At 44.2% G+C, this 72,089-nt stretch overlaps 2 protein-coding genes across 3 annotated transcripts; both read left to right on the plus strand.

The window, feature by feature from the left end:
* Nucleotides 1-2,861: 2,861 nt before the first annotated feature.
* OXGR1 (oxoglutarate receptor 1) lies at nt 2,862-3,903 on the plus strand. Its single transcript, XM_019486973.2, has one exon. It carries the CDS (start codon nt 2,866-2,868, stop codon nt 3,901-3,903), a length of 1,038 nt encoding a protein of 345 aa, XP_019342518.1. The 5' UTR covers nt 2,862-2,865.
* Nucleotides 3,904-21,726: 17,823 nt separating this feature from the next.
* Nucleotides 21,727-26,098, plus strand: LOC102560669 (2-oxoglutarate receptor 1). 2 transcript variants are annotated; one of them, XM_019486943.2, is made up of 2 exons: nt 21,727-22,240; nt 24,933-26,098. In XM_019486943.2, exon 2 carries the CDS (start codon nt 24,949-24,951, stop codon nt 25,939-25,941), a length of 993 nt encoding a protein of 330 aa, XP_019342488.1. In that variant the 5' UTR covers nt 21,727-22,240; nt 24,933-24,948; the 3' UTR covers nt 25,942-26,098. The 2 variants fall into 2 exon arrangements, with proteins under 2 accessions (XP_019342488.1, XP_006259054.1); XM_006258992.2 differs by lacking the exon at nt 21,727-22,240 and adding an exon at nt 22,253-22,867.
* The last annotated feature ends 45,991 nt before the right edge of the window (nt 26,099-72,089 follow it).

The raw sequence follows: 72,089 nt of genomic DNA on the forward strand, positions 1-72,089 counted from the left end.
GACATTTACTGTAGATTAGACTAATTAGCTCTACAGTAAACATTTCATGTCTATATGTGCACCCCTACTAGGTGGGAGTAAACTAATTACCTCCACCCTAATTTTTTATTTTGCAGCAGTGCACATGTAGATGCCACCCTGGCTGACCGGGACTAAAAGGTGCTTCAGTGCAGCGGCTGCCTGCCACCTAGTGCCACACTGGAGCACACACATGCCCCAGCCAGCCCTTCTGTAGTACATTGAGACAGTGGGGAGGAGCCCTGGGCTGGCAGGCTGATCCCCAGAGCCCCCTGCCAGCCAGGGTTGTTCTGACCTGGCTCAATGTGCTGCAGTCTTAGATGCACATTCAAATAGCACACCTGGGAGCAACAAACTCCAGAGCAATAAGCTCCAGAGTTTACTGCTTTACATTAATTGCACCCATATGTGCACGGACATTTGGTTCCCCAGGGACAACAAATGGTGGCACACCTTGTGCTGCTGCGAGTTGTCCTTGGAGAATGCCTGTGCCATGCATGTTCTGGCATACGGCAAGTTACCCCAGGTGGGGTAGAGGAGGCTGGAGCCAGCACTGTGTTGGTCCCAGAAGCCTTACCTGTGTTCCTGGGGGCCTCCTGGGGCTGCAACAGCAGTGATCCTGACACGCAAATCCAGCCCAGCAGTGGAGTGCATCTCCAGGTGGCCAAGCTCTGGCTTTGGGCATTGAACACTGCCCCCGCTTGTGCTGCTCCACCTTTTTCCCCCTGTTCCCTTGCAGTGCAGAGAACAGAACGTGTTGTGTGTGGTGCCACAGACATGCCGCGCTTGTCTGGACACAGCCACTGTATCTCATCCTAGTTACAGCCGTCTTGCAATTCCAGGCTAACGCTTTGCCTCAAATTGTTCAAAGCCTCAGATATAAGATAAAGAAACAAATGGGCTGTCACCCCATAAAATTCTGCTCTTGTTCCTTTCCAATCTCTCATAACATACCTACTTATTACCTCTGGTCAGTACTTGTATCCCTTTGCACTAAGAGGAAGGCAGGAAGACCTAGATCAAAGTTTTACACATTGGGCCTGACAAAACAAAAGATGACAATTCAGTAGTACATAACATCCTGCCACTAAATGAGACTGCTGCATGACCTACTTTTGCCTACTAGTTTCAACAACCTTTGTATTGGAAATGCTTAAATACAAACACTTTTAAATAGTATCATGACAAAAATAGGTTTACAAAATGCTGACACCATACCTTCCAGGTAGTAGATGACTGGCAATAAGCAGTAAGCGGCATTAGTACTGACCAGCAATAGCTAGTTCTCTCTAGCTCAAGGGCCCAAACTCTTGTTTGCTCTTTCTTGCTTCTTGTAGCTATCTTTCCTTACTCTTTGTTTAGGTACTATGTTATGAGCAAGGGTCCTGGTTAGCTCTGATAAAGAAAAATCCCCAACTTTCAGACTACAAAAAAGTAACCCAAAGTCCACATTCTTCTGTGATTAAAATGAGCACCCCTATAGATAGATAGAGATAGATATTAGTGGCATTTCATTTTAAATCATGGAAAAATGTGGATTTTGGGTTACTTTTCTAAACCTGATAATTGGGGATTTTTTAATCAGAGAAAACCAGGATCCCTGGTTATGAGCCATGACCCTATTTCACATATAGCAGGTGTTCGCAGCTGAAAGATCACATTGGGCCCCTGCACCAGGTGTCAGGAGTTACAGAGATCTCCTGTCATACTGCTAGATGATAGTGTGAGTCCAGGATGAGTCCAGAGTTGAATCTCAGAGTTACTGATTCAAACCCAAGTACACATTTCTACTCTTTGGAATGGTTTATCATATCATAAGGTTATGATAATCAAAGAGCTAGTTTTGACTGCTTTAAAAACAAAAAAAAAGACTTAAGAAAAATCTGCTCTCTGCTTGCAAATGTCTCCAGAGAATCTCTTGAAAAAGAATAGTGAAGCTATGCAAAAATGCCATAGCAGTGAAAAAAATCTGCAGGCTGGGCACAAGATAATGATTTTGAGGAAAAACAAAACAACCCAACAAGCTACTAGTCTTTCTGTTTTGTGGACTAAGGTCCTTGATGCAGCGTAATTTTGGGCAGCTCCTGAAGCTCTTAACCTCTTGATTGTCTGCACATTAACACATTTAAGTGTCTTAAAGTGCTCATTATGCAACTCAAAGTTATACCATGCCAGGGCAGGACTGTCTGCATATCACCCGTTAAAGTGTAGCCACTCCCCACAGACCTGCTGCTCAAACTGAAGGTGAGACTGCTCCAGACTTCAAACTATCACTAAGCCGATTAACATTTGTGTGGCTCAGAGCATAAGGCGTAACGAGGCCCTGAGGTAACAAATTAACAAGACAGCATGGAAGCATGGTAACATCAAGGATAGATCACTGTTAAGGTTCTCTCCTGTTCTGGTTTGCCCCTGCTTGATGCAATACTGGAAAAAACTCAAAAGATTTCCCTGACATTTCTATAGGACACATCTTATGATACAACTTCCTTATGATTTAAGTGTGGCAGTATCTCATAGGGTTATTTACGTAATACCACTATACCCAAGATATAATCTGTATGGCCCAGTGGATCAGTTTAAAACAGTATGAACTGTACATGAAAAACATACAAAAGCTACCAAAGAAGATCAATTTGTAGCAAGGCCTTTTCCTCCTGCTCGGTAATATTTTAAAATGAACATGATGGGAAACTGAAGGATCTAAAGTTCTTTTGGACTGGAAACAGATCTGCATTATAAATGTTTTCACAGACTTTTGTTTCTCTTAGCTGTGTGGTTGAGCACATTGCATTACTTTATTAGTGAAAATAAAACAGTTCTCCTTTTTTTTCAAGCAAAAGGAAGATGAACATGAATGCAACAACTGACAACTTAGCCAACTTTACCATAGCAAAGAACCAGGAGGATGCTTCCAATAACTGCACTGATATAGAAGCCTCATTGAAGAAATCTTACCTCCCTCCTATGTACAGCATAATCTTTCTGTTGGCTTTCCCAGGAAATGTGATTGCAATTTGCATATACAGTTTCAAGATGAGGCCCTGGAAGAGTAGCACTATCATTATGCTGAACTTGGCCTTCACTGACCTGCTGTACTTAACCAGCCTTCCATTCCTGATACATTACTATGCCAATGGAGAGCATTGGATCTTTGGAGACTTCATGTGTAAGTTTATCCACTTTGGCTTCCACTTCAACTTGTACAGCAGCATCCTCTTCCTTACCTGCTTCAGCATCTTCCGTTACTTTGTTATCGTCCATCCCATGAAGGTCTTCTCTATTCAGAAAAAGAGATCAGCAGTAGCAGCTTGCACTGCAGTGTGGGTAATCTCACTGGTGGCTGTCAGTCCTATCAACTTTTTGATCACCTCAAAGGAGAAACAAAACAAATCCATGTGCCTGGATCTTATCAGTTCTGACAATCTGGACATTATCAGGTGGTATAACTGGCTTCTGACTGGATTAGCTTTCTACTTTCCATTAGTGATTGTGACCCTGTGTTACACTGTGATTATTTACACCTTGGCTACAGGGCCCCATACTCACACTTGTTATAAGCAAAAGGCTCGAAAACTTGCCATCCTCCTCTTGGTGGTCTTTTATGTATGTTTTCTACCTTTTCATGTCTTTAGGGGAGCTCGGGTAGAATTACGACTCCATTCAGTTAACTGCCACATTGAGAACCTAATCCATGCTGCTTACATCATCTCTAGACCTTTAGCTGCACTAAATACATGTGCTAACCTATTACTTTATGTTGTGATTGGAGGCAACTTCCAGAAGGCCATCCTTTCTCTTTCAAGATGCAGGTCAGACAACTATGTTCAGGAGGCAGGGTGCAACAGTGAAGTGAATAAGTCTGGAATTATAATAAAGTTCTGACATCATCTTTCTAAAAGGATAACATTTGGGTGCCTTTATTTTATGTGTCCATTTGTCTTTGCTTTCTAACAAAATTGACAGTGGGCGCTGTGCTTCTCCAAAATAGCATTCCTAAAATTGCTCAGTCTTTGAATTATTTATTTTGTTTTATTCAGTTTATATACTGCCCTTCCTAAAAAGGCTCAGGGCAACTTACAAAAGAAGACAAAATTATTCTAATATAATAATGGGCTTAGTCCGTCTGTCTGTCTGTCCATAATCGTCTTGTCCGTCTGTCTGTCTGTCCATAATCGTCTTGGAGCACTCTGATTGGTTACTGAAACAACCAATCAGAGTGCTCCAAAGGTGTTATGGACAGGAGGCAGTGGTGGCATTTTAGATGATTTGTGTATAAAATAAAAAACAACCTGCTGGATACCTTATGTAGGCTATATTGTTACATTATAACATCTTAATATACATTGTGGGTTTTTTTTCCAGCTTTGAAAATATTGTAAATCAGGGGTAGGCAACCCCCAGTGTGGGTACCAGTGTGTGGTACACAAAGGCATTTTGCTTGGCATGCACACCTCAGGGTGGACAGTGGGAAAGGGACTGGAGCTGCACTGCCACAACCAGGATCCCTCGCTGTCCATCCCTGGCATGCCAAAATTTTACTAGTAGATGTTGCAGGTGTTTTTGGCATTCTGCCCCCAAAATTTTCCAACCCCTGTTTTAAACAATAAAACATCAACCAATAGTAGCATATTAGAAGCAGTACTACCAAGCTTTTAACATGGGTATTATCTTAGGTTGCCTATTTTTGTTACTGGGATTTTTTTTTAATTAAAGCTTGCTATTAGCCACTAGGTGGGGATCATGTCTGGTGTACGCCAGGGAGCTGACTACCTGGATTCATGAGTGCACCTCTCATACAAATTCAGAGTGTGTTACATGACAATAGAAGGTAATTACAGGGCGTACTAATCTTTCCTGATATGATGCTTGCAACCTCTCAGTTCTCTGGCAGGATTACAAAGCTTTCTGCCAAATAGTCCAAATGAAGTGAACAAGCTTCTCTACATCTCCAACAGAAATAAAAGTACAAATAAAATAACATCAATGTTCATGGAACCCCAGAATAGATATAAAAGTATCTATTCCCTGTGTTAGTGCAAAGGCTATCCCTGCTTTTCTTACTTCTTTGCTCAGAACCTCCTCTTCCTCAAGCCAAAGCAGAATTTAGCATATATTTAATACAAGCAAGTCACATCAACTATGAATATTATGTTAATAGACTAACTAAAGAGAAGATGCAAGTAAAAGCAATGGGAGACTTATGTGCAAGTCCTGATTTTAGCTCTCTGCCTCTCTCTGGGGTTAGGAAGGAGTCTGGAAGTGCAAGTGGCCTCTCGTTTCTATCAAAAAGGAGAATAACCTGAACCTGGATGTGTCTGTCCTGTGATATAAGGGACATTTTTAGAAATGCTTTTTTCCTTCTCTTTTCTCTGTTTTAATTGTATCTCTACTCTTGTGTAGTCATTTTTGCCCCAGTTCTAATCTGGTCACATCTGCTCATACCTTGAAGTTAATTTCAGTCCTGCCTACTTTGAATCTGCTGTTGTTTCCTGTGATTAGGTTAGTCTCCCCTAATTAAGGTGCTACCACCTAAACAGTTACTTCTTGTCACTGAAGACATCCCAGTACAGGCAGTCCTTGACTTACAACGTTTCGAGTTACAATGTTTTGCACTTACAATGTTTATAAATTGACACCCTGTTTCAACTTTCTGAAGTCAGTTCGACTTTACAACACTTGATCCAAAACAATGCCAAGCCAGTGAAGAAGTTCGCTGCGTTGCCCATCTCCCTAGAGTACATCTGTCCAAACTTCCTTGGACACTTTCATTAAGAAAGCAAACTTGTCTCCAGAAAAACCTGCAGTCAAGGCTCTTGAGAAGGCTCCAGGCAAGAACCCTTCAGAAAGTCCAGCAAAGTGACCTCAAATAAGTCCTTCCAAATCAATATGATTTATATTTACAACATAAATACATTAATGTAGCTATATTACTCATCTATAATTGATTGGGTACAATATTCTGAGTTATTTTTGGTGAAAATAGGGTATCGGGCCAACCTCCCAACCTCCCATTTATAACATTGCTTCCTATGGGAAAATCGGTTCCGAGTTACAACATTTCAATGTAAGATGCGGTTTTCAGGAACCAATTGTGTCGTAAGTCTGAGGACTGCTTGTATCTCTTAGACACAAACCATTCCTATTTATATCATAGGTATCTCCTTCTGCTAGCCTCCATATCAGTCTTATTTCTTCTCTCACACTTAAAATCAGAAGATAATAGTGGTTATGGCTCCTGTTCATGCAGATTACTACACTGCTCTCATAACTCAGGCAGTCGTGGGATCACAATGCATGAAAAATATCCCACAGGACAGCACACCATCTGTAGTGTTCCTACCCCAGGAACTTTCTATATGTTCCCAAAGGTTCACAAACAAAGTAACCCTGGCAGACCCATCATACTCAATTGTGGTTCCCCCACTGAAGAACTGTCAGGATTTGTAGAAACTATCCTGAAACCACTTATCACTCAAAGAGCAAGTTTTCTACAAGACACTCCAGATTTCCTCAACAGAATCCAGAACACCAACCACCTTCCCAAGAAGGCCACACTTGCCACCATGGATGTCACCATCCTGTACACTAATATCCCACATGATGAAGGCACAGCTGCCTGCCTGAAACACCTACAAGAACATCGAATACACTCAGATTTGCAACAAGTTGTTACACAAATCATCCACTTCATCCTTTCTCACAAGTTCACTTTCTACAGTTGCCACTTCCTCCAAACCATGGGCCCAGCCTCTCCCAGAATTCCTGGACTATCATAACTAACATCACTCTAACACTAATATTTTAGCACAGATGTGGCTTTGATGATAAATTATACCATCTCCTTTGTATAGTTAGCATATCAGTATATAGAGAACTTTAGGATCCTTCAGGATAGAAGCTGCTTTGTGTTTTCAAGATCACCATCACCCATGACTCATGCCTGTTATTATAGTTTCTTTTTTTAGCATCTCTAAGTTTACTGTTGAAACAAGGATAAGTGTTTCAGTTCCAGCAAAAGAAAGGGATTTTCTTTTACAACCTGAAACTAAAGTCTTGTGTATAAAGTGACTATGTGGCTGTATTACTTACTGCATAATTGCAGATTCCTTTTAAATTACTGCATAATTACATTCCAGAATGGAAGCTTCTGTTAAAAAGCTTCTTGCTTTTATGCCTGTAAAGATATATGTGTGAACCAAGTATAAACCTGTGAAGTCCTGCTCACCTAAGCTTATAATGAAGAACTGGAGAATAATACAGAGGTACTAAAGCTAGCTATCAACAAGCTTGCAAATATAGGCCTGGCAGCATAGTATTCCAGGTGGGCTAATTTGACCTGTTGAGAAGCTGTAATTCATGCAACCATACCTGTGGTCACATTGTACATACAAGTAGTATCAGTCCTTACATTCCTTTGAAGTTGTTACTATGCAAGCAGAACTAGGGGGTGGAGGCTGGGGGTGGGAAAGAAACAGTTCATCCCAGTGCAAATGGGATGAGGGGCTATTTAAAAGATTTCCTTTCTAAGAGCAGCTGAAAAAAAATAGCAGTGCTTTTGACCAGTGTCAGATTTACTTGTTCTTTGACAGATTGGACAGGCATTTGAGACAGAAAAGCCACATTTACACCTATGTTTCTGAGCCATATTTTGGGTACCTGAAAGTAGAAAAATGAACAGTAAAGTTTGTAAGCATGGTGCTGAGAGTACTTAAAAAAAAAGATTTCAAGAGCACAAAGAGAACAAAATCTCTGGGATACTGCAGGCAAATGCAGTGCATAATATCTTAATATCTTCAGGACTGCATTTCTGGAATCCTCGAAGGTGAACTGAAAGGCATTTAATCATTTTATCTTCTGAAATCTCTTTTAAGGGCTCTTTGTTTCCACAACAGCTAACATCACAAATACCTAAACAGAGCAGACAACAGTCTGGTTCAGAGCTATAGATATTTAGTGATGTTATCAGCTCTTACAAGAAAAGCAAAGCTTTGGAAAAGCAAAATACTTTGGAAGGGAAGATAACATTATTGTTGTTGTGGGTTTTTTTGCTTTTTTCTTTAGATACTATATCGTTTTTTAATTAAATGGTTTTCTTGATTTTTATTGAATCAGTAATGGAGAGATACATATACGATGAAGAAAAGAGAAAAATAAATAAGGCTATGTGAGCAAATGAATAATGCAGCATCCCATATCAGTGAAACAAGGTAATATTCTCTACAGAAATCCTTCATGTTGTATTATAATATGCAGTATGGATTTCCAACATCCTCCCTGTCATGTAACCTGGCAAACTTGGTATAATTTTCAATTCTTCCTTTAATATCCTCCCCGCACATCCAGGTTATTGCTCAAAACCTGTCATATTTTTTCCTGTACAACAGCAGGACATTTATGCTTTCTTTTACAGCTTTTCTACTAAAATCCTTGCCTAGAACTTCTATCACCATAGTTACTCATCTGGACTTCAGTGCATCTTGTGCAAAGACAAGCCACCCTCTTGTATCCTCTCTGGCAGGAATATATACATACCAGTGATGCTTCAAAATATAATTAACATTTGTACAGCTGCAGGAAAATATTAGGCCATTTAGAAATATTACTTTTATAGAAGTAACTTAGAGAGTGCTAGAAGTAGGCACACTCCTGTTCTGTAGCTACAGTGCTTTTCCCAGAGGCTTGAGAATCTCAAGGCTAGTTAAAAAGGCAAGATAAAAAGGATATAGAGTTGGGACTGGACTACAGATAAGGTTTCCTTCAATGCCTGAAGGACCCCACAATGGCACTAAATACATTGAATAAGCTACATTAGCAAAATTGTTTAAGGCTGCAAAATGAATAAGGGAAGGAAGAGAGAGACAAGCAAGGCAGAAAAAAACCCCTAATTAAATGATTCAAAGTGTTAAAATATCACCTTCATTCACCTGAGTACACTTCTGTCAGCAATGATACATCTTAACAGAGCAGCGGCAGTTCCTACTTGGAGGGGTTTTCTGGGACTTCATGGTTGCAAGACACTTTGACGTACTGATGTACTTTATCTCTGTTTAGAGGTAAGAAAACAGTAAAGTGAAGTGACTTGCCTTTGGACACAAATCTGTGGTAAAACAGGGAAAAGCTCCTAGTTTATCTGATTCCCAGTTTAGGGCTAGGTCACACTTCTCAGGAGAAGAACACGCTGGCTCTCACAGTCATACTGACAATTTTTATGTCAAGCAGTAAGTATTTAAAATAGTGTAAGAAGGTCAGTGACTGCAGAAAATCTATGCTGTATATATGTTTTTGTATTCTTTCAGACTTCTGCTCGTGACATGGTTTGACAAACAGCCGGATTTGAAACTCCTCTTTACAGCATTGGAGAGGTGCTAAAATTTCAACTTGCACTAGAGGGCAGACAAAGCATTACTAGTGAAAAGGACCACTTGGAAAAGTGACTCTAGAGCATGGATTTCAACCTGTGGTCCATGGATCCCTGGGGTGTGGAGACTATGTCTAAGGGGTCCATGAAAGATTGTGCTTATCAATCAAAAGTATGTGAATACCCACAGTTACAATTCAAAGGGGCCTGCATCTCCATTCAAAATTTCCAAAGGGGTCCACACCTCCATTCAAATTTTTTTAGGGGGTCCACACATGAAAAAAGTTTGAAAACCACTGCTCTAGAGAAGGGACAGGGAAGAACAAAACCAGATGACACCTAAGCCACCGACAGAAGGCAGGTGGAAGCTGGGAACCTGCACATCGCAGTATCTCAGCCTTTTCAAACTACGTATCATTCATGGACTCTACTATTATTTGTAGTTTTCTCCCCAAACCCAACCCTGTTAATCTTATCCTTACTGGTGTTACCTTACAAGCAGACTATTCAGAAACCACCTCAATGAGGTCTTTATTAACTCCTAATAGATAGCAATACTTTACATTCTGTTTCCAGCCCTTTCCCTGTTGACACTGGAAAATGTTTTGCTGATAAAAACTTCTGGTAGTTTTTATGGATGTGGACAGAAGGGCTGTACCTCTGAGGTGCTCCCTCTCTCTCTCTGTCTCACACATACACACACACATACATGCACTAGTCCTGCTTGAACCTTCTCTCCTGTGCAGGATCCTCCATGAATAGCAGCCTCCCAAATAGTAATCCTAGTCCCTGATCTTTCATCCTGAATCTAGAAAGCCCAGAGTCAGGCAGCAACAGAGGTTTTCTGATTTGCTTCTATATCTACAAAGACTATATGGCAAAAAAAAAAATGACTTAAGCCATCTTAAATGCCAGCTGTGAATAGTGGCCAGAGATTTTTAAATATATATTCAATATTACCAAAGGAGGAAAAAAAGAGGAAAAAGTATTTCTGTTTAGCTGAAATTTTCCATCCTTTGGATAATACAGTCTGCAAACTGATTTTACTCTGGAGTCAACCCAGAGCTGGCAGTGGAGAAATGCCTTACCATCTGCTATTCTGTTTGGTTAAAACTACTTCTACAGCCAGGATTACTTACTTCTCATTTCATAAATTAAAGACTGAATTAACTAACCATTACAGAAAGGTCCAACAAAATCTCTGACTGGAGATTCTCTCTCTCTCTCTAACAAAATGAAGCTGAAAACACATTTGCCAAATCTCAGTTTAATTCTGGATGATCTATTAATTTCCCGAGTGGGCTCAATCTTTGGACTTGACTCAAAAAAAGGGAATCTTCAGATCATCCCAGATGATTTTCTAGTTCTTCATTAAGGTAAAGTCCATGGATCAGTTACAATGGGAATTTTCAAAGGAAAGTTTCCACAATTTGGAAAGCAAGATCATTTTTTAATTATGGGCATCCATAATGAGATTGGTTGCATGTTGCCATGAGTACTAAGCTGTGAAGAAAACTTCTGCTAAAAACTGATGTTAGCCCAAGACTTGTATCCTTCATAGTGAAGCAGGAAGAGGCTGCCTGTTCCCTAGAGTTCAATACTGCTCTCAGGTCCTTTCTTGCCTGGGGGAGATTATGGAGGTGACCCCACCTGGACTAAGCTGTAAGGGGAAATGCCCTTTGTTCTGGCCAAAATCTGCAATTTGCTGCTTAATAAGGGTAGAAGCAGGAGACACAGGTCTTTCCATTTTACTTCTGGTTTTCTCCATGAAGCTTCCAGGGCACTTCAGACATCCCAGACAGGGGAGAGAATCTCAGAGAAAACCTCTGGAAGGTACAAACCACATCCATGTCTTCATATTTGCAAGTAAGACAAACCTATTATTAGCCAGAAATTTAAAACAGATAAGATGGGTGACTTCAGTGACTGGGGCACTCACTGCTAAAAGTGACCTGCTGGCTTGCCAGGATCTTCAGCTACAGGTAGGCTGGAAGAGCCTCTATTATGTATTCACAGATCTTTACACAATGAAGCAGTGCATCTAAGGTACAAGCAGTGTAGCAAGCAACCAATAAACAGACCCCTGTACCTGCACAAAGGCCTCCAGAAGTAACGGTGCTCTGGATACAGTGGTTCATCAGAATGGAACAGCTTGCAAGATGAAAACTTAACTGCACGCAGTAATAAAATCTGACATTCACTGAAGTCGAGGGAAACTGCATGCACTCAGCCTCAGGCCCTGATCAATGAAATGTGCAGGAAGCGAAATGTATTACGTGGGAGAGCTCATCATGGAGCTGGCCCATGTAGCACTAGCATCCATAGAATCATTAGCTTTTTTATTTTGTGTATGTTTGTCTAATATATTGCCGTTTTATTTTATTGCTGCCTAATACACTGCACCATTTAAAAAACAAAATCCCAGCATGATGGGGTTTTTCTGCAGGCAGCCAAAATCTCTTCTAATACTCTGCTTTATCATCTCACTTTCCTCAGAGGTGTAATCTCCCATCACATGGGGATGTGATTTTCTTTCCTGTCTCCCTATCATTATGAACTTTAACAAACTGTCATCATGTTTATAATATTCAATGCCAACTCTGAGAGCAATGACAAAAGAACACAGCATCATTGTTCTATCCCACTGAATCTATGCCTTGCCATAGTATTTATGTTTGTTGTATTACTTACAGCAACTGCTTCATGGCTACTGAATGTACTGGTAAACAGAGGGAAATGAACCTTCTGTTCTGTTCATTTACCAAGGCTTTAATTAAAAAAAAAAGTTCTATTACTATGGCTCCTGCAGTCCCTAAGTTGCCCCAACTGGGAGTAACTGACTGAACGGTAAGTAAGAAATAGCTCTTGTTTCCTTATATGGATCAGCCTCACAATGGACGGCAAGCCTGCTTCTCAAGGACTCTCCAACCAACTATGCTGATAAGCAGAGACAAAAGGTAACAGAAATATCAAGATAAGGACATTCCCTAACTTTTTCCTCATAAAAAATTAAAGATTTCATAGACATTAGGGCTGGAAGGGACCTCAGAAGATCATTGAGTCCAGCCCCCTGCCCCAGGGACAGGAAGTCAGCTAGGGTCAAAGGATCCCAGCAAGATAAACATCCAAATGTTTCTTAAGAGTCCGGAGTAGGTGCTTGCACTACCTCTGGGGGGAGTCTATTCTAGGCCTTGGGGGCTTGGACAGTAAAAAAGTTTTTCCTTATGTCCTGCCTAAAATGGTCTTGGAGGAATTTGTGACTGTTTGACCCTGTCATCCCTTAGGGCGCTCTGGTGAACGGGTGTTCCCCCAGATCCTGATGCACACCTCTAATATGCTTATAGGCAACCACCAGGTCATCCTTATGCCTGCGCTTTTCCGGGCTGAAGAGTTCCATAGCTCTCAGCCTCTCATCATTAGGCCTGTTCTCTTGCCCTCTGATCATGTGCGTGGCTCTCCTCTGCACTCTCTCAAGGTTTTCCACATTCTTTTTAAATTGTGAAGCCCAGAATTGGATGCAGTACTCCAGCTGCAGCTTCACCAAGGCTGAGTACAGCAGGAGGATGACATCCTGAGATTTTCTTGAGAAGCATCTATGGATGCAAGCCAGAGTTTTGTTTGCTCTACCAGCTGTGACATCACATTAGTGGCTCATAATCATCTTGTGGTCAGTCATGACCCCCAAGTCTCTTTCGGCTGTGGTGCTAGCAAGCACAGTACTGCCGAGCCTATAAGTGTGATGCAGGTTTTTTTTTTCCCCAAGCGGAGTACCTTGCATTTTTCTGTATTGAATCTCATCAGGTTTTTATCCACCGACTTTCTAAGCCTGTCAAGGTCAGCCTGGATCACCACCAGCCTGTCCTCAGATGTAGACACTTTACCCCAAAGTTTGGTGTCATCTGCGAACTTGGCCAGTCTGCTTCTGACACCAATGTCCACATCGTTAATAAAGATGTTAAAGAGTCCAAGTCCAAGGACGGAGCCTTGGGGGACACCTCTAGTCACAGAGCACCATGATGATTCACTTCTGTCGATTACCACTCTCTGGGTCTGACCTCAGAGACAATTCCCCAGCCATGAGACTGTAATGTAGCTGAGGCCACAGTTGGCCAATTTTTCAAAGCTTTTTTAAAGTCAATATATGACGTTAATCTCTTCTCCCTTGTCCAGGTGATATGTCACCTGGTCATAGAAGAAGATGAGATTGGTCAGGCAAGACCTACCTGCAACAAACCCATGCTGGCTGTCCCTTAGGATGTTGCCAACAGCTAGTTTGTCAAGAATGGTCTCTTTGCTAATTTTTTCCAAAATCTTTCCAGGGACTGAGGTCAAGCTGATTGGCCTGTAGTTCCCTGGATCTATTCTCCTCCCTTTCTGGAAGCTAGGCACCACATTGGCCTTCTTCCAATCTTCGGGCACTTCACCTGAGCGCCACGAGTTCTCGAAGATCCTTGCCAGTGGCTGGGCTATGATGCCTGCCAGCTCCTTAAGTACCCTGGGATGCAAACTGTCAGGACCAGCTGACTTGAAGGTGTCCAGTCTTTCAAGGTGTTCCTTTACAAGGTCTACACCAATGTTGGGTATAAGTTCACCCTCACCCCAGCTGCCCCGCATCATGTTAGGTAGGGCTGGTGAAAAAACAATGCAAAATACCCAGTAAACAGGTTGGCTTTTTCCTGGGTGTTAGTTGTCAGTTGTCCCATTTGGTTTAGCAGGAGTCCAATGTTACCCTTGCTTTTCTTCTGGCTCCCCACATATCTGAACAAGGCCTTTTTATTGTCCTTGATATGTATAGCCAGTTGGAGTTCAGCTGCAGCCTTGGCTTTCCTGATTTGCTCCCTACAGGTCTGAACCAGTGCAGAATACTCCGCCTTAGTGGTGATTCCAATCTTCCATCCTTTATAAGCCTCTCTTTTCCGACACAGGAGGTCCACAAGTTCCCTGTTGAGCCAAGGGAGTTGCTGTGCCCTTTTGCTACCTTTCCTTCAAGATGAGATGGACTTCCCTTGTGCTTTCAGGATTGCTCCCTTAAGGAGCAACTGCTCATCTTGAACTCCCCTCCCTGTTGAGTCATGGTCCCTTGGGGCCTCGACAACAAGCCTCCAGAGTTTATTAAAGTCAGCTTTTCTAAAGTCAAGGACTTCCGCATTGCTGACTGACATGCCAGCTTTGCAAAGGATAGTGAAAGTGATCAGATCGTGGTTACTGCCTCCCAGCTTTCCTTTGATTCTTAGGTCACTGGCTAGATCATCCCCTTTGGCTAGAGCCAGGTCCAGCAGCACTTTGCCTCTTGTCAGTGCACAGACTTCTTGAGTCAGGTAGAGCTCATCCACACACATGAGGAAGCTTTGTGACCATTCAGATTTGGCTGAGTGCTCTTCCCATGAGATGTCCGGGTAGTTAAAGTCTCCCATGACAACCATGCACTGAGAGCATGCAGCCTCATCCAGTTTCCTGGTGAATTCCTGGTCAAGCTCTTGTTCCTGATTCGGTGGTCTGTAGTAGACTTCTACCATTGTGTCCCCTGTGCCATGTTCCCTGCATATTTTAACCCAGAGGGTCTCCAGTCATCCTCCCTGGGTGCCAATGTCATCTTGCAAGGATGTGTAACTTTCCTTGACATAGAGAGCTACACCCCCACCCCTTTTTTCTTCATGATCTCTCCACCTGTGGCCCAGTCATAGGTGGAGTCCCACCAGGTCTCCATTACCCCTATGAGATCGTAGTCATTCTTGTTTAGCAGGAGGACCAGTTCCTCCTGTTTGTTCCCCAAGCTCCTGGCATTGGTATACAGGCACGTAAGTGTCCCATTGGAAGCCCCATGCTTCCTTGCACTCCTAGGGAGACACCATTCCAGGGCTGGGGTAGGAGTGGATTCCCTTGAATGCCCTAACCTGTTGGTTTTGCAGAAGTTGCCTAGTGGGCTTGCTTTGATGGTTGTCCACCCATCCCCCAATGGGCTTAATTTAAAGCATGGTCAAGCAGGTCAGTCATTCTGGCTGAAAAGAGCTTCCTTCCCAGTGAAGTGAAATGGAGGCTGTCTCTTTCTAGCAGACCACTGCCTCTCTCACGAAAGAGCAGACTGTGATTGTAGAAGCCAAAGCCTTCATGCTGACACCAGCACCACAGTCTTCGGTTGGTAATTGTTCTGGTAATAAACCACTGGTCGGGTTTCTTTCTAGACACTTGCTTTGGGACCATTGTACAGCTTCAGGCTTGGTGAACAACATGGAGATACAGTATCCATAAAAGGAGAGGAACTTTTGGTGGGGATACCATACAGTAAATGCTAATAAATTTATTTTCAGCAGTGATGATTATGGTTGATACATCACTCCTGGTAAAAGGCAGATGTTGCAGGTGTTTTAAGGTCACCTTGGCTGGTTTGCCACCTAGTAAAACTCACTACAGTGTGGTGGGAAAAGAGATCTTAATGTGGTAACAGAAACAGAAACAGAAACAAAGCTGCCATTTCCAAGGCTCTTAAGGGAAAGAAGTAAAAATTAGGGCTGTCAGAAACTTTGGTTGCTGATTCAATTTGGCGGAGATTTGGCCTGATTCAGTGGGCAAATCTCCAAATCCAAATCGAATCATGGGACCCTTTAATCTCTCTGAAACGAATAGGAACCCTCCGAATCAATTCAGAGAGATTCAGAAAGATTCGTTGATTCGGACATAGAGACAGCTTTAAATATTTTTTCTGCATACCTCAACGTAGCAGGTGGCTCATCAATGCTGCAATGCTGGGGCGGATGGAGCATCCTACAGGAGTGTGGGGAGGCCCCCAGCACGCTCGGCAAGAGACTCGGAAGTGGACCAGAAGCACTTCCAGTCCAGTTCTGGGTCCTCCGGGATCCATGCCAGGGAGGGCCCCCATACCCCCAGCTTGGTGAGTGGTGCCTCCTGTGCCTGGGGGGGCACCCAGGGTCCCTCTGTACCCCATCACCGAGCTGAGGGGGATGCAGGAGGGGGCCCCAGCATGCTCCCCGGCAGACCTGGAAGTGGGCCAGAAAGACTTCCGGTCCACTTCCAGGTTCGCCATAGAGCACATGGAGGAGGGGGCCCGTGTTCCTGTGGGACACTCAATCTGCACCACCATCACAGCATTCACGAGCTGCGCTGGTACCTCAAGGTATGTAGAAAAAGCATTTAAAGCTGTGTCTATGGCCGAATCACCAATTCTCTGAATCAGCATTGAATTTTCAGATTCAGATTCGGCTGAATCGAATCAGGGACAGGGATCCAAAACAACAAATTGAATCTGTGTCCCTGATTCAGGCCGAATCCAAATTGAATAGGGCCTGTTTCTCACACCCCTAGTAAAGATTGTGTTCTACAAAAATTTAGTAGCTCTTGCCCCTGAGGATCAAAATGATATCTGTTTATAGGTCACCAACACCGTTTGGAAGGAAACAGAGAGTGGACTCACTACTACCTAGTACATTAAGCCAAATAAAAGTGACCTCCCCTTGGAAGCAGTGCTTTGCCTCCATCCTCTACTGTCTTTCCAAGCACAAAAGAAGAGCAACTCACATGGAATGGCAACCCTGCTTTCATAAAAGAAAAACCTTCACTTCATCAAATACAAAATGTCTGAATAAAAGGGCACTTAAATGCCTTGGAAAACACTTCTACATTCTTTGTATGTGTGCACATTTTTTTAATAGGCTTTTGTATACAGCACAGTATTTTTTTGTCTTTGTTTTTTTGTCTTTGGCAATGAAGTATCTTTTTGATATACTACCATTTTATGGTACCAAAATTCTACCAAATGTAGACTTGGTGTTATCATCAGAGGCTATGGACACATGCACATTTGGAGCCATCTTAGCTTCCCTCCTCAAGTGAACTACATCAACAAAACTAGCACAATAGAACAATAACACAATAGAACTTACTCGTCTATTAATAAGAAGCACTTCTACACAGTATCTACTGTGTATAACAACAGACTAGATGTTGAACACTGATATCATACTCCTAATGGAAGCCATGCATCTAAACCTCATACTGCTGATAGAATTTAGCTCAGCCTTGAGTTTAAAAAATAGCAGTGCAACCCAGTAAAGAATTCCTATCTGATTTTCTCAATTGGCATACAATGACCAGTTCTCAAGAGTCCCATTAAATAAAAGTGCCAGCAATGCTTCCATGCCTACTGTGATTCTGGTTTGTTTTTTAATGTCAACTGAAAGGATTTTAGCAGATGCAGATGTTGTACCTGTCATGACCCAAAGGTCTGATTTTTTGTGTGTGCTTCAGCACTAAGAATTATCCCTGTGGGATTACAGCTTCATTGCACGGAGGAGTTCTGCTGCACAGAGAACCCACGTGCAAGGGAGAGAGTTCCCGCCACTTTGCAGCTGTCTTTGCAGGGTGCATTTCCTTTGCAACACAGAAATGCACTGTGCAAAGGAGTTCCCGCTCTTCGCATGCAAATTTGTTCCCTGCTATTGGCTAGTGCTAAATTATTCACATGTGGCGGCTAGCGATTGGCCTGCTAGCCGTATAAGAGGCTTGAGCAGTTTCCGCCCAAGCCGAAGAGGACTCCGCATCCATCTCGTGGGGACTCTGGGTGTGCGCGGCAGGGTAATAGAAACCCTGTGTGTTGCTCAGAGGAGTTTGGCAGCCTGATCCACTGCCCACCTCTTCCTGTCTTCGAGCGGTAACTTTCTATAAGACATATCGACGAGTTTTCTATTCTGATGCGCGCTTGTCCTGGACATCCGGAGTTCTGTCTGCGTGGAGCCTAGCAAACTCCACGTGATTGTTCGTGTTTTGTCTGCGTGGAGCCTAGCAAACTTCACGTGATTGTTCGTGTTTTCTTTTGTAACTGCAACTCAAGCAAGTCTCCAGCCTGCACCGCGACCATCTCGGTGTAAGTAAACAATCTTAAAATCAACCGTTACGTGTCTGTGCCTAATTCTAGCTTGGCGCCCGCCCTCTCCGACCCGGCCTGCCCGGGCTGCCGGCCACAGCCTGCGTGCAGAGCGACAAAAAGGGCCCGGGGTTCAACCCGGCCCGCACAGTACCTGCAGCATTATTTTTTTTTACCCATCCACGTAGTCAAAGGAATTTTAAATTATTGATCAAGAAAGCACAATTCTATGACATCAGAAGCCAAGCCTTGTTTTGCTTAAGTAAAGTACCTAGTCACATTGTTAGCTTTAACCAGGTGCATAATCCCTCCATGGGATTACTCACCCGCAGAAAGCTAAGTACCTGTTTAGTGTTTCACTGGACCTTGGCTTTAATACCTTTACAGCATTCAAGTGCTAGCTTTGCACTTGTCAAGCTTGCTCCAAGGACTAATATTAGCTGCAAGATAGTGCCTTGCATCCCTACTGACTATTTTTGGAATTATATTGAATGGCACTTGCTCAGTTGATGTAGTAACACTGTTTATATCTCAGATTATAACTCTATTTACCAAAATAAAATATTACTTCACAGAATTTTTCATTAACAATCCCAATTATATAAATAATTGGATAGCAACATGTAACCATGATTAATTTAGAATTCCTGTGCAGTTAGGAATAACCAAATGCAGCTCTTACCAATATGCCTGTGTGGAAAAACAAAGAGGGAAAAAACAGAGCTGCTTTCTCTGGGTAATTTCACGCATAGGGTATTACACTCAGAAAAACTGAACATCTTTTGAAGGTGGTCTGCGAACAACTGTAATTAGGTATTCAATCACACACACTGTACGATCAGGCAAACAAATATATGTCAGTTAAGGGAAATAGCCCACGGAAAGATTATATTTGTCTGAACCAAAAATAAAACATATAATGAAAGCAGCACTGTGGAACCTAACACTTTCCCAATCAAATTGTCTGCTTTCCTGGGTACTTATTAAACAGAACTATCCATGCAATCTATAGCATCTAATGCTGTATTATATAAACCACTATCAGGACTATGGGCCTCATCCAAAGCACTCTGAAATCTTCAAAAGATGGGAATATCAGCTTCCTTCAATGAGGTTTGGATCAGAACCTATGTGATTAGAATTTTGCTGTATCACAGAAATTAAGTTCCTATTAAAATTAAATCCCACAATAACACTCCAGTATAATAAAAAAACACCTGTTTAAGACCTCTTCTGCCACAATGCCTACAACAAACGAATAGCCAATCTAAACAGTGCAGTAAGGAGGCAATTTGAAATCAAACACATATTTAATAAAGGAAAACAAAATAAAGTGCTATGCCCCTTCCCCCATCTTTTAAATACTTTTTTTTCTATTGTAATGTAAGTTCTTTGGGAAAAGATAATTTATTCCATGTCTCTGAACTGTATCCACCTTACCCCAAATAGCAACGAACTATGTTAATAAAAATCTCTTCATTCACATTGTGTGCTTGGTTACAGCCAACAACAGAAAGAAAATGTAGACATTTTAGAGGGATTTTTTAATGAATAATTGTGTTACCAATTAACTCCTGTTTCATCTGTATACAGGACCAGTGCCAGGTGTTGCATATGTGAACCTGTCATCGTAGGCAGCTCCAAAAACTGTCAAATTGGTTAGCTGTCTTCAGTTCCTAATTACTGCTCCTTAAAATTGTGAAAAACAGTAACAGAGTGAAGAAAAAAATGACAAACATCTACCATAAAACGCTACAAACAGAACATTTATAAAAATAACTACACTCAGTGCATAGCATAATTAAAAGCTTGATACATTTTTTTGCCTTCTTTTCTCTGTGCCTCAGTTCCCGGTCTATAAAATGGGACTAATACCTCATGAAGGAACACCTTGAGAGGCTGGACACCTTCAAGTCAGCCAGCTCTGATAGTTTATACCCCAGGGTACTCAAAGAGCTGGCCAGCATCATAGCTCAGCCCCTGGCATGGATCTTTGAAAACTCCTGTGCTCTGGTGAAGTGCCTGAAGACTGGAAGAAGGCCAATGTGGTGCCTATCTTCAAGAAAGGGAGGAAAGTGGATCCGGCAAACTACAGGCCCATCAGCCTGACCTCTATCCTGGGGAAGGTCTTAGAAAAGATTATCAAAAAGGCCATTCTTAACAGACTGCAGATAGCAACATCCTGAGGGATACCCAGCACAGGTTTGTTGTGGGTAGGTCTTGCTTGACCAATCTCATTTCCTTCTACGACCAGGTGACCTATCACCTGGACAAGGGAGAGGAAATTGATGTCATATATCTTTACTTTAAAAAAGCCTTCCATCTGGTATCCCATGATCACTCCTTAACAAAACTGGCTAACTGTGGCCTCAGGTCCACCACGATCCATTGGCTGGGGAATTGGCTCCGTGGTCGGACCCAGAGGGTGGTGGTTGATGGAAGTTAATCATCTTGGTGCCCTGTGACCAATGAGGTCCTCCAGGGCTCTGTCCTTGGACCTATATTGTTCAACATCTTCATTAATGATGTGGACATTGGAGTCAGAAGTGGACTGGACAAGTTTGCCAATGATACCAAACTCTGGGGTAAAGCATCCATACCTGAGGACAGGAGGGTGATCCAGGCTGACCTTGACAGGCTCAGGAAATGGGCGGATGAAAACCTGATGGTGTTTAACTCCAAAAAATGCAAGGTTCTCCACCTTGGGAGGAAAAACCTGCAGCATGCTTATAGGCTTGGCACTGCTACAGTGGCTAGCACTACAGATGAAAGGGACTTGGGGGTCATGATTGACCACAAGATGAACATGAGCCTTCAATGTGATGCTGTGGCTAGTAAAGCAAGCAAAACGCTGGCTTGCATCCATAGATGCTTCTCAAGCAAATCCCAGGATGTCATTCTGCCATTGTACTTGGCCTTGGTGAGGCAGCAGCTGGAGTACTGCGTCCGGTTTTGGGCTCCACAATTCAAAAAGGATGTGAAGAAGCTTGAGAGAGTCCAGAGGAGAGTCATGAGCATGATCAGAGGTCAGGAAAACAGACCTTATGATGACAGGCTGAGAGCTATGGGACTTTTCAGCCTGGAAAAGCTCAGGCTCAGGGGTGATCTGATGGCCACCTATAAGTTTATCAGGGGTGTTCACCAGGATCTGGGGGAAAGATTGTTCATCAGAGCGCCCCAAGGGATGACAAGGTTGAATGGTTATAAACTCCTCCAAGACCATTTCAGGCTGGATATAAGGAAGAACTTCTTTACTGTCCGAGCCCCCAAGGTCTGGAACAGCCTGCCACTGGAGGTGGTTCAAGCACCTTATTAGACCAACAAGATTACTAGTACTGAGAAATTTGAGATTTTTAATAGATCCTCTGGATGTTGAAGAGTCACTTAGGAGCAAAGCTATGTCAAATGAAAAAAACAATGCCAATATCTTTGCACCAGTTAGTAACAATGGATGATGCACCAGTTGCTAGGTACTCCTGCTGCTATTGTTTTAATTGTAGCCATTCCTGCTAATTGACATATACTGAACTCTAGATTGCATATCACAGTAAGATCACTCTTTCTCAATACTGTAATTAATAAACTAAAAAACACTGTTTTAACTCATTCCTAGGTTATAAATATTTTAAAATTCAAGGAATTGTCCTTAAAAATGTCCAGTGCAATTAAACAAAGTATCAATATGATTTTCTGTAGCCAAAGCAACTTCCTTACGGCAAAGAAAGTCAAGGAACTGTGTCCTTTTAATGCGCAGAAGAATGAAATGCCAATGAATGGCAATTCCAGTTCTGAACCTGCAGCATTTCAGTGACGGAAGAGTCATGTGCCTGTCTAGGTCAGCTTCAAGGTCAGGGCCTCAGTCTGGGGCTTCACATTTCAGCCACTGCACATGCCTCCTTATTTATTTAACTAGTTTCTTTTTTTGCATGGCTCACCTACCTAAAAAGTGCAGAGTTGACTTAAGAATTCTTTCTTGGCTTGAGGTAAGCATGGAAAATTACAGCCCACAGGGAAAAGATTTTGAGGTAGTAACAAATAAATGTGGATCATCTATATTTTATTTACAGCAATTTAAAAACACTGTGGTGAAAGCCATTTCCACTTACTGCAGAAGGGAGCTTTTAATTTTTCATATTAAAGTTCTATTCTAATGAAGAAAGGGCATGTCATATGGATTTGCACCTGACCCTGAATATGGCAACAAGTCTTGCATGGCTTAGCAGTCACCATCAACCTACAGGAAATGAAGAAGAGCTTAATTTTCCTATGCAGAGACATATTTAAATGTAATATTCCATTTTCAATATATAAGACTGCTCCTAGAAGGGAGATGTCTGTGACAGTACCTGCCCTCTCAAGGAACAGCAAACAAGGTGACAAGAGGAAAGAGAAAGAATTCTCACAACAGGGCAGGTCTAGGAGCTGAACTATAAACCCATAACAGAGCTCTTCCACCAGTCTTCTAATCTATCCGGTATGTGAAATCTTACTCTGCATAGGGAGACTGATTATAAATGACAGCAAACCAAACTAAAATCTGCCTAACATGTGAAATCCATAGTATTCTGTATTCAGATCAAGGAAAGGGCAAGATTACAAAGAACTTCCAGGTAAGCAATATTTCTCCACTCCTAGAGTTTGAGATGTTGAAGGAGAATGCATGGAACTGATCGGAGGGTTTTTTTTTTTTAAACAAAAAAAACCTGTAAATAACAAAATACAAATAACTGTATTGGGTTCGAATAAGAATTCTGGAAATTGTATTTTATTTGCTTTTATTGTAGATTACTGATAGGAGACAAGGCAATATGGATTATAGGGGTAAGAATGCCCTGGGTGAAATAGAGAGTATGTAGACTCTCACTAGCTTTTGCTTTGGCTACAAATCTTAATTTGGTTAAAATAAGCTGCCTGGTATTCACTTAATGTTCCTTTGGCTTGAGCACTACTGTAATGAAACTAACATTCATTTTTAAAAATGCCTCATTTTAAATTAAAGTAATGCTTTATAACACAGTTCCAGTGCCTAACCAAAGTCTGTTAAGTCTCGGTTTAGTTAACATCATATTGTTGGTCTTATGGTGCAAATTTAATTATCACCCATTTGAGAGAAGGGCTATCATAGTTTATTGGTCATTGAAATATAGGAATTGTTGCACTGATAATAGGCTAAATGGCACTTCAAATCTAAAGGAATAATGCCAAGTATAAATTATAAAACCACCTTTTAAAAAATGTAATTACCTTATTCTATCTGTATCACTATAACTGCTTTATTATTAAAAAGGGACCCTATCACAGACATTCAATGCCATGCTGAGTTTATTTTAAAAGAACATAAAAGATATGAAAAACAAATATATTTGGATCTAATTATATACTGTCTTGCACTTTGTGTAGTCATTAAAGATATATTCCTAGCTAGTATAAATTAAATTCAGTGAAATAATACTGATTTCCCACAATTGAAGATCTTGGAATGAATCTGCTAGAGTTGAATGTACATATAAAACACAAATACAGAAGGTGATGTTTTGCACTCTGGAGAGATGGAAATGATTATGAAAAGTGTAAGGCAATTCCAGAATTTGACCCACCATATACTTTCAATTCATATAAAGTGAGTAATGGAATCAATCCTATATGCAAGTAAGATGAGAATCACCTCATGAGATTCATACCTGAACTTTTTCTGTATTTAGCTTGGCAAAACAAAATGTATATACTTGGTTTCCCATCTCTCTTTAAATTAGGATAAGCCCCAATTTAAAAAACTCAAACATTGAGGGTTCAAATAAGATCCAAATTTGATCATTATCCCCCTCCCCCTCTCCCCCCCACCAAAAGCCTAGTCTAACTGAAGGGATGTTGCAAAACCACATCGAGGGTGCAGACAGAATTGCGATTCCCAACTGTAACTAAGTACGTATTCTGCAAAGTGCTCTGAGTTGCAGCGTTACCCCAGACCAAACAGACATTCACTGTTGGCTCCAGGGGGAGGGGAATCTCCCTGGGGGCTGGGAGCCTGCAGCCGGGTTCCCATAGTAATGGCCAGGCTCTCTGCCAGTGCTCGCTGTTTTCAGAATGGGAGGGGGAAAGGCAGCGGAGAGAGTTCGTTCTTGGGGCTCCCCACCTGGTGCTGAAAGGTGGGGTGGGTGAAGTGGAGCCCCCCTCCCCCCTGCCCCCAGTTTGGGGAGGGGGGCTTCAGTACACCCACTCCACTCTCTGGAGGGGCTGAAAACCCCAAGAATGAGCTCCCTCTGCTCAATTTTCCCCTTCCCATTCTAAAAACAGCGACAGCCTTGGAGCTCTGTAGACACAAGTTACAAAAGACACTACATTTTGAAAGTCTTTATCTGATACATCATGAAATGAAGGGTCAGATTTTCACCCAATTAGCCATTTTTTAAGCTGTCTGCAGCCATGCATTTGTGTTTGGTCACAGCTATAAACTGCTTTCAGTGGTCAGATTGGGTGAAAATTGTCATTTCTGTCTTTTCCCAATTACTCATACTCATGTAGTCTGAAGAAGGCATAGCAACTATGGGTATCTACCATAATGGTATAGCTAAAAATACACTATTTTCACAGATTGCAGTGAGAATGGAAAAAGAGGTATTGAGCACATTTGTACTGACTAAGCAATTAAAAAATAAATACTTGATTTTTCTAAAGCATTGAGAAGATACCTATGAATATGACAGCTGAAGACTTGGCCAATTTTACCACTTTGCCAATACAGGCAAACTCCTTTATAAACTGCACAGAGGAAGACTTCTTACTGATGAAATACTATATCTCTGCTTTTTATGGGATAATTTTTGTGCTGTGTTTCCCAGTGAATATTGTTGTAATCTTCATGTACTTTTTCAAGATGAGGCCCTGGAAAAGCAGCACCATCATTATGTTAAACTTGGCTATCACCGACCTGTTCTACTTAACTACTCTTCCTTTCCTGATACACTACTTCGCCAATGGAAATAATTGGATCTTTGGAAATGTCATGTGCAAGTTTATTATGTTCAATTTCTACTTTAACATGTATAGCAGTATCCTGTTTCTCTGTTGCTTCAGCATCTTCCGGTACATTGTAGTACTCTATCCAATTAACTGGATTTTTGTTCACAAGAAGAAATGGGCTATGATGGCCTGCATTGTAGTCTGGGTGATTTCCCTGGGAGCTGTTAGTCCTCTTGGCTTTCTAATCACCACAAAAAAGAAACAAAACAGAACCATTTGTATGGACCTTACTAATGTTACCAACCTCAATGCCAGCTGGTGGTACAACCTACTTCTGACTGTGTTTGCCTTCCTCTTGCCTTTGCTCATTGTGACACTTTGTTACTCTGCAATTATTTACACCTTGGATAAAGGGCCCAACAATCGCACTTCTTACAAGCAGAAGGCTCGCAAACTTGCCATCCTAATCTTGGCGGTCTTTTATGTGTGTTTCCTACCCTTCCATATCTTTAGAGGGGTTCGGATAGAACTACAACTGTATCCAGTTAGCTGTCCAATTAAGACCCAGATCCTTGGTATATTTACCGCAACTAAACCTTTAGCGGCACTAAACGTAGTTGGTAACTTATTACTGTATGTTGTAATGGGAGGTAACTTCCAAAGGGCTGTCCTCTCTGTTTTGAAATTTAGGACAAAAAAAAAATCTGAACTAGAAAGGCAGTAACAGAGTTGCCACAAGAAGAAGCTGGAGGAATGGGTCAGTTTCACCATTGGTTTAAATGAGTAACTACACAACCCTACTGATGTTAGTTATACCAGTTGCAAATTTGGCCCAATATATTAAAGTTGTACACTGACCATTCTGAATAAAGTTTTGAATGTATTTGTTATGGCATGTCTCAAAAGTTCATTTGTATTTACTGCCCTGCCTTCTTTGGTTTATACTGTAATACATTCAGCAATATAACACTTGGCATCAGTTCTGCCAAATATATCTGTTTTTAACAGGAAATTTGGACCCAATGTAAATACACACACATGAACATATATACCACTGTATAATGTGAATCACTTTTGAAACCACACTCTCTCAAATAAACCCCCCACAGGTATTTCTGGATGAGTATAAATACTGAATAGATACAGTACTAGACCAGATCTTTAACTGGTAAACTGACTATTTCAATTAAGTTGCAGGAGCATAAGGACCAATCTCTGCACTCTGGATGGCAGTGGTGATAGTAGGGGACAGGCTGGAGGGGGCTGCCATTCATGCATTCCCTCTAAGTGAGCACCTGGAGCTGGTGTCCCAGTTGTTCACCACTCATTATGCCACTGTGAGGCTGTGCTGATTTGCACCAGCCAGGACCCAATCACATAACCGTGGATAGTCAGACAAGATGTGATGCGTGGTATCATGATATGGTATAAGGAGAATTTGTGTATGATACTAGAGGATCCTGTTCAGAGAGGTAACAACGTTGACTGAGAGTCCCCTAGTTGCTACTGCAATACCAGCAGTAAACAAAACAAATATTTGGATGCTCCCACAAACACTGAGAAGTGGACTCTAATACATACCTTTGCAGTGGCCCTTTATACTTTGCCATATCCATCACCTGCTGTAAGACATCAGTCCATCATAACCAATACTGGCCTGAAGAACCTTGTGGTTCTGTTTAGGTCTTGTTACATGTTACACTGTGAACAGTGTTTGTGCTAGCTTGGAGTTTGAAGATACCTTTAGTCTAGAAACCTTCCCTGATGGTCCCCACCTGCACAGCTGTGACTTACCACTAGAGCAAGAGTGTGAAAAATACACCCCTTGGATTGGATCCAGCCTACCAAGGGATTTTATCTGGTCTGTGGTGGGACCCTCAGCCCCGCCAGGCCCAGACACAGGGGGAAGCCCAGGCCATGGTGCATGTAGCTGGTCCTGCAGCCCCCAGGCGTGCAGCAGGTCTGGGGCAGCATGCTGTCCGAACTCAGCTTTCTGGCAGCTCCGGCAGTAGTGACTCCTTCCAGCTGACACTGCCAGTGTTGCCAGCACTGCTGGACCTAGCCCCACTGTCTGGCCACCCTGGTCCAGATGGAGTGGGCAAATGGGTGGGTGGGGTCTCCTTGGAGACTGTCCTGGGGCATCCATGGGTAATGCATGCTTGACTGGGCAGATGTGATGGGGCCATGGGCAGGTGGGAAGCAGCATCCAGGAGTAGGATGGGTGGGTGGAGCCAGGGCTGGATCCAGGATTGTGATGTGGTGACATTGTGGACCGAGGCCCAGGCCCAGGGCAGAACCAAAATCTGCTCCCCACACCCCCCTGTGATGGATACCGGTTCTGTCAGCAAGGGCATGTGGGGAGCAGATCACAGGTTTGCCCTGGGCCCTGGGCCCACATTGTCATTGCCCTGTGATACCAGCATCAGCCCTGGCCTCATCCTGTCCTGCTCCTGGACACCACTTTCTGCTCACCCATAGCCCCATCCCTTCTGCCTGGCCAAGTGCACCCTGCCCACAGGAGTCCTGGGCCAGTCTCCATGAAGATTGCACCCATCCACTCATACGCTGCTCTTAGCAATGGGTGTGGAGCAGACAGGCCCAGCCACATGGGATCAATTGCCCCACCCCACCATGCTGGGAAGGGTCAGCTCCTCACCCCCCTGGCCCACAACAGTTTACCAAAACCCTCTAAATGACCCTCCACCCCAAATAATTGCCCACCCCTGCACTAGTGGCCTGTTGAGCAGTGGCAGGACTAGGAGCTGTAGCTGTGAGTTGCTAGTAGCTGGCTGATGAGCAATGATAGGTTTCTATCCCGGCCCTATGGGGAAAGATGTAAGAGAGAGGTTCAGGTGGGAACATGTAACTGGGAGTGGAGAGTTAATTGGAGGTGGAAAGAAAATAGGGGTGGAGGAAGGGTGATGAAATGAAGGAAGTCAGCCACTGTTAAGGAATAACATTAAAAATAGTAATATAAAAAGAATTTAGAAGAAATAAAGTGGAAGTAAATTAAAGAAGGTCTCATGTTTTGATGAATTGGGATTGGGGTGTGGGTAGTGTTTCCAGGGGAGGCTGGAAGCTCCCAGACCTCAGGCTTTCCCCCACTCCCCGAGGCTCAGAGATGGTGATCGGTCACCAGGAGGGGCCGGGACAAGGCTTTGGTATGGGCAGAGGGTGTAGGGCATGGGGCAGTTGCCAGTGGCCAGTATACTCACTGGTGCATTCCTATTCCAGGCTTGGGGGAAGGGCCGTCTCTCCAGACACATCATAAAAGATCTGTGAATTATTGGCATAGTACTTGCAGTTCACACTTCATAGCACCCTCCCACCACACACACACACACACACACACACACATACACACACACTGCACTGTCGGAAGGGGGAGTATACAGGATGTGTCTGCTGGGAAAGGAGCCAGCCAAGCAATGAAACTACCACAGGCACACAATTGTCAGCTCATATGTCTATTTGTCCCCACCACCTCCCCTCCCCTCCCGCCCCAGCTTAGCACACATGCATACTGGAGGGGAATGTGTGGGGAACCTGTGAGGCACTTTTGGGGCTTTGTGCATGAGAGGGCATGTAGGCAGGAAGTGCACAAGAAGCTCACTGCTGACATGCATAAAAAGTGCAAACTTTGTTTGCTTCCCAGTAAACATAAACCTGCGTACGTGCAAGCTGCAAGCTATACAGTAGTGCCAACAGCAAAGTGGTACAAACAGCAGAACATGGTGCAAACTGCAGAACAAAACCATGGCAGACAGGGAGCTGCCTGCTATTTCCCCTGGTGCCTCAGAGCATTGTGGCACATTGGCCGTGCCTCACCCCAGCATGACATGGGGGGCTCTTTGGAATTTAAGAGGTGCATCTGCATGGCTGGGTGCTCTGACTCCACTGGTGGGGAGCTGAGTCAGGTCATCATCAAAGCTTATCATCTGTCTTTTGACAATGCTCCCTCCCTGCTGGGGTGCAGACATCTAGGATGCTGGTGGTGTTCCTTGCCCCTCCAGGGAAGGGAAAGGCTGTCCCTTTTGGATGTGCCACTCAGAGCCACTCTCCCTGTTTGCCATCCTGTCCCCCTGGGGCGTGATAGTATCATGGGGGTCATACTGTCTGTAATGTGCCCAAGGAGTATCCCTATAGTCCTAGTGACCACCTAGTGGCAATTGCCAAGCAGGGATAGAAGTGTGGAAACAGGGGGCACATGGCCAATCCCCATGGTAGCTGAAGTCAGCTGGAAATCGGGGCTAACGTCTGTGGTCAGTGGGAGGGTGCTAGACCAGCCTCGCTGCCTGGATGTGGTAGTATTCCTCTGCAGTGGAAGCTGCCCTTTCTATAGCTGTGGCCGCAGCAGTAGACGCCGTGGCCACAGCATTAGCTGCCTTCTCCAAAGCTGTGGCCATGGCAACAGTTGCCCTCTCTAGAACTGTGGCTTTCCTATTGGCAGCAGTGGCCACATTGGCCAGAAAGGACTTTCATGCATCTACAGCATCAGCAGTATTGCCAACCCCATTGTGACAAAAATCATGAAACGAACTCTTAAAACATCAAGAGATTGGCATATAAACATAAGATGCTATTTTTGAAATGTCTGTGTGTGTGTGGGGGGGTGTTATTTGTGAAGTTGTGGGGGGCTGTGGGTGTGTGGGAGGGATTGGAGCCCAGGGAGACAGGGTCCCTACTCCCCCTGGCAGGAGTGATAGGCAGCATCAGGGCTGGGGGGATTGTGGCTTGAGAGTGAGGAGCAGACACACAGAGACACACAGACTGCACCCAGCTGGTAAGTGGAGAGGAGGGGGCGGGGGCAGATCGAGGTCCCCATGGTGAGGGAGGGAGTGGGGCAGGAGCTGAGGCTAGGGTGAATGGGGCCCTGGGGCTAGGGCAGGTCATCCAGAGGTGTGGGAGGGGTGCTGCTCCCCACAGCTGAGTGCATCCCTAGGGGAGGCATGGGGGGCATGTGCCCCCTGTAGGCCAGAGGCAGGCTGCCTGCTCTGGGCTCAGGGCTCTGCACCCTGCTGCCTTTGCTCAGCCAAGCAACGTCATTGCCATCCACTGGGCGAGCAAGGGATGCTTAAATGGAATGTGAAATACGAATGAAGACAACTCTGTGTCCTAAAATGAAAGTTTCACTTAAGTGCAGACAACTCAGTGTCTTAACATCTAACAGCTTGGACAACTCAGCATCCCAAAATCAAAGTCTAACTTTATTAATATAACAAGTATTATCTTAGTCGTTTTTATATTCAGAGACAGAAAAACATTCAGTACAATAATCTCACCCAATCCCAGGTGTTACTTTGCTCAACAGAAAAGACGGCCACTCAGTTCCTGGAAGCAAAGGGTATGTCATGGGCTGGAACAGTCCAGACAGGTGTTGAAGGCTGGATTGATGACAACGAACTTTCTTGCTCCCCGCTTTTATGCTTTTCTTCAGCTTCACTTCTTTGATGACTCCTTGATTTCAGCTTGGTCTCTCTGCAGTCAGCATACTGCCCGTCTTTTATCCTGACAGTATATTCTTTTGATTGACAGATCCATTACAAGTACACCTCTTAATTTGGCCTTTTTCTGGTGTCTTACTTTGGGCATTATCCATTGGTCTTCCTTACCACTTTTCATTAATATATCCAATTCTTTCATCCCTCTGGTTCAGATGGTTAGTGCCAAGCTTAGTTAATTGGAGCTAGTAACGTGGCCATTGCTAAGTTATGTTAAAAGAACTTCTCACAGTGATACAAAAGAAAATATATACTATAATGAGCACTTATGAGCTTTACAAAAACAACTCAAAGCCAGCTAATAATAAAAAACAAAAAGTAAATAAGGACAAAACTTAAGCAATGACTAAATAAGGATAATATATAAACAATACTATAAGCAACTTCAAAGCATTAAACATAGCAAGCTACCCTAATGGCATCCCCTGCCCACATGGTGGCTGGAAGTACACTGGCATTGCAAAGCTGACCTCCTGGGGCAAAGGCAGCAGGGCACAGAGACCCAAGCCTGCAGTGGGCAGCCTGCCCCTGCCCTGTGGGGGGCACATGCCTTCATGCCGCCCCCAGGGGTGCACATCTCCCCCATGTCTCTGAATGACCCTCCCCGGCCCAGGACCCCATTCACCCCAGCCCCTGCTTCTGCCTCACTCCTTCTCTCACCATGGGGGCCTTGATCTCCCCCACTGCCCTGTCCCTCTCCCCTTGCCCCTGCCTCTGCCCCTTCCCCTCCATAGACTTGCCAGCTGGGAAAATCCAGAGATTTAAGGGTTTGACCAGGAGATCATGAATTGGTGTTATTTTGACTGAGGAATCCCGAGTGTCGCAATGTTTTCATGACAGTTGTCATTACTGCATCAGACACCCAGGATGTCACCTGCTCCTCCCCAACCTCAGAAGACTGCTGAAGAGCCCTTAGAATAGATGCTGTCTCTTCCTGCCTAGCCCCATAGGCAGAAAGCCAGTCTCTGCTCAGCATGCAGACACGTCTGTAATATCATCAAGAAGTTTACTGTGGTGCTCCCTCCTTCACTTTTGCCTATGGGATATCCTCTGAGCTGGAGTGTCCACTTGAAGCCATGCGACACCATCTGTGCTGCTAGATACTGAGGCCACTCTTCTTACCATGGGATTTTCTGGGGATTGTGAAAAGAAGAAGAAAAAAGAAATGGCCTTGAGACTGTTTCCAATGGTCCGGCTCAACCTTATGTGACAACCCTATGTGCACTCAGCCATTCATTCAGTCCCACACAAATGCTGATTGTAGATCATTCACACCAGAACTTCAAAGTGCTACAAGTTTTGGGATAGTATGAGTGGTAAATAGTCCTTGCCAGGGAGCAGGGGATGGCTCATTAATGAAATCTTTTACTCTTTGCCTGGCCATGGAATACTTGGGTGTGCCACTGATTGAGACCTCTTGTGCCCATTGTGCACAGCACAATGCCTTTGCCCTCCTGGTCAATTGTTTTGGGGAGAGGGAGAAATCAATTAGCATCACCTGTAATCCCAGCTCCTAGCTAGCCCAGCATGCAAAGGTGTGCATCCCCAAGCTAGGGCCCCAAGAGACCCCAAGCTAAGATCCCCTTCCCCAAAGCCCCAAGCCCACCCCCAAGCTCCCATCCATCACCCTCAGAAGCTCCCAACACCAGCCACCCTCTCTGCCTCACTGCTGTCCCCCTCTTGCTGGTTACAGAGCTGCCCCCTCTTGTGGATGAGAGCTGTCACCCATCACAGGGACATGCAGGGAGTGGATTGCAGCTCTGTTCTCAGCCCCTGCCCCATGCTGTCACTGCCCTGCAATCCCAGTCTTGACCTTGTCCACCTGTCCTGCTCCTGGATGCTGCTCCCTGCCCACTTGTGGCCCCATCCCATTCTTCCAGCTGAGAGTGGAGTAGAGTAGACTCCATTTACCCACCTGCCCACTCCATCTGACACCCCTGGTGGTGGGTGCAGGGTGGATGGGCTGGGGTGCCTGGACAGCAGGGCTGGGTCCAGCAGCATAGGCACTGGCAGTGGCAGCTGGACTGTGAAGGCAAGAGCGAGATACCACCACAGGGGCTGACAGGATGCTAAGTCCAGCTGCCACACGATTCCCTGCCCACTGACATGCCTTCTGGTCCAGAGACTACAGTTCCTTGTGTGCTCAAGTTCCAGGAGTGAGAATAGGGCAGGATGCACTCTGAACCAGGTGGCATGTTTGTGCCTGGGGGTGGCGGGACCAGCCACACGTACCATAGCCCAGGCTACCCCCCACACCTGGGTCAGGCCAGGCCACGAGACCTGCCACAGGCTGGATAGATTCACTTGGTAGGCTGGATCCAGCCTGCAGGTCATATTTTTTGCCACCCCTGACTTAATGGAACAGGAGCAGGGTTATGCAGATCAGAGATAATCCTGCCCTGGAGCGGTATAATTTTGAGCCACTTAACAAGTGCTTTAAGCCAGTATTTCTCAATGTGTGGATTGTGACCAAAAAGTGCATCGCAAGAAGATTTTAAAGGGTTATGAGGAGGTCTGAGGGAAACACTGCAAGGCTGCATGGAGCTGGTCCACAAGGTGGGTGAGTGCGCAGCAGGGCAGTGTAAAGCAGTGGGAGAGGGAGGGAGGGAGGGGGCTGGATGCAGCAGCTGGAGGGGAAGAGAGAGAGAGAGATTTTGTGGGTCAGGGACCAGGAGGGTGTAGGTCAGGGCAAGCTGATAGTTATGCTAATGGGTCCCAATGTAAAAAAGGTTGAGAACTACTGCTTTAAACCAGTTAAAGGTGTTAATATGTAGCCAAAGCATGAATTAAGAGCTCCAGGAACTACCTAAAATTAATGTGTGACAAGACCCTTCCTCTCTTTAGTACCACAGAATGTCTGTACCTTGGCCCCTGTCTCATATAAGCACCAGGGATCCTGGTTTTCTCTGGGAAAAAATCCCCATTTTTCAGATTTAAAAAGTAACCCCAAATCCACATTCTTCCATTATTAAAATGAAACACCACTAATAGTGTGTTAATCATGGAAAAATGTGGATTTGAGGTTACTTTTTTAAACCGAAAATTGGGGATTATTTTTAACAGAGAAAACCAGGATCCCTGATAATCACCCATGCTGCTGACTACTAAACACTTCTTCTAGTGATTGGTAAATAGTCTGCCACAGGGAGCCACCTCACCTCATGTTTTTCTCTCACCCTCAGTCACTTCAGGAGCCCTGGAGATGTTAAAGTAAATGTGACTAAAAGGTACCATGGTGGGGGCTAAGACCAATCAGTGGCAGGACAATGAAGAGTGAGAATGGGGAAAATAGAGAAGAAATTCATCCAGGATAGGGTGAGGGTTGAACTGTGAAGAAAGGGAGCTAGGGCTGGTTGCAGGAGAATGGCATCTTGGTGAATCAATGACCTGTCTTTACATCAGTTCATCTCTCAGTATTAGTTACTATCAAGGTCGGTCTTAAAGCATCTTTAGAAGAACTTCAGTATTCTCTCCCTCTCGGCTGCAGCCTGAAGTCAAATCTGTGGGATCAGCTAACTGTAATAGGGCTATCCTATGTTTCACAACACGGTGCTACCGTCTCGCATTGCCAATCTGATCAACACTGCTTTTTCCTAATCCACAGGGGCACAGCTCTAGTAGTGCTGCACTCTGCCTGGCTTAATGCACTCTGCTTTCCAGAAAAGCTAATGTTACATTGTAACTCACTGCAAAGTAATTGCCAGGGGAAACAAGCTTTACAGCAGTGTGCTGACACAGCTATTCCAGAATTTGAGCTACACCATTCAGAGCTAGCTTGGATATCTCTGTATAGTGCCACTTAAGCAAAATCTAGAAGGGGAGGTTTAAAAACAGCAAAACCCCTCAAAGTTGATCTCTAGTGTTTATCCCACTCCATAGCCATAATAAAAAGCAAAAAAACCCAAACCCCACACATGCACAGAGGGTACAAATATATGGCATGCTAACACTGATATAACTTACATCAGTAACTTACATTCCTGTGCATAGTAGACAGATAATCAACTTTCCTGAAGTACCTGTCTACTCTAGGCACTCTTACATCGCCTTTCCAGAAGGCTGCAAAAAGCTGGTAGTCGCCTGTATGCACTGCAAATACCTGGCCTGGACTTCAATTGGACAGACAATATATTTACTGGTGTAACAATTTTCTGGTGTAACATAAAATAGTTACTCCAGATCCAGATGGCAGGTGACTTTATCCTGAATAGAATAATAAACATTACCAGTATAAGTCTATATGTCATGCATCCACTCCATTTTTACATCATGTTATAAGCATGTTTTGTGCCTGTAGCCACATCCTCTTTTTCCAATCTTTGGAAATTAGCTCCATAAGGCAAATATAGCATTTTTGACTGATACACAGCAGCAACTAACTAGAAATATGTGGGAGGTACCCAATCAAACTAATTGTGGCTATTGTACAGATGTCAGGATCTGTTTAATTCTCCTTCCATCTACTCTGCACTTCATCCTCACTGCAAACTAGGGAAAGGATTGAAGACTTTAAAGATGCTTTGATAGAGAAATGGATCCCAGCTGACATAGCTGTCAATGCCAATGACCAAACAATTCCTGTATTTTAAGATTTAAATTGGCCAAGATGGGGAGAGTAAAGTTGACTAGAATGACTATCCAATCAATGTTGATTCAATAACAATCTTTTTTTCAATTATAATTTAAAAAGGCATTGATAAGCATGTCAGAATACTTACTAAGCTAAAGACTAAGACACCTCCTAACAATCCTCAGAGCACTTTTCCAGCATGGCCCCTACAGTCTCTGTCCTTATCCAGTGCCTGACTATGGTTTGGGATCAGATATAGGTGAACAAATGTATTTATTTATTTATTATTTAATTATCTATTAACTCAAATGCTGCCCTCCTCAAAGGCTCAAGGCAGTATACAAAGCTATCACCTTAAGAAATCCTTGCCTCTCACACAACAGAAATAAGGCAAGTAATAAAAGCAGCTAAAATATTAAAATAAAAAAGTAAATGATAAAACATTTCCTCAAGCAATACCCCAACACTTAAATCTACCTGCTAAAAGCCTGCCCAAATAAGAAGGTCCTACAGCAATGGTGCTCAGCCTCCAGTCCATGGGTCAAATCTGGCCCACAGGGCTATGTTTACCATAGAGGCTTCCTGTGGGTCTGGACCTTTGGTGATGGGACAGTGGTAGCAGTACTGGAGCTTTTGGAGCCACAGCAATTAACACTGCCACCACTCCTCCACCACCAGATTGAGAGACCTGTGGAAGCCCTGCAGGCTAGATGACATGATCCCCTGTTCTGGATTGTGCCAACACACAGGGTTGCTCTGTGGCTGGATCAGGCCAACATGCAGGGTAACTCCTTGGTCAGATCCAGCACACACCCACACTGCATACTTGATCAGCCCATGGACTAACTCTACTCACAGTATCCAGCCGCAGACTAGCCCTAATCCACTGATCCAGCCTGCAGGGCTGGAAGGTTGAGCACCACCATCCTAAAGTACTTCTGGTATGTCCAAGTTCAAGCTCTGACGAACCTCAAGGGGAAGGGAGTTCTAAAGGCAAAGAGTGACTACAGAGAGTAGCCTCCCACCTATTTTCACCAAAAGACCTGGACATATGGACAGAACTTGCAGGCACTTACTCTTGGCTCACTTTAGGGCTTGCAATGGAACATAAAATAGAATGTGTTTCATTAGATACATAGGGCCCAGTGCATTTAGGGCTTGAATTGTGCTTGAAAAGCTATTGGAAGCCAGGGCAGACTTTGGTGCACTGGAACCCTGTGCTCCTGGAGACCCATCTCTATCAGTTGCAGCTTCTGAATGGTCTTCAAGTGAAGCCCCACATACAGCATACACAGTGCTTTAGCTTTGAGGATATAAAAGCATGGTTGACAGTGGCCAGATCCAAATCTGAAAGATGGGGTCAGAGCCTTCTCACCAGATGGAGTTGGTGAAAGATGTTCTCAGCCACCACTACAACCTAAAAAATCTTGGTGCAGCAAAAGATCCAGGTTGTGAACCTGAGTGACACAGGGAGGCTGAATCCCATCAATGATAGGTGTCCCTATCTCCCCAACTCATGAGATCTAGTAGCCACTACCATCTCTGTTTTGTCTGGATTCAGCTTCAGCTGGTTCACCCTCATTCAGTCCCCAGATGTAGCTAGGCACTGGATAAGGACCAAGCCTGCAGGATCTGGATTGGGTGAAAAAGAGCAAGAGAGCTGGGTGTCACCAGAATGCTGATGTCACCTCACTCCAAATCTCTGCACAAGCTTGCCTGGACTGAAGCTGAACCAAGACAAAACAGGTGATAGTGGTCGACAGACCCCATGACCAGACTGGGGAAGGGACACCAGTCATTGATGGGATCAACCTGGAACCCATCGCAGCATTGCAATACTCTAGCCTTCTTACTTAAATCCAGAGCCAATCCAGACACTGCAGCTGGTGCAGCATGAAGTGGCCCAGCACTTCTGACACAAGTGGGTCACCAGGAGCACATTCCTGCTTCAGAGTCTACAGTAGCTTCCAGTAGCTTTCCAAGCTCAAGTTAAGGTGCTGGTTTTGACCTATGAAGCCCAAGATGGTCTGGGCCCTACATACCTAAGGGACAGAGAGCAATTTCTTGAAAATACCATGAAGTCTCCCTTTTAAATAAAAAGAAAGGGATGAATTATGTTTAAAAAATAAAAGGACTGAATCATGCCTCTGTCATCCTTGATTATTAGTGTTTATGATTATTAGTGTTTATACTGTTAACAGGTATTATATAATGATAGTTCAATGTAAGTTATTGGAATGTTTGTCTAGTGTTATGTTTTGCTTACAAATCAAGAAAATGTACAAAAGACTCTTTGGAGATATATGGAATAGGCATTAAAGGAAATCATAGAATCATAGAAAATTAGGGTTGGAAGGACCTCAGGAGGTCATCTAGTCCAACCCTCTACTCAGAGCAGGACCCTCCCCAACTACATCATTCCAGCCAGGGCTTTGTCGAGCCAGGCCTTAAAAACCTCCAAGAATGGCGATTCCACAACGTCTCTAGGTAACCTGTTCCAGTACTTGACCACCCTCTTAGTGAGAAATTTTCTATTAATATCCAACCTAAACTTCTCTTGCTGCAACTTCAGACCATTGTTCCTTGTTCTGCCATGTGTTACCACTGAGAACAGCCCAGCTCTATCCTCTTTGAAACCACCCTTCAGGTAGTTAAAGGCTGCTATCAAATCCCTGCCCAGTCTTCTCTTCAGCAGACTAAATAAACCCAATTGCCTCAGCCTCTCTTCATAAACAGGGATCCTGGTTTTCTCTGATAAAAAAAAAATCCCCAATTTTCCGATCTAAAAAAGTAACCCAAAATCCACATTTTTCCATGATTAAAATGAAACACCACTATAGTGGTAAATATTTATTGAAAAAATAATGTCTCAAGTGTCGGATTCCCACTTCCAGCAAAAACTAAAATTACAGGGGTGCTTGTATATGTGAGGGGGGTTTAGTTCCCCTAAATTGAAAATGGTGGGTTTTTTATTGCGAGGATGAAAAACCCACTGTTTCAGTTTAGGGAGCGTCCAGGCGGAATGCTAGCTGCACAGGTGCTGCCCCAGCTCACAGGCAACACCCAATTCGATTCAGTAGTGTACAGGGCACTGGAAGCTCAAGTGTGCTTAGGGAAGCTCGGGCTTGGCGGGCTTCCAGCACCATGCACTGTTCCCGCCACCTTCCCACCTCCTGGGACAACTTGGGAATGGGCTTACTTGCCCCTGGACCAGTGCAAGAGGGAGCAGGAGGGTGGTTGGGTGTGCTGGTGGTAGAAGAAGGTGGCAGGGACTGTGCAAAAAGTGCTGGAAGCCCAGCAAGTCTGAGTTTCCATGAGCTCACCTGGGCTTCCAGCACCCTGTGCACTATCTCCATCTCCTTCACTGGCTGCCAACACACCCAGCTGCCCTCCTGCTGCCTTCCCGCACTGGCCCAGGGGCAAGTCAGCCCATTCCCAGGGCAGCATGGGGAGGCAGCAGTTGTGTGACATGTATACATGACAGATTTTTTGTTCACAATGGGACAATACGCTATGACCAAACTAAAACACATCAGAAGTGGTCTAAGTTGCCACGCTCAAAAAAAAATTTGACACAAACAAACTTAATGCACTTGTACATGGTGATGCCATTATACTAGTCAAATAGTGATTTCTTGTCACTTTTTGTCACAAGTACATGGCCATTTCATCATGTGTACAAGCATCCTAGGTCCTTCAAAATGCCAGGTACAAGAAATATATCAATGGTAGTAGCTCTCTCCCCAGTTACAGAAAATAGGGTAGGGATTAGAAGAGTGTTATGATGGCTTCATCTAACATTATCTTATGGGTTTGTTTAAAAAAAAAAAAAACAAATAGCCTACAGCATGGCTGTATGAGAGAAGTGTCCTTGTCTCTTTGAACAATTCTGGCAGGGACAGTCAGAATGGTACCAACAGTAACATTTGGAAATCTATCCACCCCTTAGAGTGCTCCACCAGCTTCCATCAGTGGGTGAAGGATTTAGTTTTAATTTCTAGTCTTTTGAAGACAGGAAGAGGAGGAGGAGGGCAATCAGACAGAAGAAAGAGAGCAGTTGAATAACAGGTCAGAAAGAGGCAGACATAAGAGTGGGTCCACATCTATATTTCCAAGAGCACGAAAATGGGAAGAAAACCTTTTGATATGGTGAGCTGTAGTCATACCAGGACAGACAAATAGGAAAACACTGTGTGGAGAAAGGCGGTGTGGCACATTAAGCTTGTCCCCTACTCCGCTGCTTGCTGTGTGGAAAAGTACCTTTAGGAGAGTATAGTGCGGGAAGAGAAAGCAAAGCCTTCATCTGGGCTGGAAGCAAGGCTTACTCAGGCTTTATGTGAGTTTTGACCCTATTTCACTTAGTGAACAAACAAGGTACCGGGTAACGTGGGGCCTCTGCAGGACATGCTAGGAAATCTGGTCGTCACACCAGACAGAAAAGCTAACCTATTTAACAATTTTTTTGCCTCCATTTTTCTGAGCACAGACTGGGTCATCCCCCCCACTGGGACCCCCGTAGGTCACAGGGGAGGCACACCCAGGCCTAGGGTCAGTGAGGATCTAGTCAGGGAACTTCTGGAGGGACTGGATGTATTTAAATCAGCAGGTCCTGACAACCTCCACCCCAGAGTGCTGAGGGAATTAGCAGAGGTCATAGCGGGACCCCTGGCATGGCTTTATGAGCACTCACGGTGCTCTGGCGATGTGCCAGAGGACTGGAAAAGGGCCAATGTGGTTCCCATTTTCAAAAAAGGGAGGAAGGAGGACCCAGGAAACTATAGGCCTGAGTCTTACCTTGGTCCTGGGTAAGCTTTTTGAGAGAATTATCCTGGCGCATGTCCATGAGGGGCCAGCAAGGGAGATCATGCTTAGGGGTAACCAGCATGGGTTCATTAGAGGCAGGTCCTATCAAACCAACCTGGTTGCCTTCTATGACCAGGTCACAAAATCCTTGGACACAGGTGTCACCGTGGTTATAGTCTTTCTGGACTTTAGGAAGGCCTTCGACACTGTCTCTCATCCCATTCCCATTAAAAAACTAGGAGACTGTGGTGTCAATGCCTACACAGTCAGATGGGTTGGTAGTTGACTGGAGGGCCGCACTCAGAGAGTGGAGGTGGACAAGTCTTATTCAACCTGGAGAGATGTGGGCAGTGGGGTCCCCCAGGGCTTGGTCCTCAGGTCCTCACTTTTCAACATCTTCATCAGTGACTTGGACGAGGGGGTAAAAAGCACCCTGTTCAAATTCACAGATGACACTAAGATGTGGGGAGAAGTGGGCACACTAGAAGGGAGGAATAAGCTGCAATCAGACCTGGACAGGTTACAGGGGAGGGCAGATGAGAACAGGATGGGTTTCAACACTGACAAGTGCAAGGTGCTGCACCTTGGGAGGAGGAACCAGCAGCAGACCTACAGGCTGGGGAACTCCCTTCTTGTCAGTACAGAAGCAGAAAAGTATCTTGAGGTCGTTATTGATGCCAAAATGAACATGGGCCAACAGTGTGGGGACGTGGTCAGGAAGGCCAACTGTACCTTGTCATGCATCCACAAATGCATCTCAAGAAAGTCCAATGAGGTGATCCTCCCCATAGATGCGACACTGGTCAGGCCACAATTGGAGTACTGTGTCCAGTTCTGGGTGCCGCACTTCAGGCGGGATGTGGACAGCATTGAGAGGGTCCAGAGGAGGGCCACTCGTATGATCGGGGTCAGCAGGGCAGGCCTATGAGGAGAGGCTAAGGGACCTAAACCTGTTCAGCCTCCACAAGAGAAGGCTGAGGAGGGATCTAGTGGCTGTTTACAAACTAGTCAGTGGGGACACTCAGGCACTAGGGGAGTCCCTGTTCCCCTGAGCACTACCAGGAGTGACTAGAAATAACGGTCACAAGCTGGCAGAGGGTACATTCAGACTAGACATCAGGAGGCGCTACTTCACAGTCAGAGCGGCTAGGATCTGGAACCAACTTCCAGGGTAGCTGGCTCCTACCCTGGGGGTCTTTAAGAGGAGGCTGGATGAAAACCTTGCCAGGGTCGTTTGACCCCAGCATTCTTTCCTGGCCAGGGCAGGGGGTCGGACTTAATGATCTGCTCAGGTCCCTTCTGAGCCTACCAACTATGAAACTGTGAAACTATTAACTGTTTGTTTTTGGGAGACCCATGTGACTTTACAGGGTCCCCCTGTTTGCAGACCCATCAGAAAAGGAAGCAGGGAGGAATATGGGAAACTCTCCAACTCTCCAGAAGTGGGAAGGGAGGGCTCTGCAAGCAGATGTGCACCTGTTTTTGTAGAGGACCCCACAGAAGCAGATTAATTTGTTATGCTTGGCTTGAAGTATAATCACAAGAGTCAGGCAGCGTACAGCCTCCTGCACAACTTCGGGACTAACCTCCACTGTCTTATAAAAGGGTCTGTCCCACAAAAGTGAACCTGAGCTTCAAATAAATACACCCAGATTATTTAAACATGATATTTACAAAACGTTAGTGTCAATATAAGATATAAAAGACCAAATTACATGCAAATAATGGTCTGGAAAATCCCACACAAAGCCATCTGCAGTACAGAATGTCAGGAACAGACGTCCACCATGCAAAACCACCTAATTAGGTATTAACCCCAGTGACTGTTGACAGATTTCCATAAACAAAACCTGAGGAACAGTGACAGACATGACAACTTATAAGGGAGTACAGACAATGGCAGTAGGGGGCATCCACAAAGGTTTAGGTGTCAGTCAGAAGATTTGATAACATTTATCTAAAGTTCTCTTAGAGCCAAAGGGTCTTCCCATATCACAGTATGATAGTACAGAATGTCAAACCAATGATGAAAAGGTTTAGACTTGGTTTTGGTGTCTCTCTCTTTCAGATGAGTGCCCCATTCAAGCTGTTTGATAGCCCATAGCAATGCATGCAATGGCGGTGCACCTCCTGTGAAAAGGTGCCACCAACACTGCTGACGACACCTGCAGGCAGTCGCCACTTGCCACCCCCACCTCACCACTGACACTGCCAACAGCATCTGTGTGTGGTTGCCAACCACCAGTTGGCACTTGCCACCCCGGCCCTCCACTGCTGATAGCACCACGGCTGCCTGTGGGAGCTCCCTGCTTGCTGCTGCCACACTCCCGCTGCTGACAGTGCTACTGCCGCCTGCAAGAGCTTGCCATGCCCCTCCCTCCCCACCAGCCTCTGGGGGCACACGGTGTTCATGCAATAGCCTGCTGGTTTTTGGACTCTTCTAGGAAGTGAGAGGTGTGGCTTTGTGTTCCCTCAGACTGAAAGGAGGACCTATAACCCAGGTCTCCTGCTTGGTGGTCTAGCAGGACCACCTGCTACATTAAAAAAAGAGCATGGCTACAACCATACATCTTGTTTTCAGCAGGACAGTCCCACCTGTCCTGGGTATCCCATTGGCTTCAAATGAACACTTTTGTCCTGTTTCCAGCAGGACTGCAGCAGCAGCAGCAGTGTGCTCCAGCCAGTGGACTCAAAAAGGGCTTGTCAGCCCTCCAGCACTGCATACATACATGAAGCCCTGTACCCTCTGGCACATTTGCACTTTCTACTCCCCACCAACCTCTTTGGCTCCCCCTTGCACTCATCTGAGACCAGAGGGGTTGGGGAAAGGGAAGAGGCAGGAGAAAGGAAGATAGTGCTGTGGAATGCCAGAGGACCTTGAAAAGGAAGAACATAGGTAATCCCCCTCCATCAGTATGTTTCATATTGTCCCATTTTGCCACTTGGGAAATATGGTCACCCTAGCTTGGTACTGAACCCAGTGAGAGTGGTATGCCATGTGGGCACCTAGCAGAGCAGGGACTGAGGCAGAATGAGGTGCCTCTGAGCTCCTAACTGGATTTCATCAGGAGTTTAGAAATGTTATGCTTAAAAGTATCACTCCTGAGCAGTAGCATAACTAGGGGTGGGTGAGCAGGGCACCAGTTACAGTCGCTGATTTAGAGTCGACACTAGAATGGCACACCACAGCACCAATAGCATGTGCTGCAACAACAGCAGCAGAGACTACATGTAGAGAGATAAGCACTCTGCACCCCCTGCCTGCCCTGTGGTCCTCGGGCCCTCCCCCTGCACCCACCCAGCACATAAAAGATCCTGGGTACGTTGCTACTCCTCTATGCCGGATCTGCAGACTAAATCTAGGTGTGCCCATAAATTTTTCATGCCAACACACACCAACAATTTCAGGTGTCTAAACAGTTTTGTGGCCATTGGAGCAGGGTTAAGCTGGATCTCTTTTTGGAACTTAGGCTGCCTATAAACGTCCTCAAAAGTGTCAAGGGGAGGGGGAGGAAAGGGTTGGTGTTTTAATTAGCACAGTTTTCAGGCAGCATGTCTAATTAAAACACTGTAGCATTACATGTATTAAGCCCCCACATATTTAAAAATGGCCACAGGACACTTTATCTATACCTTGTTTGACACTTCAGTATTCTAATTAGAACACAGAGCGCATTCTAATTAGAACGTGAAGGAACACGTGTATAGGCATCCTGTGTGCCTAAATTCTGCTGAAATCCCATTTAGGTATCTACAAGTCACTGACCTAGGCACATTAGTCACTGACTGGGCACATTAGGAACAGCTTAGAATGATAAATTCTTCAGGGCAGAGATTGTCTCTTTTTGCATGTGTTTACACAGTGGTGCTTTAAAGGAGTATCTAGATGCAATTTCAACACATACAATATGTTACATTATTAACCATGCAGTCCCCAATTGTTCATGCATATAGACAGACAAACAGAGAGAGGGAGTTAGTACTCAAATGTAATAATTTAGCTCTTTTTAAAAGATAAAAGTATTAGAAATGATCTAAACTTCCTTAAATCGGAGATTGTGCTTGCTCATTCTTACATTTGATGCAGGTGCAAAGGGGTTGTTTTGGTTATTGGGCTAATAAAACATTGAGACTTTTCAGATATAATTTTTTGCTAAATTTGACTGAATAAGGTTTTGCTTTGATAAGACAAATCTCTGACCACCCTGGTTTGTTTATGTATATTGAATGCTGGCTAGCACCTGGTTATCTGGATTCACTTTGTGCCATGGAAATAATGTATTTGCCTATGTGATTAAAAGTAATTTTCTGACCTATAAACAGGTTTGTGCCTGTCTCCAAGTATGGGATATTTTATATAATAATTTGCTTGTGTAAATGTTGTTGTAAATATGCCAATATTTCAACCTGAGTATGCGGCTCAGTTAAACACCACAATATGGATACAGTACTGTGTCGTTTTGTTCAGTTTGCTTAATTATTATATTTAGATACAATACATGCGATTTAAAAGTCATCTAAGATCATAACGTTAATTCACTATTAAGTTGTGAACTAGAGAGAGAGACTGCCCTTAGAGCTCCTAGTTTTCATCATCATGAATAGTCAAACAAGAACAAACTAGAATTAAACGCAAATAAAAAGCTGATGTGAGTACAGAGCAGGTCAATCACACAGAAATCTGTTTTCAAACAAAGAAGCCTCCACTATTTCTTGTTTGCAAAAGTTTGCATGAGCAAAGCTTTGTTAAGATGAATGTATGTAAAGAATGAATTTAGGACCTTTTCACTATAAAAAAAAGCGAATATGTGTTATCTCACAAAACATGATTCACCTTGGGGGAAGTAACTTAATAAAGATTCAGCTTCTATTAACATCAGGAAAAAGAAACAATAACGCATTGCTTAGAGGACAATTCACAAATGAAATGGTGAATTCCAAAAAACAAATCATTACCTGGTTTATTGCTATGAGTCAATGTGGTTTCTGTTCAGAGAACCATTTGAACAATGCTGAATAGGAATCAGATTCCAATGGTTATTCATAGATTTATAGATTCATAGAGTCGGAAGGGACCACAATGGATCATCGTGTCCGACCCCCCGCCCCTGGCAGGAAAGAGGACCAAGGTCAGATGACCCCAGCCAGGTGACTATCAAGCCTCCTCTTGAAGACCTCCAAGTTAGGTGATAGCACCACCTCTCTTGGAAGCCCATTCCAGATTCTAGCCATTCTCAATGTAGGAAATTTCCTCCTAATGTCTAACCTAAATCTACTCTCAACTAGTTTGCACCCATTATTCCTAGGTACTCCCTGGGGTGCCCTGGTAAATAGCGCATCACAAATTCCCTCTTGTCCTCCCTTGATAAACTTATAGGTGGCTATAAGGTCTCCCCTCAGCCATCTCTTGTGAAGGCTGAAGAGACCCAGATCTCTCAACCTCCCTTCGTAGGGTCTTTCACTGAGGCCACTAATCATGTGAGTGGCCCTCCTCTGAACCCTCTCCAGATCCTCCGTGTCCCTCTTGAAGTGTGGCACCCAAAACTGGACACAGTACTCCAACTGTGGCCTGACCAATGGTGCATAAAGGGGGAGCATCACCTCCCTTAATTTGTTGGTTATGCATCTGCTAATACAAAACAAGGTGTGATTGGCCTTGTTGATGGCCTCTTTACACTGCAGGCTCATGTTCATATTGGAGTCAACTATGACTCCAAGATCTCTCTCAGCCTCTATGCTACTGAGGAGGTCATCCCCCAACCTATAGATGTGCTGGGGATTCCTCCATCCTAGGTGGAGTACCCTACATTTATCTTTGTTGAATTGCATCCTATTCTGTTCTGCCCATTGATCCGACTTGTCCAGGTCAGCCTGTATCTGCTCCCTGCCCTCCGGTGTGTTAACATTGCTCCATAATTTGGTATCATCTGCGAACTTGGAGAGGGTGCGCTCTCCACACCCTCGTCCAAATCACTGATGAAGATATTAAATAACACCGGTCCAAGGATCAAATTCTGTGGGACCCCACTGCCCACCTCCTTCCAGGCCAAGAACGACCTGTCTACCACCACTCTCTGGGTGCGGTACCTAAGCCAGTTAGCCACCCACCTGACTGTGTAGGAGTCTACTCCACAGCCTGTTAGCTTCCCTATGAGAATAGGATGCGAAACTGTATCGAAGCCTTTCCTAAAATCCAGGTAGATGACATCAGCCTCAGTTCCTGTGTCAAGGCAGTGTGTGACCTGATCATAATAGGCTATAAGGTTTGTCAGGCAGGATCTACCTGTGATGAACCTGTGCTGGTTTCCTTTCAGCATCGTTTCCCCTACTGGGCCTTCACAAATATGCTCTTTGATGATTTTTTTCCAGGATTTTATGAGGGATAGAGGTAAGACTGACTGGCCTAAAGTTACCCAGTTCGTCCCTTCTCCCCTTCTTAAAAATGAGCACCACGTTGGCCCTTTTCCAGTCCTCAGGGACCTGGCCAAAGCACCATGACTGCATCTTCTTTTTGCTTGCTATGTATCTGTAGAAGGACTTTTTGTTGTCCTTAATTGTTGAAGCCAGCCTAAGCTCCAGTCCTGCCTTGGCTTGCCTGACTCCCTGCAATAGCGCGCCACAGAGGTGTAAGCCTCCTTGGTGGAAGCCCCCTGTTTCCACTGCCTATAAATCTCTTTCTTTGCCCCAGTCTTTCCTAGAGCTCCTGTTCAGCCAAAGGGGCTTTTTATCCCCTTAGCCCAGTTAGGGAGGGAAGGACTGTTTTCCAGTCCTTCCCTCCTTTTCATGGCTCTTCTCTCAAATTTCTCCCATTTGCCAACATCTTTCTTGTGGACAACAGAACTGGATATTGTATTCCAGTAACAGCTTCCCAGTGACAAATGAAGAGGTAATATAACATTGTTTATTCAATATTCTGCAATTTTTACATCCTATAATTGCATTGCCTACTTCATCCTCAGCATCACACTAGAAGCTCATGGGAAGCTGATTAAGCGCCATGATTTTAAGTAGTCTTCAGAGTAATTGCTTCCCAAGATCTGGTTTCCTGTCCCGGTGCTTCTCAAACATTTTTTGTACCAGGACCGATTTGTAAACATTAATGGCCAGTCCAGAACCAGTAAATCAGAGGCGGGCAAAATGCAGCCCATGGGCTGGATGTGGCCCACCAGGCCATTCTATCCAGCCCACGGGGCCCCTAAAAAATTTAGAAAATTAATATTTATCTGCCCCTGGCTGCCTGTCATGCAGCCCTCCACCTGAAATAATTGCCCACCCCTGTAGTAAATAGTTTAAGTAGAAAACAGCTCCCTGGCCTTGCTGGTACCCCTCACTCCCAACCCACAGCTCCCCACCTCCCAGGCCCTGCTGGTGCCCCTCACTCCCAACCTGCTGTCCCCTGATTCCCCCCCACCCAGGGCCCAGCCCCCCCCCCCAGTGTGTGGGGCAGGGGATGGGGTTGTGGATTATGGGGTCATATGCCCCCCCAGATTTGTACACCCACAGCAGGCACAGGGCTGCAGCCTGGCAGGATTGACATGGGCAGGAGCTGCCTCCACAGCCCAGCAGGCAGGACCTGGTATGGGAGGACATTACTCATTGCTGCCATCACTGTCACCAGTACCCCCATGATTTAGCTCTTTTTAAAAGATAAATGTATTAGAAATGATCTCAACTTCCTTAAATTGGAGACGCAGGTGTAGCAGTGGACATAGTCTTTGTGGACTTTAGGAAGGCCTTTGACACTGTCTCTCACCCCATTCTCATTAAAAAACTAGGAGACTGTGGCATCGATGCCTACACAGTCAGATGGGTCAGTAGTTGACTGGAGGGTCGCACCCAGAGAGTGGTGGTGGATGGGTCATTTTCTACCTGGAGGGATGTAGGCAGTGGGGTTCCACAGGGCTCAGTTCAACATCTTCATCAGCAACTTGGATGGTGGTGTAAAAAGCACCCTGTTCAAATTCACAGATGACACTAAGGTGTGGGGAGATGTGGACATGCTAGAAGGGAGGAAGAGGCTGCAATAAGACCTAGACAGGTTACAGGGGAGGGCAGATGAGAACAGGATGGGTTTCAACGCTGACAAGTGCAAGGTACTGCACCTGGGGAGGAAGAACCAGCAGCATACCTACAGGTTGGGGAACTCCCTTCTCATCAGCGCAGAGGCAGAAAAGGATCTTGGAGTCATTATTGATGCCAAAATGAACATGGGCCGACAGTGTAGGGATGCAGTCAGGAATGCCAACTGTACCTTCTCATGCATCCACAGATGAATCTCAAACAGGTCCAAGGAGGTGATCCTCCCCCTCTACGCGACACTGGTCAGGCCACAGTTGGAGTATCACATCCAGTTCTGGGCGCCGCACTTCAGGAAGGATGTGGACAACATGGAGAAGGTCCAGTGGAGGGCCACTTGCATGTTCAGGGGACAGCAGGGCAGGCCCTACAAGGAGAAGTTAAGGGACCTGAACCTGTTCAGCCTCCACAAGAGAAGGCTGAGAGGGGATCTGGTGGCCACCTACAAACTGGCCAAGGGGGACCAGCAGGCATTGGGGGACTCCCTGTTCCCCCCAGCGCTACCAGGAGTGGCAAGAAATAACGGTCACAAGCTGGCAGAGGGTAGATTCAGACTAGACATCAGAAGGCGCTACTTCACAGTCAGGGCGGCTAGGATCTGGAACCAACTTCCAAGAGAAGTGGTGCTGGCTCCTACCCTGGGGGTCTTTAAGAGGAGGCTGGATGAACACCTTGCTGGGGTCGTTCGACCCCAGTACTCTTTCCTGCCATGGCAGGGGGTTGGACTTGATGATCTGCTCAGGTCCCTTCCAACCCTACAAACTATGAAACCGTGAAACTATGTCAGTGACTGGTCCTCACCATTAAACTTGATCAGTCAATAAATTAAAAACAAATAGTTTGCCCACCTTTACCTGTGCAGCTGCAATGTTGGGATGCTATTCATGAGACATTCTTCCCGTTGATCTGTAACAGGATCTGTAACCTCAAGCATCCAGTCACGAAGCAGAGAATAGAAGCATTTGTGAAACTGTTCACTAAATGTGAATAGTAATTTGTTGTTTAATAGTGTCACCAGCTTGCTTTAGAAATGTGGCATAGGAACTAGGAATGTATCTCCCTTCTTTCTTCCTAAAAGGAGATGCCTAAAACGAACAATCAATAGTAGCACTCATTGTAAAGAATTGTAAAGAACCCCAAAGTCCCAAGTACAAAGAAATACAAGATGAATCGCCTGGTTCTGATCCTGGTACAACAGACTGCCTGGATCTCTAGTCACTGCAAACCTGCTATCAGAAACTAAGCTAGCTAGTTCTGTTATGCTAGTTACAGTGCCTAACAACTGGATACTGTTCTCTACTGGGGCTTCAATGAAATAGTACCCTGCTGTAAGTTTTAACTTGGTAACTTCCCTATTCCAGACTTGCAGAGCATAGGAGGAAAACAGATTTTCCTGGGTATAAATGTGAAAGTGTGTAAGAAGCTAGGGTAGAAATTAGTTCACAATTACAGTGAATTCAGGAAACAACAAATTAAGTTAAAGATACATGGTGTGAGGAAGTCACTCCACTGAATTGCACCTAACCATCAGATTACTGAAGCACAATTCCTGTTTGCAGAACAAGGTGCAGTGCAGAAAGGCAAACCCATAGTACACAAGGAAGACTCATTGGGTTATTTTATATAGAAGAAAGATGAGGAGGATTTATGACATTTATTTATAATGCGATTTTATAAAAATGTTTCTGATCTCAGAAGGGGTGTAGTTTGTAGCCATGTTGGTCTAAGGACATAGGCAGACAAGGTTCTTTGCATGAATCTAATATCTTTTATTAGACCAAGAAGAAATTTTCCAAGTACTTGAGTTCATAAATTCATAAATTCATAGATTGTAAGGGACCTTGGAAGATCATCGGGTCCAGCCCCCTGTACGAAACAGGAAAGATAACTGGGGGTCAGGTGACCCCAGCCAGGTAACCGTCTAGTCTCCTCTTGAAGATTTCCAGGGTAGGCGATTGCACCACCTCTGGAGGGAGCTTATTCCACAGTCTGGACACTTTGACTGTGAAGACGTTTTTCCTAATGTTGAGCCTGGATCGATCTTCCAGGAGTTTGTGGCCATTACTCCTGGTTTTCCCCTCAGGTGCCTTGGTGAAAAGTTGCTCGCTGAGCCCTTGATGTACTCCCCTAGCGTAGCGATAAGCTGCTACCAGGTCCCCTCTCAGCCTTCTTTTCCTCAGACTGAAGAATCCCAAATGACTCAGCCTTTCTTCATATGGCTTGCGCTTTAAGACTCTGATCATATGGGTGGCTCTTCTTCGGACTGTCTCAAGCTTGTCCATGTTCTTGTTAAAGTGTGGTGCCCAGAACTGGGTGCAGTACTTCAGCTGTGGTCTCACCAGTGCTGAGTAGAGTGGAAGAATCACCACCTTGGTTTTGCTGAAGATGCATCGATTATCTCTTATCTCAAGAAGGCTTTTTTATAAATATCAGATTTTTGCTTCTTTTCCAAGTCAACCCTCCCCCCCCCCCCATATAGTTATACTTGCTACTGTTAAAGACATAACTTGAATCCTGTGTGCCTTGGGAAGAAGCAACATACAAGTGGGGCAGCATCACTGGCTACACTGTCAACAGCAAGGCAGTAGCCAGTCTGAAACCACAGCCACTTCGTTTTTCCAACCCCATCCTGGTATTTGCAGCTGGGGCTGATGCTCTGGTTCCCCTTCTTCATTGCACTGAAGGTTACTGTTCAACTAAACACCTAACAAGAGGTGTGGACCTTACATTGTGCCCATACGTGAGAGGCAATTAACTATTTTCTCTCCAGTGAAAGCTGCTGTCCATCATTCCTCTTTTACCTTTCTGCATCTTCTTAAGATGATGGCCTCTGTCAAGGAGGAAAATAGCAGCAGCTGAGGAACAATGATATTGAACTAACAATTACTTCAGACTTTGTGAAGAAAGGCAGCTGGGAATTGTCAAAAGCTTACATATACAGGAAGTTCAAAACTACTTAGAAAGGCAATATATATTGCTATAGAAAAGTTTAAATCTCTTCTTTGAAGGTTGCTTTGTTACTGTTTTTGCTGGTGTCTAACTGGCCAAAGTGTGTCAGGAAAATACAATGACAAGTCTCTTTCTTTCAACACCCTAAATGCTGTCATGAATAGCACCATCTAGACCAAAGAAGGGAACCTTTCATAATAGAATAGCCCTGGCTCCTCCATAATTAAGGTTGAAGCAAATTTCCTTAATAAATCTGGTTTTAACTACCCTGTTTTCCATACTTTACATCCCCAGTGAGACACCAATCTTCCTGATATTGTGCTTGCTGTCTCCTAGCTTGTGGCCATCTTTATTCTTCCTGGGAAGTTGGCCTTCAAAAAATAAAATAAAATAAAAGTGGAATGGAGCTTTCCAGTTGTGCTGATTTACAAACTTTCCTAACATTCACTCATAACCAGGGATCCTGTTTTTTTCTGATAAAAAAAAAATCCCCAATTTTTGGATTTAAAAAAATAACCTAAAATCTACATTTTTCCGTGATTAAAATGAAGCACCACTATATATATATATTTATATTTATTAGGTATCCAGGTTGTAACCATTTTGGTCTAGATGAGAAGGCAATCAGGGCTCAGGGTAGAGGTAATATCTTTTATTACACCAACAAGATTTTTGCAAAAAAAGAGATATATAGATACTGGTGTTTCATTAAATCATGGAAAAATGTGGATTTGGGTTACTTATATATATAGTGGTGTTTCATTTTAATCAAATTATCAAATTAAGAACAAATCCCTCAGCTATTTTCTGCCATTTTTATTTAAAAGTGCACTACTTCTCCACTCAGGTGGAGCTCAGAAGTAGTCCCTTACAGCTAAATGGAGAAGCAACACCCTTTGAAATAAAAGCCATAGCAAACAGCTGTGCAGAACAACAGTGGTCTTCTAGCTGTTTGCTGTGGTTCTTGCCTAACCCACAAGCCCTCATGTTTGCAGGAGGCTTAGGAACCAAAACATATGAAGAATCTGAGTTCTACTGTATTAACAAAGAACATTCAGAAAGCCAGAATGGGAAAGACACAAAATACTGCATTTGAGAAATTCAAAGTGATGAACAATTTCTTTCTTAATGTAATTAACTCTTTTTGTACCATTAGCTGAATACTTTACTTCTTAGGGTGACCAAGGCATACAGCGTTCATTCAAAACACTGGGCAATCTGTAAACAGTGTACATAGCTAAAAACTGTTAAGTATGCCAGTCTGTTTCAACTGAAACCAACTAATAGCCAAGCCAGTCCTTCTTTATAAATGATGCCATCTTTAAGATAAGAAAAAAGCACACAGCAACAAGGGATACCTTAAACAGAATGGCAAAGGGCTGGCAGAAGGGAGGGTAGAGGTGCACCTTATAGACTAATGGAGTCAGAGATACATAAGCTTTCATGAGCAAGAGCTAACTGAATCAGAGGTGCATAAGGGACTTCCCTACCATATCTTATGCCTGACTTCAGAGTAACACAGCTAACTACCTCCCCTAGGCATGGACTTTTTTTTACACCAAAAAGCCTTCACCAGTTTCTCTTGATACATCTGCCCTCAACTTTGCCCATTAACATTTAACTAAATAGGTACAAAAAAATCAGACTAACACATTAACAGAAGATTATGAGAGTCCATTATTTAGATTTGGGATCATTTTTCTTTTAATTTTGGGTTGTTCACACACTATTTCCCAAGCTAATTGTTCCAGTCAGTACAGTCCTAATTCTGAAGGAAAACATAAGCTGGAGACATGTCATTAAAACTCCAATGCAGCATAAAGTTGCCAAAATCCATTTCTGGTCAACAGGACCCTTAGGTCCAAATGTGTTAAGGGCACAGAGCTCCTAATTCTCTCTAATTTCAGTGGGCTATGGGTGTCTAACTACTTTTAAAAGGTTTGTTTTGTTGCCTGGGCATGTGACTCCTTTTACTTATGTTAAACTTTAATCTTAAAAGAATAAATTATGAGTCAGTGCATGTGTGTCCCAAGGCACATATTTATATTAATATTACGACACTGTCCCTGCCTTAAGGTCTCTGAGAGCTAGTACAATGCCATCAAGGTATCTATTACTTATGTGTTAGATCTGACCAGAATTGCTGACTCAATAACAAGGGCATTTGAAAATAACCACAAGAGATAATGTGGTGAATGCTAAACTAACACAGGCCATAGCTAATGCAAATGTCTCTTTTCACCTCTTAGAGAACTTGACCAACTTAGTCCTTTTATTATGTTCTTTTCATTCATAATCACATGCATTGTCAGGATATTTATGTTCAGGCCTGTGGAACAGGCTGCAAACAGAGCCCTTTGGAATCTGAACACTTATTTACATTATCCTGGGTGGAGAAATGTTTAGTTAAATCTGGTTGCAACTGAATTATGACAATTAATATACCTACCTTCTAACCATAAACTGTATTTGAATAAGCATTGGTGTATATCCAAAAAAAAAATGAAAGAAAGAAAAGAAAAAAAAGGAAAGAAAGGAAAGGAAAAAATTGCACATAGATTATTTAGTTTATCAGCAGAAGATAAATGAATCTGTTATTCATAGCTCTAGATTCATATGCTACATGAACATTGAAGTAGCCTTAGATTTCAAAGTTGAGATTATTTATTTTTAATTAAAAATGTATTTTTGAAGCATCCATACCTATGCATTTGGAAACCTCTTGTTATAGTGAAAGCTGGTAATAGCCCATCATTCTGGGCAAAGAATTATAGTCCTCATTAAAGAGCAAGAGTGTGCTAAGAGTGGGTTTTACCGGAGATGTCTTCTTTATAGGTCCTCCTATCTCCATCCGGGCAGTTTTTAAAAATATCTGCATATGTCCAGAATTTTGCTTTGCCTCTGCTTTCCCAGCACTTCCCAGCTTGACCCAGCAAGTAGGTGCTTGGGTCTGGGCAGAGCGATTGGAGCAAAGTGACTAGAGGCCAGGGCATTGCATGCCTCTGTGTGCACCTCAGTAACTGCAGGCAAGTAAGTGTGTGTGTCTGTGGATTGGTGTGTAAAGGGGGCTGGTGCCTACTGGCACTGGAGCTGCAGCAGGGCGGGGAGGTGGTGGAAGTGGGTGGTGGGGCTCTTCAGGGGCAGCAGGGAGCTGCATGGGCAGCAGGGCTGGGGGGGGGGGGTAGGGGGCTGCATGTTGGGAGTGAGGGGCACCGGCAGGGCTGGGGGAGCTGTGGCTTGGGAATGAGTGGCACCAGGGGGGCAGGGGGCTGTGGTCGGGAGCAGGGGACACAGGCAGGGCCAGGGGGCTGTGGTTTCGGAGTGAGGGGCAGCAGCAGGGCTGGGGAGGTCTGTGGCTTGGCAGTGAGGGGCAGGGGCAGGCCACAGGCATCATATAACCCCTCCCTACAACAGGTGTCCTCTTTTTTTAAACTGGAAGTATGGTAAATCTAATCTAAAAAGGGGGCATGACATGCACGGATACAGCACTCCATCTGTGTTTACCTGTGCAAGCCTGTCTCACACTTGCAGGTGAGTGAACAGTCAGAAGTAATGGAGAGAGAAGACTTTCTTACATTTTAGTCAAGGGATGCCCAACCTCTATGCAACCAGAGGCTGCATGCCATGCAGATGGCATGCCACAGTCCCCTTCTTCTCCACATGCTGTGTAGGCCTCCTTGCTGCACTGTAGGCTCCACTCCCACTGTGCTGCCCCACATGGGCACCTCCAAACCACCTACGCTGCCCCACCCAAGGGATGGGTACAAGAAGCAGAAGCTAAAGCAGCCCAGAGACCCCAGCAGCAGCAAGAGAGTGATTGGGGGGGGGGGGACGGGGGAGTAATGCCTGGATTGAGCACTCAGGGACTCCAAACTAACCCCTCACAGGGCGTGTCTACAAGAGACGCTTTACTCAAGATTAGAGCAAATTACTGCAGAGTAAATATCACCATCTACACATGGAGACACTTAATGCACAGTAGTTTGCTCTAATCCTGAGTAAATTCACCACCTGTAAATACAAGTAGCAAACTTACTCGGGAGTAATTACTGTGAAGTATGGCACATGTATAGAGCTGACCAGGAGCAAATGTACTCCTGATCAGCCAGGTAGCAGGGGAAAGGGGATTGCTCCCTGACCCCAGGGCTGCCTGCTGCCGGGGAGGAGCCCAGGCCAGGATCAATGTCCCCCTGCCCCGGCAGCAGGGACCTCCCAGTCCCCACTCCACAATTGTGAAATGGGGCTGGGAGATTATTGTTCCTAGCCACAGCTCCATGATCATGGCTGAGACTCTCTCAGCCCCCACTCTATAATCCCCCCACTCCCTAGGCTCCAGTGGTGGAGCCCACCCCAGCAGTAGGCAGCTCCCAGGGGCAGGGGGCAATCATAGAATCAAGAATCATAGAAGTAGGGTCAAAAGGGACCTTGTAGATCTTCAAGCCTGACCCCCTGCCTGGGCAGGAAGAAAACTGGGCTCAAATGACCCCAGCCAGGTAGGCATCGAGCTGCTTCTTAAAGACCCCCAGGGTAGGAGCCAGCACCACTTCCCTTGGAAGTTGGTTCCAGATCCTAGCCGCCCTAAATGTGAAGTAGTTCTTATGGATGTCTAATCTAAACCTACTTTCCAACAACTTGTGGCTGTTATTCCTTGTTATCCCGGGGGGCACTAGGGAAAACAGGGTCTCCCCCAAACCCTTCTGTTCCCCCCTAATGAGTTTATAGACAGTCACAAGGTCCCCCCTCAGCCTTCTCTTATGAAGGTTGAACAGGTTCAGGTCCCGTAGCCTCTCATTGTAGGGTCTGCCCTGTTGTTCCTGGATCATGCGGGTGGCCCTCCTCTGGACGCTCTCAATGTTGTCCACATCCCTCTTGAAGTGGGGTCCCCAGAACTGGACACAGTACTCCAGCTGTGGTCTGACCAGTGTCGTGTAGAGGGGGAGGATCACCTCCTTGGCCCTACTTGAGATGCACCTGTGGATGCACGATAAGGTCTGGTTAGCCCTGCCAACCATGACCTGGCACTGTCGGCCCATGTTCATCTTGGAGTCAATGATGACTCCAAGATCCCTTTCTGCCTCGGTGCTCTCAAGAAGGGAGTTTCCCATCTTATAAGTGTGCTGCTGGTTACTACTGCCCAAGTGCAGCACCCTGCACTGGTCAATATTGAAATGCATCCTGTCACTGCCCCCGCCAGGAGGCAGCTGCCTCCTGGCCCCATGCTTCTTGCCAGCACATGGGCTAGCACTCATGGGGAGCATAGAGTTCCCCCTGGCTGCTGCAGAGGGCTGATGCAGGTCTAGCAGGGGCAGGAGCACCTGCTGCCACGAGCAGCAAATCTGCTCCTGCTTCCCTGGATGTGTAGATACTTGCCCAGGGTGGGTTTACTTTACAGCATGAACAACATGTGCCCCTGGAGGCTGGGGGGGGCATGGCAACCACCCCCAGACGGTGGAGACAGTGACAGTGGTGAGGGCATGGTGGCAGTGAGCAGGGAGCTCCTGCAGGCAGCCGTGGTAGTGTTAGCAGGGGGCGGGCGGGGTTGGCGATTGCTGACCAGCATTCAGCGATGACCTGCAGATGCCGCTGGCAGCATTGGCAGCACTTCTGTCAGGAGGTGCACTGCCAATCTCTGGGGGTGCACGTACACCTGCATGCACCACCTATGCGTTGCAAATGCTCTACAGTAAATTATCAGGGATTAAACTGTCCCCAGAACATTTTCATGTGTAGATGTGCCCTTCCACCCCCAACATCTTGGCCTTCAGCAGAGAAAACAAGGATCCCTGCTGATGATTAACTGTATCTGCAGCATTATCCTCTTATCACACAATGGTGTCCAAGAAGGTTCTCAGCATTTCTCCTCCTTGAGGATCTTTTGTTGAAATTTTCTACTGTTGTGTCAGGGTCAGTAAACAGTATTGACTGACTGAAAATGTAATATCGATTACATGTTTGTAATGTACAAACATTGACATGTTTCTGAAATTTCTAAAGTAAAATGTTGATTAATTTTTTGACATGTTGCCGCATGGATCTTTTAACTTTATGAACTTTATAAATTTACATTCCTTCACACATTTGCCTCCCCCCATCTCTACCTATTGTCTTCCAAACTACCGCTTATTTTTCACAGACCTGCATGTTGTAAACTGGCTTCTTTTCTACCTTGAAGAAACACCAGCAGTGTCTCCCCATGCCTGAAAAAGATGCTTGTGCCTAAAAGCTTGCAAAGAACATTTTTTCCAATTATTTAGTTAGTTTAATAAAAAAAATCACATCTGCCCAAATAACCTTTCCTGCCTTAACTGACCTATATAAATACCTTTGAGGTCACTAGCTATATATGATACATAAATAGGAAGTAATATGAATACTTACGGATTCTTTCCTGGGTATGGAGGATGAAGATATTCACAGAGAATCCATCAGAGACTTTCTTCAGCACTGTGAAAATCCTTATATCCTAAGTGAGACAACTTAAAAGTATTTGGCTCAGATGCCACCTCCTTTTCTTATATGCAATGCTGATGCTTTCATTTCACAATCATCTCCAGGTAAGGCTTCCTTGACAGAATAAATTATTGCAAGGAACTAGCAGAATTTAAGGTTACAACATCACAGTTCTCAGTTTTAGTTTTATAAGGAAGTCCAGGTATCTAGGGTCAAAGAATACAGGTCATATTCAAGGGTCACCATGGGCAAATCAGCTCAGCATGGCTTTCCATGTGATGCTGAGCTACAAGGGCTAACAGAACACCCGTGTATATAAACAGAGGAAATTTGAGTTAGACCATAGAGGTACAACTAGCACTGTAGTAGTTGCTAAGATTATTACCAGAATACAACTTCCTAGTTTGGTGTCCACATTGCAAAAGAACACAACAGAAACTCAACTATGCTATGATCTGATTGGTATCACAGATATTTGATGGGACAACTCATAAAACTGAAATATCAACACTGAGCAGTACACTAATTCAGATTGGGAGAAGAAGTAGAGGTTTTGGGAGAAGAAAGGGTTGGGAGATGAAGTGGAGGCATTGCCTTATACGTCAAAATTATACATACTTGTTCCCCAGTTCAGGAGGAAGTAGGTAGTAGATCCAAATGTATTTGGATGACCATAAAAAGTGAAAGGTACAGCAGAGATATAAGGGTGAGGATTTGTTATAGACTACCAAATCAGGAAGGAGAGGTGGATGAGGCACTCTTCAAGAAGGTGACAGAGTTACTCAGAAGTTATGAGATGGTACTAAAGGGGACTTCAGTTTTCTGGATATCTGCTAGAAGAATGAGATAGAAAGTCATTCAATATTTGACTAACTTGCATGGAGAATGACTTTCTGTTCCAGAAAGCTGAGGATATGATGAAGGGATACTCCATCTTGAATCTTGTCTTGACCAGTAGGGAAGGATTTGTTGAGGTTATAAAAGGTGATGGGATATTTGGGAGGAAGTGATCACAGTAGGATAGAATTCACAATTCTGAGACTAGGAAAGCAAGAGGTCAGCAGAAGTAAGATAACTGATTTCAACCTACTTAAGGAGAGAACAAACAAGGTGCCATTGGAGAACAGATTAAAGGATAGATAGACTCAGGAAGGCTGGAAGCTTTGAAAAGGGAATAGTATTGAAAGCCCAAGAAGTAGTTATTCCAACTACTTGGAGACAATCCCGACACGGGGAAAAAGGGGGAAAGGGGCCAAGAGGCTTCCTTGGCTGACCAGAGAGATCCAGAGCAGTCTACAGGCTAAAAGGGGGGCATAGAAAAAGTGGAAATGGGGAGAGATTACCAAAGAGGAGTATACCTCCTCTGCTCGCACTTGTAGGGAGGCAGTTAGACAGGCCAAAGCTACCATGGAGCTGAGGATGGCATCCCAAGTTAAGGATAACAAAAAATTGTTTTTTAGATATATAGGGAGTAAAAGAAAGGCCCAGGGTGGAATAGGACCTCTACTAAATGGGCATAAGCAATTGGTGACGGACAGGGGGGACAAGGCTGAACTCCTCAATGAGTTCTTTGCCTCAGTGTTCCTAAGCGAGGGGCAAGACAAGGATGTCACTGGGGTTGTAGAGAGGCAGCAGCAAGGCGCCAGACTTCCATGCGTAGACCCTGAGATGGTGCAGAGGCACTTGGAGGAACTGGATGCGTTTAAGTCGGCAGGCCCAGATGAGCTCCATCCGAGGGTACTGAAGGCACTGGCTGACATCATTGCACAGCCACTGGCGGGAATATATGAACGCTCGTGGCGCATGGGCCAGGTCCCAGAGAACTGGAAAAGGGCCAATGTGGTCCCCATTTTCAAGAAGGGGAGGAAGGAGGACCCAGGCAACTATAGGCCAGTCAGTCTCACCTCCATCCTAGGCAAAGTCTTTGAAAAAATTATCAAGGCTCACATTTGCAAGAGCCCGGCAGGACAAATTATGCTGAGGGGAAACCAGCATGGGTTCGTAGCAGGTAGATAATGCCTGACTAATCTAGTCTCTTTTTATGACCAGGTTACAAAACACCTGGACGCAGGAGTAGGGGTTGACGTAGTTTACTTAGACTTCAGGAAGGCCTTCGATACGGTATCCCACCCCAGACTGGTGAACAAGTTAAGAGGCTGTGACTTGGATGACTACACAGTCCGGTGGGTGGTGAATTGGCTAGAGGGTCGAACCCAGAGAGTCGTAGTGGATGGGTCGGTATCGACCTGGAAGGGTGTGGGCAGTGGGGTCCCGCAGGGCTCGGTCCTTGGACCGATACTCTTTAATGTCTTCATCAGTGACTTGGACGAGGGAGTGAAATGTACTCTGTCCAAATTTGCAGATGACACAAAGCTATGGGGAGAAGTGGACACGCCGGAGGGCAGGGAACAGCTGCAAGCAGACCTGGACAGGTTGGACAAGTGGGCAGAAAACAACAGAATGCAGTTCAACAAGGAGAAATGCAAAGTGCTGCACCTAGGGAGGAAAAATGTCCAGCACACCTACAGCCTAGGGAATGACCTGCTGGGTGGCACGGAAGTGGAAAGGGATCTTGGTGTCCTAGTGGACTCCAAGATGAACATGAGTCGGCAGTGTGACGCAGTCATCAGAAAAGCCAATGGCACTTTATTGTGCATCAGTAGATGCATGACGAATAGATCCAAGGAGGTTATACTTCCCCTCTATTGGGCACTGGTCAGACCACAGTTGGAATACTGCATGCAATTTTGGGCACCACACTTCAAGAGGGAGGTGGATAACCTGGAGAGGGTCCAGAGAAGGGCCACTCGTATGGTTAAGGACTTGCAGGCCAAGCCCTATGAGGAGAGACTAGGGCACCTGGACCTCTTCAGTCTCCTCAAGAGAAGGTGGAGAGGCGACCTTGTGGCTGCCTATAAGTTCATCATGGGGGCACAGAAGGGAATTGGTGAGGCTTTACTCACCAAGGCGCCCCCAGGGGTTACAAGAAATAATAGCCACAAGCTAGCAGAGAGCAGATTTAGATTGGACATTAGGAAGAACTTCTTCACAGTTAGAGTGGCCAAAGTCTGGAATGGGCTCCCAAGGGAGGTGGTGCTCTCCCCTACCCTGGGGGTCTTCAAGAGGAGGTTAGATAGGCATCTAGCTGGGGTCATCTAAACCCAGCACTCTTTCCTGCCTATGCAGGGGGTCGGACTTGATGATCTATTGAGGTCCCTTCCGACCCTAACATCTATGAATCTATGAAACATGTTCTAAGCACAAGAATGGCAAGAGACTAATGTGGCTACACAAGGGGTTTCTAGGATTCCTCAATGGAGGCAATGGAAGGAATGGTATGCCCCAAGAAAGCAGGACCTGAAAGAATTTACAGGGATAAAAATCAGGGAGGCAAGAGGTTAAAAGAGAGAACTTCACTTGGTAACGAAAGTTAATGACAACAAAAATAAGTTCTTGATATATGTTTGCCAGAAGAGAAAGACCAAGGAAGTAATGGATCTCCCATTAAATAGCCAAGAAGAGCATTCAGCAATAATATGTACCATGGCATGGGAGATGGGCAAGATCCCAGAGGACAGGGAAAAGATTAACATTGAGACCCTAAGAAAGGCAAAAAGGAGGACCTAGGGAGTTATAGGCTGGTTACCTGACTTCAGTAACTGGGAAGTTACTAGAGCATATCATAAGGAAGTCCATTTGAAAGCATTGATCCGAGGATGAAGAACTGATCACAAACAGTTAACATGAATGTCAAGAAAAAATCATGCCAAACAAATTTGAGTATATTTGACAAACTAACTAGCTGGATAAATGAAGGGAATGCAATAGATAAACTATATCTGGACTTCAGTAAGGTGTTTGACATCCTTCTTGACCTTCTCATGAACAAATTGAAGAAATATGGGCTAGCCAAAACTGCTATAAGGTGGCTTAGTAGTCTAAAACAGAAAAGGGTAATTATCAATCATGTCAGAATGGCAGGAGGTTTCAAGTGGAGCCCAACAAAGGTCCATCCTGGGCCCAGTGCTGTTTAAATTGTGTTCATTAATGTTTTGGATACTGGAATAGAGAGTTCCTTAAGCAAATTTGCAACCAATTCAAAATTTGCAAGGATTGAAATTACAATGAAGGACAGAAGCAGAATCCAGAAAGATCCTGATAGGCCAGAAAGCTGGGCTAAAGCCAACAGAATGAAATTCATTAGTGTAAGATACTACACATCAGGAAGAATAACCAAAACCACAAATACAAAATGAACACCCAATTACCAGTGGGGGCACATTTCTCACAGGAGGGCCACTCTCTCTCCAATCTCTCAGTCCTGATCCTCAAGGGAAATTTACACAACACATCGCAGAGACGAGCCTATGAGCTCCATTTCATCAACCTCCTGGATACTAGAGATCAGGGACTAAACATAGACATTGGATTTTTGATACATTACAATTTGCCTGGCAACTGACTCCCCAGCCCAGCCCAGCCCAGCCCCTGGCTTCTTTACTTTTCATTCCATCCAGGAAGAGCACGCAGCAACTGCTGCAGCGTCCTTAGCCTGACAAAGGGTTTTTGAACCCGAAAGCTTGCTTAATAACTATTCTCCAACCATTTGGGTTGGTCTAATAAAAGATATCAAATTCACCCAAGGAACCTTGTCTGCCTATATCCTTAGACCAACACGGCTACAACCTAAACCCCTGCAAATACAAAATGGGCATTTCTACACATGCCTGGGAATGCACATTTGGTACTATGCAGTCATTTAGTACATAGTACCAAAAGTAGCATGGGACCAACGGATGGTGTCAGACACCATGAGGCAGCACATGAGTTTGGCGCTGCCTCATGGTGTCCGACACCATCCGTTGGTCCCGTGCCATCTATGTGGAACACATCACAGGCCACCGCCAGTACACCGACCCCACCAGATGAACTGCTGCCGGACTGGACCCAGAGGGGACCGCCTGAACCCCCCCTCTGCACCAGATGGACGTTCACTTCGAGAGGATTCTTCACCAACAGACGACCCTGCTCCACCCGAAGAGGACCCCTGCGATGAGACTTTACATGGACTGAGACACTTTTTCTTTGAACCACTTATTCCACCATTGCAGACCATTGTAACGGGTTTGTATGTATCTATCTTCTTTTTCTCTTAGCATCACGAACCCCCTCCCTCCCATTCCCCCCTCCCCACCATCCCTGGGCTTAGTTGGCTAACATTGTATCTCCTGTAACCTAGTTGCATTCCCCTCCTCACCCCTATCCTTCTATTGTTAGTTCCTTGCTCCGGCACCATGTATTTCCCTACCGGCTTTGTCAGCTTTTTTGGATTCACAATCCTAAACATTTACTAATAAAAGTCAATTTGCTTTAGCCTGACTTGCTTTAGCACGTAGTAAATGACTGCACAGTACCCCCTGGTACTGCACAGTCCTGGCAGCGCATGGTTATTTTTAGATGCTGTGTCACCATAGCAATGAACTATTGTGACATAGCTCATCACTATAGCAACATAGTATCTGCATCACCGTTTGTACCTGTCAATGCTACATCGCCATAATGACAAGCTACATGCTGTCACCATAGCATCTTGTGTAGATGCGCCCAGTGGGTGGCAAACACCTAAATGGCAGAAGAGGATCAAGGAGTCTTGGTACATCACAGACTCAGGTGATATCTGCAGTATGATGCAGTTGCAAAAGCAGCTAAATTCAGTTTTCAGCTGCATCAATAGGAATGTTGGGTGAAAGACACAGGAGACTATAGTGTCTCTTTCCCTGGTAATGATAAGGCCTCATGAAAAACAGATTACGGGCTCTGCATTTTAACAGGCTGTGGAGAAATTAGAGATTCCAGAGGCAGGTAACAGAAATGATAAAGGATGTAGAAGGCAAGCCATATGAGGAGAAATTGAAGAAAGTAAGTATGTTTAGCTTGTGGAAAAGGCAACTCAGAGGGGACATGATGGTAATCTTCAAATATCTGAATGGTTGCCACAAGAAGAGGATAACATCTTTTCTCTACCTCCGCATAGAGTAGGACACATAGCAATGGCTTGACATTGCAGCACAGTATGTTTAGATTGGATACCAGGAAAAGCTTATTCAGTGTTAGAACAGTCAGGCCACTGGACAGACCTCCTAGGGAAGTTGTAGAATCTTCTTAAATGGAGATTTTCAAGAACAGGTTGGTTAAGCATTGGTTAGGGATGATCTAAACTACCAATGCCTAAAGTGTGCCATGAAGAGCAACAGTTGGAAGCCCAAGAGCCCCCTACTCATGGCTCACTGGGAGAACACAAGAGGATGCTCAGCAGAAGAAGAATGAACCAGAACTCCACAGCCTGCTTAATTACAAAAGATTAAAGTGGTTGGGATAAGTTTATGGAAGAGGAAGGATGGCAGATAGGGGTTGTGGTGAGTGGAGTTCTTAACTGTCCCCAGGTTGCAGAACAGAATGGAGTTTATTCAGTTTTTCCATGCTTCTGGGATTTGGTGGTTGTTGCATAGGGGCAGAAGGAATTTTTCCCTCCTCCTGTAACTGCAGGTATCAATATAGTTTTTTTGCCTTCCTCAGAAACATGCCTGCTGTTTGCAGCCAACATTGGGGATTTTGACTGGGGTCTACCATTGTTTCTACTAACTAAAGACCAGGGTTCTTGGTTAAAGAATGCTTCCCAGCCACTCAGAGTCAGACCTATTGCTACATTTGGGATCAGGAAGGAATATTACCCTAAGGTCACAGTGCTGCAAACTAGCCGGGGGGGGGGGGGGGGGGCGGGGGCGCAGATTTACATTTCTTTGTAGCAGGGGAATAGGTCTTTTCCTTGGATCTTAAGTGTTTTTAACAACACTTGCACTGGTGCCCTTGTCCCCCTGCTTTATCTGTGACAAGTTAGGGTGTTCTTCATGATGTATTTGGGCTATGTGTCCTGTAGCTGTGTGACAGGGTTGTTGACGTAGTTTTAGGAAGGTTAGATATGTAGTTGTATGGGATGATTTGGATAGACATATTCCTGCCCTAAGCAGGGGGTTGGACTAGATGACCTCCTGAGGTCCCTTCCAGCCCAAATTTTTCTGTAATTCTATGACCTTTTTCACCTTAGTCTTTACAGGTAAGGTTAGCTCCAAACTACTGCACCGGGTGGCAGAGTTTTGGGAGAAGTTGAGCAGCCCTCAGTGGTAAAATAACAGGTTAGGGATTATTTACAAAAGCTGGATGTGTAAAAGTCCATGCAATGCACCCAAGGGTGCTCAGAGAGTTAGCTGATGTGATTGCAGAGCTGCTGGCCAGTATCTTTGAAAAGTCATGGCAATCAAGGGAAGTTCCAGACGATTGGAAAATGGTAAATATAGTGCCCTTCTTTAAGAAAGTGAAGAAGGATGATCCAGGGAACTATAGACCAGTCAGCTTTACCCCAGTCTCTGGAAAATCACAGAGCAGCTCCTCAAGGAATCCATTTCTAAGCACTTGAAGGAGAAAAAAGTGATCAGGAACAGTCAGCATCGATTCACCAAGGGCAAGTCATGCCTGATCAACCTGATTGCCTTCTATGATGAGATGACTGACTCTGTGGATGTGGGGAAAGCAGTGAATGGATGTGATATACCTAGACTTTAGCAAGGCTTTTGATGTGGTCTTCCACAGCATTTTTTCAACCAAGCTAAGGAAGTATGGGTTGGTTGGATGAATGGACTGTAAGGTGAACAGAAACCTAGCTAGATCGTCAGGCTCAATGGGTAGTGATCAATGGCTTGGTTTAGTTGGCAGCTGGTATCCTTGGAAGTTTTGAGGCCTGGCTCAACAAAGAAAGCCCTGGCTGAAATTAAACAGTTGGGGATAGTCCTGTTTTGAGCAGGGGGTTAGAGTAGATGACCTCCTGAGGCTCCTTCCAACCCTAATTTTCTATGATTCTATGACCTTATTTAGACCAGATAAGCACCTATGTGAAAAGAAAGCAGAGGCCTCTTTGGTCTGGCAGATAAAGGCCTAATGTGATCCAAGAGATGGACACTGAAGGTAAAATAACTGAAACCGAAAATTACATACACTTTTTAAAATAGTGAGGGTAATTAACTGTTGGGACAATTAATTTGGGAACATAGTGGATTCTCCAGCATGCAAAGTCTTGAAATCACAGCAAGATACCTTTCTGAAAGATAAAATTCATCTAGGCATTATCAGCTTAATACAAGAATTAATTGGTGAAATTCTATGCACAACATTATGAAAGAAATCAGCCTACATCTCTTCCAGCTCTAAAATCAATGGTCATAAACTACTACAAGACCATTTCAGGATGGACATAAGGAAGAATTTCTTTACTGTCCGAGCCCCCAAGGTCTGGAACAGCCTGCCACCGGAGGTTGTTCAAGCGCCTTCATTGAACACCTTCAAGATGAAACTGGATGCTTATCTTGCTGGGATCCTATGATCCCGGCTGACTTCCTGCCCTTTGGGCAGGGGGCTGGACTCGATGATCTTCCGAGGTCCCTTCCAGCCCTAATGTCTATGAAATCTATGAAATCAATGAAAAATACAAACAGACAATGGAAAATATACCAGCGCTCTGTGATACTTACTAGCTATTCTTGTTTAGTTAACAAGATAAAAGAAGAGAAAGGAGGCTAGTTCTTATAAAAAAATTAATATATTTAAATAAATTCATCTGCCATACATTTCTCATGAGATGGCAAATGCCTTGTTTCTACAATGAGATCTGCACACCTGGATCCCTGCACCTGTATCGAGGTGCAGAGAAGTGAATGTGGACCTGCACGAGCACTGGGACCTGCCTGTACAGAGCCAGTCACAGGATTAGGGTTTAAGCCATTACTGTGTGATCAGATTCCCTTTGCCTTTATCCAGCACAATAGGATCACACACACAAACACACGTGCGCCTGTGTATATGTGTGTACTGGATAAATTAAGCTTTACCCAGTACAATGGGATCAACACACTTTCCTAGTCCATCAACACACACCCAGCAGAATCCCTAAACTAGAAAACATTTCAGAAATACACTTTGTCTTTGAATGCATTGTTTTATACCTGAACTTTGATTAAAAATATATGAAAGCAAAGTAATTTCCAGTTGTAACACAATCTCAAATACTTTATTTAAATATATGTATAATATTTTAAATGCTAATATTGAGTTACAATTGGAGATGACTGCTTTCATTACGTACATATTATACATATTCATATATGCAGACACATACATCTTCTGGAGTTAAGAATACTCCTAGTGATTATTGTCTGGCCACTGTATTTTTTCCAGTGCATTTCAAACCCTACCCAAACCTTAAAGACAATCTAAAGTGTCTGTTCTTTGAACATGCTAATACATGATGCATTTGTGTCAGAAACTGAGTTAATCAAAATTAAATGGATGGCATTGCTACTTGTTAAAAATTGCGGGCTAATTGGGAGGGTGTGTTACTGAATTCAGTCAACAAGCTGCAGAAGACAAGTGTGGCAGTGATAAAGGAGGCAGCCCCTTGGAGCTTTGTGATCCATCATGTCATCTGCCAGACTTTAGTGGCTTGCCAGAACACAGGATAGGCCCACCCACACAGTGGTGTAATAAGTGTGTGGGGGAGGTGTCATAAAAGGGCCAAGTTGCAGCCCAAATTCAGACCCAAAGCTTCCTACTGCTCACTGCTCTCAAATGAACTTATTGTTGTTCTTCCTAGCGGTTCTCTATGTTCTAAAACAAGTTGCAAAGATGACCTCCATTTAGGTCCTGCATTACAGCCACTATTATGGCCACAAAAGGACAATTATAAAGGACTCTCCCCAGACATTCCCCAGACATTCAGTACATTTATGTTTCCAGAGACTCAAAAATCTACACTTTGTTATTTTTAATAGGGATAAGGCTTTAAAAAAAAAGGCTACTTTTTAAAAATTACACCTGCTAGAAGTCAAGTTCTCTTATCAATTGATGATCTTGAAGCTGTGTTTATAGGAAATTATGACACCTAGTGGCCAGTTAGATGAATGGCCGTTTATTTCCAAAATCCAATTATTCATTAGCAAGCTGTAATTAGAATTAGATGGCATGTCTACATGAAACATTATGTTGCCGTAGCAATGAACTACATAGCTCGCCACTACAGGGACATAGCATCAGCAGGCATGAACCACGATGCTGATGCTACTGCGCAGTAGCTCATTGCTACTGCGCAGTAAGGTTGGAAATGACCCGTGTGCCACTAGAACTGTGTAGTAATGATGGGTACTGCACAATCATTACTAGTGCTTGAAAATACTAAATGGCTGTGCAGTAATGACTGCACAGTCAGGTGCACGTATAGATGTGCCCAGTGACTATGTTTGTCTTTACACTTGAACAGTACTTCATGCATGATCATCCATCTGCCATCAGTACTATGATGAACAGGTCTCAACTATTTACCAAAAGTCTATTGTTTTTTATTTATTTGATAATAACTTGTAAATCTAAACAACTGTGTCACAAGGGAGACTTGGGAGACCCACGTATTATTATCCAACTCAACAACAACAACAGAGAGACAGGACTAATAGACACATGGACGTCCAAAGGTTTGTTCTGCAAGTTCACTTCTAGTTCATGTACACACAAGTAGGGAGATGGGCATTAACTTGCAAGTGAGCATACCTATCATCCTGATCTCCTTTGGAAAGAATGGATCCAATCCTTTAGGATGTTGAGAAACCTCAGCAGACAGGGCTGTCAGCACCTTGATGGAGGCTTTGAACACCTTTGATGTTGACTGCTTTCTTGGGATACCCAGATCAGAACCCTGACTAAACTGGATCACAGATCTTTCTGTATCTTCTTATCAAAATATTGCTCTTAAAAACTCTCCCGTTGAAGACCGTCCCCTCTACTTCCTCCCTTTCCTAAAGGATTAGAATAACTGGACAAGACAGTGTCATTGAGAATATCTTGGATGAACCAGTATAAAAAAATGAGCCTGGCTACTCCACTTCTAATATCCTAATAATCATAGAATCATCATAAAATTGTAGAGAAGTAGGACTAGAAAGGACCTCCAGAAATCATCTAGTCCAACCCCCTGCCTGGGGCAGGATCATCCCTATACAAACCGCCCGATACAAACCATAATCTAAAATCTGCATAAGACTAACGTCAAACCTGACACAGCACAGACCTAACACCCTAACCTTGCACAGGTAAATCCGGGGAACCACATCAGCCAATGTCCTGTTTCTATGAAATGTTGCTATATGCTCAAGAGATCATGCTCCCAGCTACAGAGGAAGGCAATAACCCCCACAGTCCATACCAATCTGAGCATGTAGTAAATTTCCTTCATGACCCCAAATACAGAGATCAGCTTGACCCTGAGCAGAGGGGCAAGACCTTCTATCCAGGAACCTTCAGCTTTGGGCCCAGCAGGAGCACCTGGCTACAAAGTCCCCAGCCTTGGCTCCAGTCAACACCCAATGCCTCTGGGAAGGCTTAAAAACACCCTGAAATACAAAACTAAAAAAAAAGTGGGGAGGGTGGTAACCAGCAAAGCCCAAAAGCATGGGTAATACCCATGGTGGACCATAGGCATAGCTATACCTAGATCATCCCCAACCAGTGGCTGTCCAACCTGTTCTCGAACACCTCCAGTGATGGAGAATCCACAAAGTCCCTAACCAATCTATTCCACTGACTCACTATTCTTACAGTGAAGAAGTTTTTCCAGATATCCAATCTAAACCTACTTTGCTTCAACTTCAAGCCATTGGTCTGCATCCTCCTCTTGGCAGCAAGAGAGAAAAGGTGCTCTTCATCTTCTTTATGGCAGCCCTTCAACTATTTGAAGACTTCTATCATGTTCCCTCTTAAGCACCTCTTCTGTAACATGAACATGTCTAGTTCCTTCAGCCTCTCATCATATGACTTGCTTTCCATGCCCTTGGTCATCTCCATTGCTCATCTCTGGTCCCTCTCCAACTTCTCCACATCCTTTTAAAAATGTTGAGCCCAGAACTGCACAAAGTACTCCAGATGAGGCCTTACCAATGCTGAGTACAGAGGTACTATCATCTCCTGTATTTTTCACTTAATGCTTCTATTGATGCATCCCATAACTGCATTCACCTTTTGTGTGGCTGCATCTCACTGCAGACACATATTGAGTCTGTGGTCTATCAAGACTCCAAAGTTCTTTTTCATAGAGCTGCCATCCAGCCAGGTGCCCCTCATTTTGTATCTGTGTTTTTTTATTATTCCTCCTGCATTTGTCCATGTTGAACTTCATCCTGTTAGCTCCAGCCCAGTTTTCCAATCTGCTGAGATCCTTCTGATTTGCTCTCGCATCCTGCAATACATTCAGAATCCTTCCTAGTTTCATGTTATCCCCAAACTTGCTTAAGAAACGTTCTATCATCTAAATCATTAATAAACATGTTGAACAGCACTGGACAGGCCCCTGTGGGACTCTACTTGAAACCTCCTGTCATTAATAATTGCCCTGTGCTTGAGCCAGTTATCTATCCACCTTGTAGTAGTTTTATCTAGTCCATGTTTCATGTTTCTTCAATCTGTTAATGAGAAGGTCATGTGGGACCTTGTCAAAAGCCCTGCTGAAGTCCAGATACACTATATCTACAGAATTTTCTTCATCCACTCAAGTAGTTATTTTGTCAAAATAACTACTAAATCACCTGTCTACAGTGAAAATATGACCTCCTTAACTCCCCAGCACAGAATGGCACTTCAAAAGTCTCTCACCAGAAGTGAAATAGTAATTATCCAGTCATCAACATTGGAGTTCAGTCTTTAGTTTTAATAGAGAGTGTATTAGAAAGGATATACCAGATCAATGCAATTCTATGAGAAAATATCTTGGGCAAAAGGGTTTCATTCATATAGAGCTCCCTAATTTTGGCACAGGCCAGCTATTTCCTTCATTTGTGCCAAAATACCAAAAAAAAAAAATTATAAAAAGTGATCCTATAATTACTGGTCTTATCATTAAGAATACCAGACTGTAGCCTGTACGGCAGTGTGTCCCCTGACCTGTGTGGTGAGTTTAGCTATGCTTGATATGCCCAATGACCAGAAGGTCCTGGTGATGGTGAACTCTTCACCCTTGAGGGAGGGGTGACCCACTTATGGGTGTGAGCATGTGCAGAAGGACTACACAGAAGATGGGAAAGCCTATGAGGTGAGTTAAGTCGATAATTTTCGAGCAACAGGTGTGTTGTGTGCAGGATAGCATGCTTCGTGAAAGGGCTATGAAGGTCGTGTGCACAAGAGTGTGTTTGGCTGTCTGAGTGACCAGCAGGTGCCAGTGAAGGTGGGTTATAAAAGGTACCAGATCAAGGGAATGAATCTATCTGTATGAAGCTGAGCAGTGTAAGACTGAAGCATGGCTAGAGGGTCTGGGAGGCGAAAGACCAGTGTGATTCATTGTACATCTGAGGTGACGGGAGATCTGAGGCTTATTGAGCCTGAGTGAGTTAATGAATGCAGAGTGGGTGAGGGCCTGGGAGGCCAATATCCCCTCTGTGTTTCCTCGGTGTTTCCCTGAGCGTGTGGTTTAGTGAGGGAGTAACATGGCTGAGTGTGTGTGAGTACCATGGCATGAGCGTGTGCGAGTGCCATCAGCCTCAGAGACGGCAAAGGTGCTTTTAAGTGAAATATTAGAAGAAGAAAATAAAAGATCTCCCAAATACAGTTTTGACCAATGCAAAATATTCTTATTCTGAGAAAACCTGTGGATGGATTGAAAGTAAAACTTAACTATTTCTAAGGGTGCTTGTACATGTGGCAAGGTTTAATCCTCATTAAATTAAATAAGTTTATTAAAATTAAAATGATTTATTTTAAATCGATGCATCAATGTTTACAGGTGACAGCCTTTAAATTGAATTAAGCTCAGTGCGCAATTCACATATCTCTCTGGTACTCAATTACAGCAGAGAAAGCCAGCAAAGCAGTAATCCCCTCACTCCTGAAATGCATCTCCCCAAAGCCATAGCTGGCCACAGAGATCCTCACACCCAGCTGCGTTCCTCCCCTCCCCACACCTCCAAACTGCATGGACTTCCACCCCAATCTGCCTATGCAAGAAAATACACCACATCTGGATGGAACTGTATAAATTGAGACCTTTATTTTAACTATTTTGCTTGTTTGTTTTTCCATGACATGATTATTATGTTCCTTAAAAAGAAAAAAAAAACATTATAAAACACAGGTAAAAATAAATAGCTCTTAAAAAATAAATATCTTTAAGAAAAATAAATATCTTTTAAAAATAAAAAGCTTTTGTCTTAAAAAGCAAAATGTCCAGTATAAAACATAATTAAAAAATACAGTATCAAAATATAAAATTATCTATTTTTCCTGATATCATTTTTAATAAATAAATAAATAACTACATATAACCAGAAAAAAACTATTCTTTACACTCTATTCTATATACTATTCTATATATATTTATTCTATCTATATTCTCTTTATTCTATACTGTATATCTACATCTATATCTATATACCATTCTCT

Source organism: Alligator mississippiensis, chromosome 1 (assembly GCF_030867095.1).
Source record: "Alligator mississippiensis isolate rAllMis1 chromosome 1, rAllMis1, whole genome shotgun sequence".
In the NCBI taxonomy this organism is placed as follows: Eukaryota; Metazoa; Chordata; order Crocodylia; family Alligatoridae; genus Alligator; species Alligator mississippiensis.

What these genes read in the sequence shown, in the direction of transcription:
- OXGR1 (XM_019486973.2), top strand. Translation starts at nt 2,866, where the DNA reads ATGAACATGAATGCAACAACTGACAACTTAGCCAACTTTACCATAGCA.
- LOC102560669 (XM_019486943.2), top strand. Translation starts at nt 24,949, where the DNA reads ATGAATATGACAGCTGAAGACTTGGCCAATTTTACCACTTTGCCAATA.